The sequence below is a fragment of the Hakea prostrata genome, chromosome 3 (assembly GCF_041222555.1).
Source record: "Hakea prostrata isolate BN-2017 chromosome 3, UWA_Hpros_2, whole genome shotgun sequence".
NCBI classification, from domain to species: domain Eukaryota; kingdom Viridiplantae; phylum Streptophyta; class Magnoliopsida; order Proteales; family Proteaceae; genus Hakea; species Hakea prostrata.
Genome location: NC_142602.1, coordinates 50,981,736 through 51,053,824, shown reverse-complemented (window position 1 = coordinate 51,053,824; position 72,089 = coordinate 50,981,736). Strand labels below are relative to the sequence as shown.

The 72,089-nt window shown below is 39.8% G+C and overlaps 1 protein-coding gene across 2 annotated transcripts; it reads right to left on the bottom strand.

Moving 5' to 3' along the window:
• Positions 1-31,615: 31,615 nt before the first annotated feature.
• On the bottom strand, positions 31,616-53,208 carry LOC149022427 (biogenesis of lysosome-related organelles complex 1 subunit 1-like). 2 transcript variants are annotated; one of them, XM_089150539.1, is made up of 4 exons: positions 52,846-53,208; positions 52,548-52,753; positions 33,772-33,873; positions 31,616-31,668 (listed from the first exon to the last, which is right to left on the bottom strand). In XM_089150539.1, the coding sequence occupies exons 1-3, from the start codon at positions 53,003-53,005 to the stop codon at positions 33,781-33,783; spliced, it is 459 nt and encodes a 152-aa protein (XP_089006665.1). In that variant the 5' UTR covers positions 53,006-53,208; the 3' UTR covers positions 31,616-31,668; positions 33,772-33,780. The 2 variants fall into 2 exon arrangements, with proteins under 2 accessions (XP_089006665.1, XP_089006666.1); XM_089150540.1 differs by lacking the exon at positions 31,616-31,668 and having other exon boundaries at positions 33,346-33,870; positions 52,846-53,188.
• Positions 53,209-72,089: the final 18,881 nt, after the last annotated feature.

Here is a 72,089-nt window from a genome sequence, read left to right as displayed (position 1 = left end):
ATCCTGAAAAAAGATATTCGGCGATCGAAAAACAAGCATTGGCCCTCATGATAACAGCCCGCAAGTTAAGGCCATATTTCCAGGCTCATCCGATTGAGGTACTGACCAATTTCCCTTTGAAGAAGGTACTTTTTAAACCGGATTTGTCAGGAAGAATGGTCGCATGGTCGGTCGAGTTAGGGGAATTCCAAAAAGACTTCAAGCCCCGAATGGCTATAAAGGCACAAACGCTAGCGGATTTCATAGTAGAATCCGTAGTACCAAGAGAGGAGGAAGAAGAACCTACTGTGCCTAGCATGTGGCACATTTACGTCGACGGCTCAAGCAACAAATCTGGTTCCTGGGCGGGCGTCCTGTTAAAAAGTCTGGGAGGATTCTTAATCCGGTATGCTTTGAGATTCAAGTTCCAAGCGAGCAATAATGAAGCCGAATATGAAGCTCTTATTGCAGGGCTCAGGCTAGCAAGAGCGTTGGCGGTAACTGAAGCAACAATATACAGTGATTCCCAACTTATCGTCAATCAAGTAGATGGAGAATATGAAGTAAAAGAGCTGCGTCTACAGAAATACCAGGAGCTGGTTCAGATCCTAAAGAAAGGATTTAAGAACATCAAAATATGCCAAATACCTCGGAAGGAGAATTCGGTATCGGATGAACTTTCGAAATTGGCCAATGCTAAGGAGAAAACCTTGGAGCCGTCAGTATACATGAGGAACTAAATCTCCCAAGCAAAAATGTAGAATTTGTATCATACATTGAGAGTACAAGATGTTGGATGGATCCAATCATCGAATACATACGTGATGATAAACTCCCCGAAGATATAAAAGAAGCCCGATCAGTTAGAAATCGTGCAGCAAGATTCACCATCGAGCATGGAAGATTATATCACCAGTCTTTTGCGGGACCCCTACTCAGGTGTATTGGCCCAGAAGGGGCCAGGACAGCGCTGGCTGAGGTTCACGAAGGTATCTGTGGAGCACATTCGGGAGGACGAACCCTGGCACATAAAATCTTTCGCCTTGGATTATATTGGCCCAAGTTACAAGAGGATTCCTTCAAGTACGTTCGGGAGTGCCCCCAATGTCAGATACACTCAATCGTGCCTAGACAACCAGCTACGATGCTTACGTCAATATTTAACCCAATTCCCTTCTCAATGTGGGGAATAGACTTGATGGGCAAGTTTCCACAAGCAGCGAGAAGGAAAGAGTATTTAATCGTGGCATTCGATTATTTTACAAAATGGGTAGAGGCTGCTTCACTGGCATCAATCAAAGAAAAGCAAATGGAAAAGTTCGTACGAGAGTCAATCGTATTTAGGTTCAGGATTCCCAAAGTATTGGTTACTGATCATGGAACGCAGTTCGACAATCCCCAATTCCAACACTTTTGCAACACCTATATGATAGATCATCGAATGTCATTGGTAGCATACCGTCAAAGCAACGGGCAGGTAGAAGTCACGAACCGAACGCTATTGGAAGGAATAAAGAAGAGGCTCGAGACAAATAAGGCCTTATGGATAGAAGAACTTCAAAATGTGCTATGGGCATACCAAACAATGGTTCGAACCCCAACTGGAGAAACTCCGTTCAAATTAACTTATGGGGCAGAAGCACTGGCTCCAATAGAAGTAATGGCAGGAACCATTAAAGAACGAGAATACGAGGAACAAGTGAACGAGAAAGGTATGCTAGATAGCCTTGAGCTATTGGATGAAGTACGCACATGCGCAGTAGCACGAACTCAACAATATCATCAGAAGATAGCTTCATACTATAACGCTAAAGTCATGAACCGACAATTTTAGATAGGAGATTTAGTTCTAAGAAATACTCTGGCCTCCGACCCACGTCACCAGAGAAAGCTAGATCCCACGTGGGAAGGACCCTATATGGTTATAAAGAAGCTTGGTCCAGGAGCATACAAGCTAAAACATTTAGAGACCGATCGCATTACGGATCGATCTGGAATGCAAGGCATTTGAAGAAATTTTTTTCTTGAAGTCAAATTACACTTTCCTTGTTTAGCAATTTTGACCTATGATTATTTAATGCAAATGAATGCTTCCTTTCTAATTCTTTTTGATTAACGGACCATATAAAGCACAAAGCAGTGTACATCCAAAATCAAAAGGATCATCAAGGCTTCGGGAAAACACCTTCGGGTAGTACCGTATGAGACCTTCGGACGTACATCCAAAATCAAAAGGATGGATCATCAAGGCATCGGGAAAACACCCTCGGGTAAACAGGATGAGAACCCAAAATATTCCCCAGAACTTTTGGGTAAAGGCATCGGGTAGCACCGAGTGGGTCCTTCAAAAACCAAAGAAATCCGTTATTATAAAGCAAATTTCTTTAGGTCTAAGGCTCCGGGTAAAATCGGGTGGGTCCTTTAAAAGCCTCGATGGAATTCTAAGAAATTTCCTAAGGTAAAGGGTATCGGATAAATTCCGAACAAACCTTAAAAGCCTAGGAAGTTTAATAAAAAAATTTACTTTCTAAGGTAAAGGCATCGGGTAGCACCGAATGGGTCCTTCGAACGCCACAATTTTCAATGAAAATTTTGTGGTCACAGGCATCGGGTAATACCGAATGAGACCTTGAAAATTCGTGAAAGACAAAGAAATTTTGGGGATCGAGTATAATCGAAGGTACACCGAGTATAACTTTTGTATACTTAGAAAAATTTCTTAAAAAACTTTCGTTAATCAAAAATAGTAGAGGAACTGGCTAAAACCAGTATGGTTGATCCTTTATTCATATATGAAAGCCGAACTAAACAACATTTGGTAGTTACAAGGCATTCTAATATCTTGGACAAGGAACATTTCAACAATCAAAATAGCTTTCGGAGAATGAGAAAAATCTTGGACAAGGGACGTTTCAACAAAAAAAACAAAAGCTTCACCAACAACTGGGAGGAGTAGCCCAAATCCATCACCCAACTTTTCCAGGATCCTTATCCTTCAATTAACAAAGAGACCTCATCTTCAATCGCTGAGATAAGAAGGAAAAGTAAATCTGGCAAAGCAAGGCTAAGCCCGATCTCCTCCTATTCTTTGGATCATTGTGGAAGAACGATTGACGCCCTCTAGATTGACATTTGGAGCGTCAACTTCTTCCTTGTTTTATGCAATCTCCTCTGATATTGGAGAAGCAGGAGGTGAGTCGTCAAGGTATAGCGTGAAGTCCGGATTAGGAGTCGGCGGATCTTATACATTTTCGGCCCATTTGGGAGGAGGAAACCCTAACTTCGCGAAGACTTGGGGATGGCACAGGAGCTGATGAGGAGACGTGTCAAAATTCGGATTTCTCCTCATGATTGATTCAAACACCTCATTCTGACCGTCCCGATAAGCATGATCATTCAAAATATCCAAAAGGTTACGAAATGGCTTACTGTCTAGATATTTACGAACGCAGGCCCTTCGGGTTTCGGCAGGGATAAAATCAAGATCGGGAGGAACTATCTGTTTCCGCACCTCTTCAACCTTGGTTTCGGACTTATTTAGTTCTCCCGAAATATTAACAACCCTTCGCTTAAAACCACGAATTTGTCCATGGGCGGTATCAAGAGCATTAGAAAGATGTAAAATCTCGGTATTCCTTACCTTTACCTCTTCCCAAAGCCTATCTCGAAGGCGGGCGATCTCCCGATCCTTGGACGAAGACTCAGCCCGAACTTTGGATAGGTCAGAGTGCATTTTTCCAATTCGGTAGGCCGCCTCCGCTTGTTTGTGGAAGTTATCCACATTACTCCTACAACAAAGCATTTTCAGAATAATCAAAAGGCATAGACTGAAGTGATGAATGGACTCAAAGAAACTCACATCACCAAAGATTTAAGAAAGGCGTCATCGGAAACAGAGTCAAAAGCTTTGCTTTCAGCCGGAGTTTGGGCCAAGCTGCTCCACTCCAACGCTCGGTCAAAACTACCGGTAACACGATCTGAGCGTCGCAACTTCTAGGGAGGCCTATAAATATGCTCATAAAGGAAATGGTAAGGCTTAGGAAGTTGCCCTTCTCTGGATTTCTCTCATCCTGTACACTTTGAGGATGTTGCAGCAGAAGGAGCATCAGAAGAATCCATCAACAATAACAACGTTTTTTTGAGGTTGTTGGTTTGAAACACCAAAGGTTCACAGAAAAGAAGTAAAAGCCAGGGTTTAAATAGACATGGAAGCCATGGCGCTAGAAGGATGACGAATCATCCAACGGTGAACGTAAGGCAATGCTTCAAATTTTGGAGATCCAACGGCGAAATTCCAGGGACGATTCAAGTTTTCGATCAATGGATAAGAAACAACAGCAAATAGGAGATGATAGCAACAAACGGTGGATATAAAAAGATGCCTGGATTAACAAATATCGAGGACTTTACATCTCTCCACGTGGCGAGAAGGCGCCGATTGGCGTTTGATGTTCCCTATAAAGACAAAATTCTAGGATAAGCTGGTAAATACATTAACTGCTTGAAGACCGAACGCAGACAAGGGATACCCGAATCGTCCGAATGCCAAAACTGCAAATGATTTGGATAAGGGGGCATGGAGGTATCAGATAACAACGGTAAATCCAACAAATTCTCAGTTTATGATTGCTCAATTACATAAGTTCGTGTTCAGATTGTAATAGAAGAAGCAACCAACAAAATTACGGCAAGTAACAAGCATGAAAAGGCACCAGAAGAAAAAAAAAAGAAGGGAACATTTACATATTGGTAGAAGACTAAGGATTATGTTCAAGATCGACGTCGGGAGTTCCTTGATCGGAGACGCCTTCGGAAGTTTGTTGATCCAGCTTTTGAGCGGAGAGAATATTATCCGCAGCTTCTTCGGCATCTGAGGGAAGAGCAGGCTCATCATCCAAATATTTGCAAATAACGGTATGGCTGGGGTTGGCCGATGGAGGATTGTTCTTTTCAACAACCCAAGCAGGAATAAGAAGATCCAGATCCACGAAGGTCTCCTCAAAAATCAAATCATTGTGCTCCTCGATCGGGAAGGAAGGGTCATTTGTGAGAATACTTTTCCACACATCTTTAACACCCTCCCGATAGGCAACAAGATTGTACAGATTGAACAAATCACCGAAGGGCACGCTGTTCAGATATCTTAGGATACAGGCTTTCCGAACGTCAGGTTTCAAATCCTCAGGACCTTCAGGAGAAGCCATGAAGGCTAGTTTCTCTTTCAACTCCTCCTTTTCTTGGGTAAGACCCTCGATTTGACATTCTAAGGATCGAACGCTGTTCTTCAACTCCACCAATTATTTCTTTGAATCCTCCAACCGGGCCTTGGCAACAATAAGCTCACCCGAGACCGGACGAAGATGGGACACCTCTTCCTCCAGTGCGGAGATTTCCCCTAATCTTTTAGCAGCAAGTTCCTGACTGAGACGAACATCAACATGCAAACAGCCGACTCTCAAATTTGCTTCCATCTCGCGATAGAAGTTCTCGATTAGAACCCTGTTGCAACAATACATAAACTAATAAGTTGCTTGAAGAGGTCATGGCTAAAAAACGAACATAAACACAAACTATGGAGTTCCACAAACCTGATATTGGAATTCACCAATTCGTCGTCAGGTGTTTCATTCAAAGTTATCCGATCGCAGGGGGTCCGGGAGTTGACAGCCTAGTCAACGGACGCCTCAGTATTCAAAATGATGGGATCGCGGAGAGTCACTCTCCATTTGGGAACGTAGATTTCCCCTTGGTCAACTTTTCTTCTCTTCGAAGCAGCATCATCGGTCAGGTCCCTTTTTCTTTTAACAAAGGCGGTATCATCATGGGTAGATTCCTCGACAATCACTGGATCTTTTCCCCTAGCAACACGGCCGAGCCTAGACCTTAAAATCCCCCTTGGAGGAGTAACCCCTTTCGGGACGGCAATTGACGAGGCCCTCTTCGGTGATAGGGGAGCATCGGTAGTATCTCTTCTCCCCTTTTGGGGAACTCTCTCTTCGGCCTCGGCAAAACTTTGTTGGGCCATAGACTTAACAACATTACGGTTAAATTTGGGAGGCCCTGCTTACGAAAAGAACAAAAGTTATTGTAAGAATTCCCAATACAAAGGAGAAGGGCAGAAGCTTTTGAACACTCACCATAACTCAAACCCCAGTAACAGAGGACTGCCTCATACTCCATGACATATCCATGGATTTTGGAACGCCAGGGAATGGATCTAATGACTCAAATCGCATCTCTATCGCGATAAGAGGGAACCGAAAGACGGTTGATCTGGGTATAAGAATCCCGAATGTTCCATTTTAACGGAAATCCAAGGCAAGATTTGAGAATCCTACAGAAAATAAATTTCTCCCGCCATCCTCTATTGTTGGAGGGCCAAGTACCCTCTGCGAGGATTCCCCCTTCCCATTTTAGTTCGACTCTCGAACGCTTGGAAAAGAGTACCCATCCGGGAGGATTCAACTTATTTAGGACGTGGAAATGGCGAAAACACCCAAAGAGAGGGGTATTTTAAGATCATGGCACAGCCCCAAGTAGCCGATGATAAGCCTCCAGCTATTTGGGAGAAGCATGCCCGGGTAAATATCCCAGTGGGTGAGAATTTCGGCGATAATGGGGGAATAAAACGGTATCCGAACCCCACTCTTGAAGGAATCATCATAAAGGGAAAACTCTCCGAGAGGATCAGAATTAACCCTTTCATCCTTGCCCGGGACACGAAGAAAGCAGGAAGAAAGAATTGAGTAATCAGAGTAAAATTTAGTAAGACCCTCCAGGCGAACGGAAGATTTTACATCTGAGGGGTTGGTAGAAGGCCTCTTGGATGGACGGATGTTCCTGGCTGGTGGTCTTTTAGTTATTTTCCTTTTCTTGGAGGAAACTCCTCGAATCAAGGGGAAATTATCAGAAGGATCCCTGGGAACAGCAGAAGCAGACTGAATCCAGCTTGCGGTCACCCTAGGCCCCTGGTCATCAGAAGATTCGAGGGAAGCGGTTAGGGATCTAAGTTCAGCGGACTCTTTCCCCAAAACCAAACGATCAACAGAATCACGATCGGCAAAATCATCATTAGAAGTCTTACCACTACCCATACTAGAAAGAAAGAAGTTGATACGAAGAAGGAAAACAAAAGCAAGGAGAAAAAACTTACTTGTGATTCCTAAAACTCTAAGTAGACAAAGCTTGGTTGTTGGTGAGACTGAAAAACCAAAGCTGGAGCTTTTTCTAAAGACACGAGGAGATGAAGGAGAAAAAGTTCTTTTATGGATTTGAAATATGAATATAATTGGTGGAGAAAGGCACACACCGATCCACTCGAAGGAAGTGAACGCTCAGGATTACCATCCATCAACGGCCGATAATCCTTGACGTTTCAAAAACCGTCATTATGGCAACAAAAGCTAAGGACGTGACGGTTTGGGGTAACTAGACAATGTTTACACTTTCCCGATTGACACGTGGCCATTATGCACAGTAAACAAAGCGTTCAAAGCATTTCGACGGCACCTCGTTGGAGAAAGGTGTCAGTGATATTAACTACAAGGTTGTTTGTGATAAAAAAACAAAAACCTCTTGAACTTACTCACATTCGGACGAAGCATCAATCCAAACCAAGCATCCCGCATCTAACTCGAATGCTTGGCATGTGGGGCAAATGATACGAGGGAAATTGCACCGAACGTTTCGAACCGGGTTCATAATCTATGTTCCGGTCAAACCACGACGGGGACTCACTCAAACCCTAATTTAATGATCATAAGGGCGCCGTAGATCGATTGATAGTCCAGTATGACTTCCCGAATATTATGATAGGAAAAGCTAACTTGCAGGAGGCGACTATCATGAAGCGGAGAGGAAATCGTTCCAGGATAAATATCTACTTACGGCACCTAATATCTAGGGAAAAACCCTAGGATCAGATGGTCACTAAAGGAGATCAAGAAGTCATTTCAACGGTCAAAGATTAGAAGTAAAATCTATATAAACCAAGGACGTACAACCCATCAGGTATCTGAATCGTTTCCTCATTACGTATTCATTATTCTTATTTGCGATTAGCTAGAGCTTTTTGTGATCAGTCCAGTTATTGACTTAAGCTTCGGAGGTGGCCTCCCAACCTCAGCGGTCGGGCCACGTCTAACGTCATTTTTGCAGGTCATCTTCACAGATCCATAGGCTTAACAATTTTTGGACGCATCATTTGTATAAACCCTTTTTCCTATGATATCCATGCTATGTTTCTCATACATGATATTCTTGCTTTCTTATTTTGATTTTCTCTTCATAACAACATGAGTTCATCTTCTTAATCTGATTTTCTCTTGCAATTAGGTCTGATTACATGTTAGTAATTGTTTCTAACCTCTGGCTCATCATTCTATTGATTCAATCCTTGATTTCCCTTTGCATTTGCAATGATTTTCATTGAAGACCATGATTCTAGCATTTAGAACCTAGGGTTTCTAATTGGGGATTCTTAATTGGACCATTGATTGATGTTAAATCCTTGCTAGATAGTCTCCTGTTACTGATCCTAGCATCCTCTCCAAATTTCGGAGTGATCGGAGACTCGGAAGGTAGGTTTCGGACCAAAAATCCATTTCATCCCCGTTACTGTTCACTTGGTCAACTGCTTGGTCAACTGCAGTTGACCAAATGATTATAGCATTGCTGTATTTTTCCAATTTGATCTGTTTGAACTCCGTTTTGATTGATTCTTCTTCTGATATTGCACATATGATTGTCTAGGGTTCAAGTACTGACTTCGGACCATTCTATTTGATCTATTGGACTATATCCTATTCAAACTAAGGTAAGGACGGTTTTTACCATAATTACATAGATTGTATGAATATTGTTTCTATTGTGAGAACTCTTTGAATTCACTTTCATTTCTGTACTTCATACTGTTGTATACTGCTGCAAGTACTTCAAGTATAGTAGTACCATGCCTATGTATTCTTGGCTATTATGATATACTTATTCTTGTCATTACATATGCGATTGATCATGTTATTTGTATCTTTCTATATGATGAAATATCGGTTGTGTATGATATAATGAATTGGGATTGTGATTGATTAGGTATGATTTGGGATTGGGGAATGTCTTATTGACATTTCTGTCCTTGGACGGCATCAGGAATAGTATGGGATGTTTCCAGTGTTGCCCTTTGACACTTTCCTGAATTATTGATTGTCATACCTAAGGCTTGTCTAGCAGTGTTTGGCTAGGATGTCCCCGTTATATCAAACCCGATTCGGAAGGGTGTTGAGATCGAACGACCCGTGGTAGCAATGGGGATTCATGGGTGCTCAAGACCGGTAACCAACCCATGAGAGGACATGAATAACATTGTGGGGGCCATTTATTAGTAGGGTTGCAAATAGCTAAACTTGGGCTCACGGGCGCTCAAGACCGATAACCAACCCGTGAGAGCTTCCCGTCTATTATTTGTGGATGACCAATAGGGTTGATGAGTCCGTAGTCCGAGTGGTTGGTGCCATAGGATATGCTGACTCTAGTGTGATGGATACAGAACCAAGTCGGTTGGTGCCATAGGGGAAGTATCTGGAACTGACATGATATGACGAAGTAGAAGACTTGCGTTTGGCTAGGCTTTACCTTGACATGTGCCAATACTTAGACCAATGGTGATGTGAGAGAGAGGTGACAAAACCCCAGCCATGGAATGTCTCAAGGGATGCCGGACCCATTATCAACCGATGATGTGTGAATTGAGACCGCCCAAAAGAAGTATGGTGCTATGACTTAAAGCATGTCTGCCAATAGAGACCAGTATACATAGAGTTAGAATTCATACATGCATTGTCTGTTTCATACCATATTGGATTATGTTATGTTTGTATTCATGTTATTTATGTTGTTATGGAATCACCTGCCTTGCTGAGTTCTTTTGAACTCACTCCTTTTTGTACAAATGTTTTGTTAGACTATCCTGCAGAAACAGAGGAACTTGATGGTCATTACTACGAGACACCTGTCGATGAAGCATACTACCACCAAGGTACTGGCGAACACGAAGATCACACCGAAGACCCCTCAGTGGACTATACTCCGTACCAAGATTAGACCTACTCGAGAGTGGAAGCGGCCATGTTTTATGTCTTTACTTATGTTATGGGGATATAATTTACGAGTTAGAAGAGTCTTTAGTTTAGTTGCTTATTCCTTTCCTTCCTTTTTTGAGAACTGGTTGTAAGCCTTACTTGTGTTCGAACTACTTTTCCACTGCGATATGGGGAGTGATTTCTGCGCACTCCACATTATGACTAGTTACATATTGGTATCATTTCTTTCCACACTCTGATTATATCATTTCTCTTCTTCTTATTTGATCTCATTATTTATGGTACATTACTTAGATTATATTCATGTTCATGATTATGTTATTGCATATGTGGGAGATTGGTTACTTGATACTTGATCTTCGGGACTGTGGATCACATACCCGGGTATTTCAGATAGGGTACCGGCTAGGTGGATGTGATATCTGAAGCCATAAGACAAGACCGAAGCTCGTTCCTCTCTTTCTCCAAGTCCTCAATTTGACTCTTTGCTACCTTAAGCTCCTCCCCAGCCTTCTACAACTTGGAGACTTCTTCTTGAAGACAAGAAATCTCCTTCTCCTTTTTCCTTGTCTCCCCCTCATGCCTCTTGGATTGAATGTTGAGGAGACCCACCCGTAGAATTGCCTCCATTTGCCTATGAAAGGCATCAGTAAGGACCCTGCAGTAGTCGGGAGCAATGGTAGGAAGCTAAAAATTAGAACAAAAGACTCAAGAAGGTTTTCTCAAGATAAGAGAACTTACTTGACCGAGGAATTGACAAATTCCTTATCGGGAGAGGCATCAAGAGCTTCCTGATCAGAAAGCATCCTGCATTGGTTGCATACTCAAGTGCCAAGTTTAGATCCCTTGAGATGCAATCCCGAACGATGAGCTTCCAGGGAGGGATGTAAAGATCCCCTTGTTCCACCTAAGCCCTTTTTTACGTTGCGTCATCAAGAAGGTCATGCCTTTCACCAAGTTAACGTCATCATGCATCAACTTGTAAATGTCAATCAAGGCCTTCCCCTTTTCTGTTGGGTCGTAACGGATCTTCAACAAAACCTTGGGGGCCTGGGAGTGAGCTTTCAGTACTTGACCTTCAGCCTCGAGATCTCTCCTCTTGAACCTCACTACCCTATCTTCAGCAACTTCAAACCCCTTGGTTGTCAAAGCCTTTAGTGTAAAACCCAGCCCTAACCTTGACCCGGAAACCTTGTTATTTGTAGGTCCGATGACCCGAAGTAAAGTAAGAAGTCAGCTTTGGGCCATCCCAGTGGAGGACTTGGTGTCTGGCTTTGAATCCATGAAAGTTGATGATGAAGTTCTATTTATGGAAACTGAATCCTGATGAAGATTAGTTGATGGACTTGGAGTGCTCTATATCTTGGTTTGAAGGCATTTCTACCTATTAGGTAAGTCACTTGACTTGTGTACAAAACCCCTTTAGGATTGGATTTGATCTGGACCTTCAATTCCCTGTTTTGGACTTGCTGTCAGCATTGGTCGACTGATTGGTCGACTGGGCCACTCGACCAATCCACTCGACCAATGAGTGCTGTCTTTGGCAATTAGGTTGTTCTTGCTCTATTTAAGTCCAATCTCGAGTCCACTTCGTATTTGCTGCCTCCAAACTCTCTGGAACGAACCAAAGACCTCTGCAAGTCATCTCCCTTGCATCCTTGGTGTTTTCTTGACGGATCTTCGTCGAAACTCTTCCTTTTGCATCAAAAGGTATGTCTACTCTCTTTTCTTCTCCTCCATCTTTGTTTTTCTTTCCTTTTTGAGTTGAGACAGTAGAAGAGATGCTGCATTCTCTGTTGCAAACATCTCTGAACATGTTCTCATGATCATCCTAAGGATTTGAGGCTAGAACAATGATCTTAACTATGATCATTGCAAGCTTTTGAGGGAATCATGATCAAACCATGATCTAATCTTTGTTAAACTTCCGATTTGAATTCTAATCTCTTTGGATCTTCTATATTGATCATATTAGTAGTTAATTACTGTGTTTTCCTTCCATGATCCATAATCTATAAATTTCTAGTTGTTCTCTTCCACCATACTATGTGTTCTTCATGATGCATGGTAGTTACATATATGGTAGGTTTTATTTCCTTATTTAGATTTATGCTTCTAAGCCTTGTTCCTTGAAGATCTAAGTATGTTTTCATGATACCTTTTCCGGAAGCAATGATCCATCCTCCTATTGTTCTTGTCTTTGTTTTCTATTTCAAATTCATCAAGATCCATGGTTGATCTAATTATGGTAACTTTTTGTTTCCTAATTTGGATCTTGATATCTTGATTTGATTGGTGTTTTGAGGTCCCCTATATGTTAGAATACTACTGATGTAGTTTACCCCTTGATTAGTACCCTTTTGAACCACCAAATTCGGATTTCATATCTTAAAACTCTGTTTTTTTAGGCTACCGTCTGCATTGGTCGATTGATTGGTCGATTGGACCGATCGACCAATCCACTCGACCAATGAGTACAAAGCAACTCAGAATTGGTCTGTGTTGGATGTTTTGGTATCTTTTCTGTTAGGGATCTTTCCTAATATGTTGTATATACTTGTTTAGGACATTCTTCTCAAGTTTGCCAAGATCTTACTTGATTTCTTAGGATTCCTTTGCGAGTTATAAAAGGTAAGGATGGTTATTTCCTTAATTACATAGATAGCATGAATCTAGTTTCTATATTTGAATATCATAGATATGATTCCTAAATTAGATTCTTACAATGATATACTACTGTTGCATAACTTTGATTACAGTAGCATTACTTATTCATATTGAATTGATTCATGTATGATTTACTTACCAATTATATACAAGTGATTGTAATTATTGATTTCTTTCCATATATGAAGTTACCATATATGTGATGATATGAATTGATGCATGTGTATGCTTAAGTATGGTTTGGAAAGGAGAGGTGTCCTTTTGACACTTCTGTCCTTGGACTACTACGGGAATATTATGGGATGTTTCCGGAGATGCCCTCTGGACACCTTCCTAAACTGTTGGATGACATATCTAGGATTGTCTAGTAGTGTTTGGCTAGGATGTCCTGTTATGTCGGACCCTAATCGGAGGGGTATTGAGACCGAACGACCCGTGGTAGCAATGGGGATTCATGGGCGCTCAAGACCGGTAACCAACCCGTGAGAGGACAGGAATCACATTGTGGGGGCCATTTATTGGTAGGGTTGCATATGGTTAGACTTGGGCTCACGGGCGCTTAAGACCGGTAACCAACCCGTGAGTGGACGTGAGAGCTTCCCGTTTACCATATGTGGATGATCAATAGGGTTGATGAGTCCGTAGTCGGGGACTATGAGGACTCTAGTGTGAAGGATACCGGAAAGGATCGTCGGGGACGAGGAATGGAAGTATCTGGATCGACTTGATGTAACTAAGTAGAAGACTTGCATTTGGCTAGGTTTTACCCCGACATGCGCCAAGATTTATACCAAATGGTTGTGAGAGAGTGTGTTGACTTAACCACCTGCCAAGGTTTGTCCCGAGGGATGAAGGACCCATTACCAATCGGCTGCTCAAGACCGGTGAAATGATCCGTGAGAGAATCCAAGATATCTTAAATGGTTGAGGATGTGAGTGGACTTTCCTAAAGAAGTACGGTGCTATGACTTAAAGCATGTCCGCCAATAGAGACCAAAGCATACATAGAGTTAGATTCATTCATTCATTGCTTGTCTCATATCATATTGCATTTATGTTTGTTCGGAATCTCGCCATTTATGTTATTATGGATTTTAATCGCCTTACCGAGTTTCTTTGAAACTCATTCCTTTATTGTACAATGTTTGTTAGACTATCCTGCAGTCCGAGTACTATGACGGTCCCTATGAAGAAGCGCAAGGCGAAGAGGCATATCTCCAGGAAGGTGATTGCGGTTACCACAATTACTCTGAAGATCCTGCGAGTGGTTATGCTCCGTACGATGCTTAGTCCGACCATCGAGTGGAAGCGTCCTTGTGCCATTTATGAGATTTACACTTATAAGGATGTTGTCTATAAAGTGGAGAACAATTTAGTTACCCAATGTACTAGCTACTGGGATTAGATTTTATTTAGTTTATTCTCTTTAGAGCTACTTTTCCGCTGGTTGTAAAGTGGGATTTTTGCCTCACTTTACTTATCTGTTTGATACTCTGATTATATCTATTATTCTGATTCATTTATGATTCATTCTTTCTTTATTGGATCTATGGTTTATCTTCCGCACTTTTGTTATGATTGTTCATGATTATGTTATTGTTTATGTGGGAGGTTGATCACTCAATACCTGATCTTCGGGCTGTGGATCACACTCTCGGGTATGCCAGATAGGGTACCGGCTGGGAGGGCGTGACATTTAGAGCACGAGGATTGTATTTAGACCATTGTCAAAGAAAAAAAAAATAAACAACGGTTAGTAATCCATAAATTAACAATTAAAGAATAGTTCGCAAAACTAGAAGGATGGAGAAATTCCTAATGTGAAGCACAAGCCCAAGAACCCAATTATATGATGCCAACTATTCGGCAAGAGCATTCCAAGGCTTAGCTCCTAATGGTTAAGAATAGCAGCAAACAAAGGGGAGAAGAAAGGAAACCTAACCCCATTCTTGAGGGTGTCGGTGTAAATAGAAACTCTTCGGGAAGATCAGAGTTGACCCTTTCATCAAGATTGGGACCCGAAGAAGATAACTAAACGGGATAAAAAATGGTTGTATATGTCGTCCAGCTCTGTTTGACAAACATGGGAAACAAAATAACTTGGGCCATTTGAAGGCCTTTTAGACAGTCAGAAACTACCGGCAATAGCTTTCAAGGAAGCGTTATGCCTTCGGGAAGTAGAGGGTGAGGCAACAACTCTACCCTCCATCTGATTCCCTGGTTTCTATCGATGAGTGGATTGATCAAAAGGACCAAACCAGCGGTCAATAATCCTAATGTTTCTATTGCCAGACAACTCAATAGAAGCAAAGGGACTGTATTGGTTGGCAGACTTGTCACCCTCAACCATACCATCAATAGAATCATCTTCAAAGGTTTTCCCACCACCCATTGTTGCTGATTGAACTAAAATTACTTTGGCCGTAAGTAGGCGATGGGAACAGAAGACCCTAAAGCTAGAAGTCAAAACACCCAAAGAGGATAACATACCGAAGAACCCAAAAGTAAAAAGAAGAAGAAGAAGAAGGAAATGTGGGCAGAAAGAGATTTCTAAGGAAAGAAAATCACTTACTTGATCAATAAACTCGAACGAGATCTCGAAGCTTGCAGGTTGAAGATGACTTGGAGTTCACTGATAGCTTAGAAAGCAAGAAAATGCTGCAAACAACAAAGTACAAATGAAAGTGAAGTACAAAAGGGTTTAAATAGCTTCAAGGGTTGGATATCAACGAACATGATTAATCTAGATAGACGCTCATGGACGAACGAAGGTTCGTGAAGTTGGGCGCCATAATGGCGCTCTCTCCCAACAAACATGTGGCAGGTTGCACATTTCACGGCGAACAAATGTGGCACGAGAGGACGTAACGTTTCTGACAATAAATGTGACCCTTGGATGACATTCGAGAGATCTGAAATCATTTAATCTTCTGTCTGCAGTATCCACATTTTGCGATCAGGAAAAACATACCAAACAATCGGCCTCTTGATCCCAATCGTTAGGTCTGGAGGGCTAGTGATAAGTAAAAAATATGATTGCAAACCAACCAGGTCGAACCATGGTTGGTTCAGTTTATCCTTGTCAGGACTAGAATGAGAGGTCAACTTGGAAGTGCCTTGAGCACAAAGGGACTTGACAGTTATGGAAAGAAACATGATCCTGCCGAATTCAGAATAGGCAATTGTGCCTAATATGGAATTAGCAACTAACTCATACTGGAGGAATCAAAACCCTACGATCGTGTGGCTACAAAGTACATCCGTGTATCTATTCAATGGTCAGAAAAAGGAGGTAAATCATATATAAGAAAGGGAAAACACAAAGAGAAGGTAATTGAATCGCTTCCCTCCATTCCATCTTTCGATTAAGCTCTGCAACTCATCAAAGCTCTTTTGTGGTGATCTTCCCTACTTAACCATCAGAGATGGCTTCCCAACCAACGAGTCAGCCCACATCTAACTCTTGTTTTGTAGGCCTCTAACAGTCGGACAATTTTCAGACGCATCAAAAAGGCACTCCATTTGGTTCCCAATGGCTAGTTTCTCATAGCTACCTACTGAAACGGTGAGCCATTTCCACCAAAAGCCATGCCGTTTGGGCAGAGATATGACTATTATGTATCTGTTGGGACACATACCTTGGCCATAACTTTACCTATAAATATTCCCCTACCTTGAGAGTTAAGTTTTCACCTTTGGCAATCATTACACTTCATTGCAGGTCATCAAAAGCTCTTAGTCTCTCACAGTCAATATATTCAAGCCTCTCACCTTATTGTGCACATCCTTGAAGAAACATTCCAAAGGAGATTAAGCTCATCAAAGTTTGATTATGGCTGTGTGAAAGAAGGCTAGTGGGGTAATCATCCAATAAGCACAAGTGTTGCAAGCATTTTCAATTAAGCATTCACTTCATCTTGCATCACAACTCACCAAAAAGGTAAAGTGTCACACCTTGATTGGTAAGATCTTACCTTGTATTTCAACCAATAATTCTAGCTCTAGGTGCAATTGGAACTGTAAAAAGTGCTCTTACCCTAGTAACATATACTGTGAGGGTTTGTTTCTCTTCCCACGGTATTGAAAGAAAAACAATTGGAATCTTTCTTGAGGTCAAGAGATGAATGAACACAAACCTAAAGAGTCAAAACACTATTAATTGTTTTCATTTAATTTCTGAATAAAACCCAAGAAACAAGTGGGTATAGCCTATAAAGATCACTTCATTATTTTATCATATGTTAGTTTTGCAGGGAGACTGCGGAGTTTTCAGAGTTAATTATTCTCTTCTTGTTCTTTATTTTTTTTTTAATAGCTACAAAATCAAAAGGAGAAAGCCTTCAATTAGCACAATTCCATTATTTTCTATTGCTTGGACGTAAGATGACTGCATTGATAAACTTGGAAAAGTTTCTCGTGACTTCCTGTGACATTCTGTTGCAAAGTTTCTTGCAGAAGTTATTCAAATTAAATGTAATATGACAACCAAGTTGCATCGTTCTAAGGTAGATTCTGAATTGATCATCACAGATAGATCAGCTGGAAAACAAAATTTCCGACTTCATACTCCAAACCATATTATTAAACTTAATTTGTTCCGTTTTTTGTCTATCCTAAAATGTCTACCCTTTAAACTTACTAAAATCCATTTGCAGATTGTTAGAGTGCCTTGTGATTTACCAGCTATATATGTTCACGTGAGTTGCTCTTCGGGAAAGTACATTCACATGCATGCATATCAATATGAACAAAATTTAATTCAAAGTTTGAGAGAGAGAGAGAGAGAGAGAGAATCTAAACGGATAAGATAAGAAGCCAAGGACCAGAAGCTTGGGCCATGTACATGCCTTCATGGGTATCAAGTGCTTAGAATTTTACTACAAAGCATATGGAACAGATTGCCTGCGACATTTAAATGTCGCTTTGTACTGAGAAAAGGCTATCCATGAGTTCAGCAAAGCCCCAGACATTGACAGCTATCTTTCTTTGTCTTTTTTCATTCCATTTATTTCACATAGAGACTTGCAATAGCAAACTATTCCAGTTTATTTATTTATTTATTTGAATCTCTTGCCCCTAAAGAAATAGGTTTCATTAACTCTTCCATGATTTTCTCCTTTTGTTTGGGAAAAAATGGAAAACAATTATCAAGAATATATATATATATATATATATATATATATATATATATATATATATATATATATATATATATATATATATATATGCATTATGAGAACCTAGGTGACATCTCTGAATCCGGATCTTCTCCCCGTCGGGGGAGAAAAAAAAATTTTCAAAAGCGTTTTTCACCGTGGGCCCCACTGATATTTGTGGTCAGGAAGCGTCGGGGAGCACTTTGTGCTCCCTGTCGGGGTCGCTGATCCGGACTCGACATCTCTGATCTCAAAATAATAATAAAATTCGTACCAGCTAGGTTAGCACTTCATTGGGATCCGGAAGAGTTGGGAGAGAGAGAACTAATTACTTGTAGTTTTTTAAGTAGCATGTGAAAGCCTGGTTCATTCCATTTCATCTACATAGTCATGTAATAGCAAAGAATCTTAGTTCATTTTATTTTCATTAACTCTTTCTCGTGTTATCAAACAGAAAAGAGAAATTTTCAGTTCTATCCCTAAGTTAGCCTCTGATTTTGACGGCACACTCTGCCTCTGATATTGACGCCACCCTTTGAGTTATCAAATTTTCAATTAGACCCACAATTACTAATACCGTCTGTTTATTTATCCGTTCTAATATTATTCCCACATTCTAATTTCTATCCAAGAACTATATCTCTCAAATTTTGTGAGGATTTTTACCACAAAATAAAATAAAATCTGCTTTGCAAGGATTTATGAATGAGAAAGAAAGAAGTTGTAGATGGTAGTAGGAGATAGGATTTGTATTTGCAACGGTCCAGATCTCGCCACGTCATCAAAGTATGATCGTGTGGTTGAGATGCAAATACTGAGGGTTTATTGTAAATATGGATTTTCATTTTTACATCTTAAAGGATTAAATTTTTTTTAATTTACAAACTTAAGTCCCTCATATCCGATACCCAAAATCCTCTCTCCTTTTTTCTTCTCACACCGAAGATGAGTAGAGGTGGTCTTTTTCTCCAGAAGTATACCGGAAAATATTTCCGGCGCGGGAAGAGCCATCCATCCTCCGCTCAAGCATAGACTCGCGGCATCTAAGCAGCACGTAAAGGCCGGCATCTTCCCCGATCTGTGTAAGGTTTACAAAGAAATAATGGTTGAAAATCTTCTGGTCGGTAGGGGCGTTTAAAAAACACCGAGGCCGAGCCCTGGCAACCCCTCAGAAGAAGCAGAAAGGAACCGAGAAACCGGAACAGAACCCTAGATCGCCTCTTGAAAGAAAATTATGAACAGAATCTTTAAGAAGGAGATTCCTGCGGGAGAAACGACTGAAAACGAAAAAATTTCAAGCGGAAGTGATTCCGATTGAAAATGGAGGATGGAGGAGAATCGAATGAAAAAATGAAAAGATTTCGACGGAACCCTAACTGAATTGGAAGACAAGTTGATCTCAGAGGAGAAAAGTAGGAGATGAATATAACAGGTTGACAGAGGCAATGGCCGTTCCTCCGTCAAAATAAGCTGCCATTAGTGATTGAGCGCACCTTGAGGGCGGCGGAAATCGTCCGATCCCCATCGTATAAGGTCGCGAGATCCGTGATGACCGTCCCTCCATCTACCAATCGAGCCTAGGGTATCCACCCTCTCGTTCTTCTTCTCCTTTAAAAAATCCTTCCGATCCCAGATTGAAGCTTTCGGCGGCATGAAAAAAAAAGCCAATAGCATTGACAACCAGGAGACGAGTATGAGAGAGGTTTTGGATATCGGATAAACGAGGGACTTTGTTTGTAAATTAAAAATTTTAATCCTTTAAATGTAAAAATGAAAATTTAGCATTTGCATCTCAACCACATGATCAAACTTTGATGACGTGGCGAGATTTGGACCGTCGGCAGCAGCCAGCTGCTGTTGCTGCCGCAAATAAAAATCCGTGGGAGATATAGTAATGAGGCCAATGTAGGGTTTTCCGTTCAAGGTCATTCTTGTCCTTTTGAAATATTTGACTTACTTACATCAACATTTAACTTGTGATTCCTAACGGCAAGGGAGGTCTTTGATATATTTTTGCCCTATTAAGAATCTAATTGATAAATTGGATGACTCTAGAGATAGAGATTAATTTTAGAAAGTAACTCAATGGTAATTAAAAATTTCCTAAAGAAAAACTCTCTCTGATGTTTTCTCCTTTTGTTTGGGAAAGGAGTGAAAAAAAAATGTGAACAGCAAAAGCACTGCAAGAACTTAGGTAACATCACCAATTTTAAAATAATATTACAATGAAAATCATATAAGATTGTGACATGGTTGGTAAAGGTTTCTGTCTGCATGCAGAGACAGCCTTGTAGTAACAAGGAATCTTAGTCATTTCATTTTAAATGTCTTGCTCGAAAATTCTTGTTGTTCTCCATATGTATGGGAAAGAGAGTGGAAAGCAATAGTAAAAAAAAAAAAAAGCAATATAGGAACTTAGTTAACATCTACAGTCTCAAGATAATAATAAAAATAATATTTGCTGTTGACACAGTTTGGTAATACGAGGTCTAGGAGATAACTTACCCTCATTAGATCCTTGAAGGTTTTTAAGTGCACGTGTGGAGAGAGAGCGAGAGAAAGGGGGAGAGGGGGGGCTTTTCCTGATAGCATGTGGAAGCGTCGGTGCTACTGCAATAATAATAGAGCTCCTCTATTTCTTTGTCTTGCTCATTCCATTTAATTTAAAATTGCAAAGATTCTATTTTAATCTCTTATCCATAAAGAATTGGGTTTCCTTAACACTCTTGTGTTTTCTTCCTATTGTTTGGGAAACGAATGGAAAACAATAGTAAAAAATAAATGCATTATTATATATTAAATAGGTTACACCTCTACCTAAGGGGAAAAAAAAACAGGAAAAAAAGGATGATAACAAATTTATATCAACTAATAAAATAGAGAATTTGGATCTTCTACACCCAATCTGTCCATACAGCCATACCTATGCTCACATGATTGTGGAACCCAAACTATTAGGTTGAAGCTTTCCTTAGGGCAGGAATTTTAATTAATCAATTACCTTCAAAAGTGTTTGGTATGAAAACCCCTTTGAAAATGTTTGGGCAAGTTCCTCAATACACTATTTTCAGAGATTCTGGTTCAATTTGTTTTCCTTGTTTGAGGGCGTATACAACTAGCAAGTTTGAGTCTAGGTCTTTGCAGGGTGTCTTTACAAGGGGTACCATTGTAATCACAAACCTAGAGGTCGGGTGTATATCCCCCTTAGTGTGGTGTTTAATTAGAGGGTTTTTCCTTTTCAAGATTCTGTTGAATCAAATCCCAAGCACTATTGATTTGGATGTGTGCACATTCGAAGGTAGGGTTTCTTATACAGAACCATCTGTTTCGGTTCTTGTAATGTGCCATTGGATTCCCCTCTTAAACCATGGTTTTCAGTGGTTCCACTGATGTTTTCGTTGATATAGTTTTGGTGTCTTCTCCTTCACCGGTTGTACATTCGAATGTAAAGGGTCATGTTTCCTTTAATCTTGCGGGTGTTAACTCGAGATTTTATCAAAGAAATGGACCATCCATTTCTCTCTGAATGAAAGACACATGTCCACCTGTCAAATCCAAATGTTGAAGTAACATTTAAAGAATAGAAGATTTTTTATTTTAATTTAATTTGAACCGTTGGATGTGACTGATGGACATGTGTTTTTAAGAGGACCTGATAAAAATCCATGTTAACTCTGGATGGATCTTTACCAAGTTGTTCTGATGGGCTTCATTTAGAAACTGTTTGGCCGAATGGTCCTGCTGGTCCACTAATTCCAAGTTGGGTACTCCTTTTGTGATGAAGGATTTAGGAGACCTTCATTATTTTCTCAGCATTGAGGAAGCTCAAACTACTTTTGGAATGTTTTTATCTCAAGCTAAGTATGTGAAGGATTTGTAACCGCATGCTCATTTGGATGAGGCTAAACCCATGACCACTCCTATGGTACATCAGTCTTTCCTAGATGTCACTCCATTTTGAAGTCTTATTGGTGAATTATAGTATCTTACCATGACTTGTCAAACTTGTCTTATGCAGTTAATTGAGTTTGTTAGCTTATGCATACACCAAAGCCAAAAGCGTACCCTTTGTTATGTTAAGGGGACTTGATTATGGTCTCCGTGTTCATCAAAATAGTTCTTTACAGTTATATGGATTCTCAAATGCTGATTGGATCGGATGTCTTACTAGGCGTCGTTCTACTACGGGTTTTTTTGTACCTTTCTAGGTAGTAATTGCATTTAAGCAACCCACAGTCTCTAGATGTAGCATTGAAGCTAAGTATCACACCATGACATCTACCACAGTAGACCTCACTTGGCTTATTTGTCTACTTCAGGATATTGGAGTTCCTCAGCCTACCCCGACCATCTTATTTTGTGAAATGTTAGTGCATTGCATATGACTATCAACCCTATATTTCACGCATGCACTAAACATATCGAGCTTGACTATCATTTTGTAAGGGTGAAGGTGATACTTAGTCATTTGATTGGCTGATATTCTTACCAAGCCTCTTCCTCATAGGGAGTTTTAGGGTTTGTGTCACAAACTCGGCCTAGATTGAGGGGGGTGTGGGGATATTGAGATAGCAAAAATATTATAGACGTGTGCATTCTAGAATCTTGTATTTGAGTCTTATATATCTTATACTGCCGTAACATTATACACAATGAATTACAATCTACCGATTCCATACTTATATAGATCGCACAAGCTATAAGAATTGTAAACCTAATGGACGCTCCTCATGGGATGTGTTAGGAAACCGTTCTGTTGTTGGATTTGGGTGTGTTGTATTATGTGGATCCATATAATTATAGTTTTGGTTGTACTTGTAATTGAAATAGGGTTCAGATCAATTACTAGTACTGGATTAAAATTGTAATTAAATTGGGATTAGGATTTTAAGTTTTCCTATAAATAGTCTTTGTGGAATAACTTAGGTAACAAGGCAAGCAAAGTGTATCACTTTGTGAGGTACAAGAGTTGTGTGAGGTTTTCTGTAAATAGTGGAACTTCTTCTCTTTGATGGACGTAGGCTGAGTTTTGCCGAACCACGTTAAATTCCTTGTGTGTTTTGTTTGTGTTCTTCTTCATTCGTGGTTGTGCATATGTATCCTTAATAAGTGGTATTAGAGCAAGGTTAAGTGGATCGTTGCCAGAAGTGTGCGAAGATCTAGGGATGTGAGGATAGGTGCCAGGAGAACAAAGAAGGCTTCGACAAATTGATCGAAGGTACGATTCTAGATCTAGAATCATGAAGTTCTTTTTTTCTTATGGTATGTTTGATTGGAATCAACCAGCGGGAGATTAAAAAAAAAAGTCGTCGAGATCTTTTTGAGGCAAGGTACTATTTTGTTTAAATTTTTTGAATTTTTTTTCTTCAAACAAAATAGTGGTGGAAAGTAATTATTATTATTGATTGAAAAAAAAAAGTTTGTAAATATGGGTGGAACATGGACCAAAACAGGAAAGGAAAAAAAAACAAAAGGTTCCGTTGGAAGAAAAAACAAAAAACAATAATTTTTTTTTTGTTGGTTATCGGATCAGTTCCACACAGGTTATTTCCCTAGGATTTTGCATGAAGGTGTTTTGTATGGGGTTAGGTGTTCTTATGGTTTGGGTGTTCTAGACTCAGTGAAGTGATGGATCAAAGAGATTTTGCTCCATAGGTATTAATTTTGTGGATTCATATAGAGATCAACAGACATGTCTTTTAGGTTGATGAACAGGTATGAAGGGCACAAATTAGATGGCGGGGAAGAGTTCTAATTTCTCCATAGAACTTTTTAATGGTCATAACAATTTCACCTTGTGGCAACAATGGGTGAAGTACATCCTTACGCGGGAAGGGACTGCTAAGGCTCTTAGGAAAAAATCAGAAAAGCCAAAGGTGATGAAAAAAAACGAGTGGCGATAGTCGAAAGATCTAGCAAATAGTATGATCTAGTTGTGTATCTTGTAGATAATGTTCTTTGTGAAGTCATCTGATTGGTGGATCCAAAGGAAGTCTGGGCAAAGATGGAGAGCAGGTACAAGTCCAAGACATTGACAAATCTGTTGTTTTTAAATAAACAATTATATGGCCTTCGGTTGTCGGAGGAAGCAAATTCTGACAAGCACCTGGATGAGTTCAATAGGATTTGGATGGAGTTGTCAGCTTTTGATGAGGAGATCAAGGAGGAAGACAAGGTGTTACTTTTGTTGGTATCATTGCCTCAGTCATTTGATTACATTGTGACCACACTACTTTTTGGTTAGGATACTTTGAAACTTGATGATGCTATTACTGCATTGTTGATGAATGAAAGACGACAGAAAAATAGCAGCGATAGGGAATCAGATGAAAGCAGTGACTTGGTTGTAAGGGGTGGTCATAAAAGAGAATGAAGGGGTCTAGCAACTCAAGGGGTCACCCGAAGTCTATTGGTCGCAAAGTAGCTTGTTTCTATAGCAAAGAGGAAGGTTATATGAAGAAGTATTGTCCAAGGCGTAAGGAGGATAGGAAAGGAAGGACGAGGAGAGTGATGAATCATCTGTTGTTGTCTTATGGAGCGATGATGGAGGAGATGATGTCCTTCTGACTTCATCATTAGGTTTGAATACTTCATATTGGATTTTAGACTCTGGCTGTTCATTTCACATGTGTTCAGTCAGGGATCAGTTTGCTACATATCATGCGAGGGTGGTACTGTCAAGATGGCAAATAATGCAGAAAGCAAGGTTGTCGAAGTTGGGACTTTGCGAACTTTAATTGGGGTTAGACATGTGCCAAATCTAAGGAAGAATCTGATTTCATTGAGTACTCTGGATTCTAAAGGTTCAGATTGTTATTTGAAGGAGGAGTTCTCAAGGTTTTAAGAGGATCCATAGTTGTGATGCGGGGAAAGATGGTTAGTAAGTTGTACAAGCTTGCAGGGAGTGTTGAAATAGGTGGAGCTCCAGTTGACACTCGGGCAAAGGGTACAGGTAGGCAGAATTTGTAGGTTGTTCAGGTGCCCAAGAAGGGCAAATCTAGAAAGAAGTGGGTGACTTTCGCTTTGGATTTGGTGAGTGGCGGTGATCTCTCAGAGCCGACTATGACAAAAGGAGAGGTGGAGCCATGTTATGTCGTACAGCAACGATGAGTTTAATGGGAGACCCCACCCACCCCAAGTGAGGGGTGTGCGCATGCTAGTTAGTGATGGCAGTCAAGAAAGCATCCTTGGAGGGGATGTGGGCCATGCGGTAAGGTATGGCAGATACACAAATGAGACATCATCAACGATTTTGTTCAATGTGGTTTGTAAAATTCAAGCCAAGGTGGAGATTGTTGGGTTTTGGTGTCTTTTATTATATAGGCCCATATAATTATAGTTTTGGTTGTACTTGTAATTGAAATAGGGTTTGGATCAATTACTAGTACTAGATTAAAATTGTAATTATATCGAGATTAGGGTTTTAGGTTTCCCTATAAATAGTCTCTGTGGGATAACCCAGGTAACAAGGCAAGCAAATGGTATCACTAGAGTGGTGTGAGGTTTCCTGGAAATAGTGGAACTTATTATCTCTCTGGTGGACGTAGGTATAGTTTTGTTGAACCACCTTTAATTCCTCTTGTGTGTTTTGTTTGTCTTCTTTTTGATTCGTGGTTGTGCATCTTTATCCCTAATTTGTGTAACTCTCAGTCTCACATATCTTCTAAGACTCGATTAGGGTATGTTGTAGGGTTCAACTCCAGCTAACACTCACAAATAAAATGGTGAAGATGTCAACAGGTAATCGAAAACTTGTATTCAATTTGTATTCGTATCCATTTAGAAGAATTGATGTAAAATAATAATTATCAAAATATCATCCGAATCCAAAAGAATCAGTTCAAAGAGCAATGGATTATTATTCGAATCCATCAAATATAATAGGATATGAATATGGTGTTACCACTACCCAATCTATATCTGATCCATTTATATCCCTAATTACAACAAAAAATCAGCTAGGATTATTGAACTCCCACATCCAATAACAGAATTGGACACTCAACCTAGTTCGAGTAGGGTTTTAGAGAGAGAATTGGATAGTCACTTAGTTCATCTAGGTTTTTAAGAGAAGGTTCAATTCTTACAGCAGCCCAACTACTTGTAACTCTACATATAACCCTAATCCAACCACTTGTAACTACCAAACACAAGAGTCCTACTCAAACTCATGTAACTCTTTTTCAAGGGTGTTTTACATTACCCTAGGATGAATCATAGAGCAGCTCTCGGTAACAAACAATACCTAATCAACCAAATAAAGAAAAGGACGAACTAGAGAAAAAGGCTTCCGCACAAGCAGAGTCTAAAAGAGGGGAGGGGTAGTCTTTCTACGTAGCCATACCACCCTAGCAATTTTTGCTGACATGTTGTTTCGATGCCTTGATTGATCTTGGGTTATAACTACGATCCTTTAATCATTGTGTCAAAGCCCACTATATCTTCTTGGACAAATATACTCTGAATTTATACATCAAGAGTTCTGGTATCTAAAATAGATGGAGATAACATTTCAAATCCCTTAAAACTAATTGGAATAACAACACTATCTCGCATTCGTGAGACAGCTTAGATTGGGTTGTGTATCTCATTAGGAAGCTGGGCAAGGAAGCCATTCTACGTACCCATCTAGCACTACTTACTAGTGTTGTAATGTGAAGAATTGCTCAGAAGTATATGAGTCATAAACCCAATAGGGTATTTATAGTTACAATCTAGTTAAGTCCCACACTAAGTAGGAAAAGGAAATGCAGAACAAATAGAAATAAAAAAATAAAAAAAAATAAAATAAAAAAACTAACTCTAGATTTATTAGGAAACAAAATCATATTCTAATTAGAAAACCTAAGTTCATGCTTTCAACACTCCCCCTCAAGTTTGAGCATAGATATTTATCATGCCTAACTTGCTCATAATGTAATTGAATACCTTCGTGCTCAAGCTCTTTTGTGAGCACAACAGCCCGCTGCTCGTTTGAAGTAACAAAGGTAATATGGATCAACTAGCGTCAACCTTTTTTTTGATGAAATGTCTATCAATCTCCACATGCTTAGTTCTGTCATGTTGTACTGGGTTGTGAGCTATGTTGATCATTGATTTACTATTTGAGTATAATTGTATAGGAACCTCCAAATCTGTATCGACCTCCGGAAGCAACCCTTTAAGCCATAATACCTCACAAATGCCCTGACCAATCGCCCTAAACTCAGCCTCGGCACTGGACCATCCAATCGTAGCCTGTTTCTTGCTTCTCCAAGTCACAAGGTTACCTCCCACATACACACAATACCCAGAGATAGACCTCCTATCATTTAGACATCTTACCCAGTCTACATCTGTATATGCCTCAATCTTCAAATGTCCATGAGCTGAAATTAAAATTCCTTTTCCTGGAGTGGCCTTCAAATATCTCAAGATCCAATATACTGCATCCAAGTGTGAGGAGTAGGGATCATGCATATACTGGCTAACAAGACTAACTACAAATGTGATGTCAGGTCTAGTGTGAGATAGATATATCAACTTTCCTACTATTTTTTATACCTCATCTTCTCAACTGGTTCTCCTTCCTTTGCCACTCAATAGGAGTCTCAACAGGCTTACATCCTAGCATCCCAGTTTCCTCAAGAAAATACAATGTATACTTCCTTTGGGATAGAGATACATCGCTAGCAAAATATGCCAACTCTAAACCTAGGGAATATCTAAGTTTTCCCATGTCTTTGATTTCAAATTTGGTTCCCAAAAAGGTCTTCAATGCTGAATCTCATCCTCACTACTGCATGTGATCACAATATCATCCACATATACTAAAAGTAGAGGTTGCTTTCTTAATGCAATTGGTGAAACATCTAGATGATAGGAAGTCTACCTCAAACTTTTAGAAGCCTCTAGGTAACTTTCATTAAGGTTACCTCTCTTAATGCATATGTTTGGTGAAAGTTTGAGGCTGCTTTCTTAATGTAATTGGTAAGTTCAAAGTAGGATCAGAAGAAGGTCAAAGACAGACTCACTTGGAGGAACGAATTGTTCAGGGCCAAGAACCAAAGCTTTTAACTGACTTGTTTCAAAAGGGGTCACTCGTTGCTTTCTTTGGTAGGTCTTCAGAGGTCTAGTCTCCCCCTGTATATCATCCACCAGTTGCTCATGCCCGATCACTCCATCTTCCAATGGAGGATCATCTATAGACATCTCAAGAGAAATATTGAAAGGAAGAATTAACACTGGAACTTATTCACTAAAACTCTCCCCTTGAAGAGGTGTAGGGGGAAAATAAGGAATCTGTTCCTAGAACACATCCATAGAGACGAGAAAATGACAAGAATTGGGATGATAACATTTATACCCTTTTGCGTAGAAGGATAACCCAAGAAAATGCATTTTAACCCACGAAAATCTAACTTTCCATGAACATGTTGGTTTTGGCCAAAGGCAACACATCCAAAAACCTTAGGTGGCACCGTAAAGGTTATTGTTCCTAAAAGAACCTCAAGGGGACAACGTTGGTCTAAGACTTAAGAAGGCATTCGATTAATTAGATATGCTGTAGTAAGGATGGCGTCACCCCAAAATCGAGGAAGCACATGCATTAGGGAACGTGTTACCTCAAGTAGATGTTTATTCCTGCGTTCGGCAACCCCATTTTGAAGTGGAGTGTCGATGCAACTAGTCTGGTGAATAATTCCATAGTTTGTTAAGTAGGAAGGGAATGTTCCACCCAAGTACTCAATTCCTTTATCTGTACGAAGGATTTTGACTATCGCCCCAAACTGAGTCCTAATCATATTATGAAAATTTTGAAAATATGAGAAAACGTCACTTTTTTTGTGAAATAAACCCATGTGGTCCTAGTGCAATAGTCAATAAAGGTAACAAACCATCTATGACCAGATAAAGACATGGTCCAAGATGACCCCACACAAAAGAGTGAATGACTGAAAAAAAGAGATTTTACTACGATGATCTGAAACAGGGTAAACATGCCTAGTCTGTTTGGCCAAAATACATGTCTCACAATAAAAATCATTCAAATTACATCTTTTAATCAAATCAGGATATAATTTGGACAAGATAGGTAAAGGAGCATGGCCAAAACGACGATGCCACTGCAATAAGGTAAAAAGTACAGAAGAGGTGGAACTAGAGACTGTAGAAAGCGCTGATGGGGACCTATCCATCAAGTAGAGCCCCCTTTCTGTCTGCCACTGCCAATCGTAAGCTCTGTTTTCCAAGCCCTGAAACACACAATGAGAAGGAGAAAAAAAAGTTATTTTGCAGTTCATATCAAGAGTAAGACTACTAATAGATAAAAGATTAGCCGAAAACTTAGGAACATGCAAAACATTAGATAAGATAAGAGAAGGCGAACAAATAATAGATCCTTTCCCAGAGATAGGGGAGAGAGACCCATCAGCCATTCAAACATCCTGAGCAAAAGGAACAGATGAATAAGAATGAAACAAAGTAGATGAGCTTGTCATATGGTCGGTGTTGCCCAAGAGTCGATTATCTAGGAGGAATAAGTCAAATTGACATTGTGACAACCAAAAATACTTGTAGGGGATTGTGGATCAATAGAGGGAACAATGACAGAGGCTATACTCGCACTAAAAGTCAGTACTGGAGAAGATGAGTCAAGTCTAGACATCAATTGGCGAAGGTGCTGGAGCTCATCTGAGGAAAGAGGTGTTTGAGTACTCAAGGTGTCAAAACTGGTTTAATTTGTAGATGATTGATTACTACGCTTGGTTCCATTCCTACCTCCTCCATGGGAATTTGTTGGACATCCGTGCAACTTTCAACACTTGTCATTTGTATGACGCTCTTTTCCACAATACTTACAACTGGAGGGCAAAAATCACCAGAACTAAATTTATTATTGCTAGAACCAACCACTAATGCAGATATATCAGATGTCTTAGTGTGTACCATAGTTGTCCTTCGCCTGTCCTCTGTATCTACCATGGCATAGGCTTGAGCCAAAGAAGGGAAATGCTCTCTAGAAAGGATCTGTGTGTGAATTTGATCAAATTCTACATTCAATCCTGCAAAAATATCATAAACTCTCTGTCTATCTTCCCATTGTTGATAGGCAATAGCATCTTTAGCATTCTTCGGTGTAAACTTCACATAGAAATCTGAAGTCTGGTAATATCCCCGAAGAGTGTTATAGTACTGAGAAAGAGTAAGGTCCTTCTATTGTAATTGATTGATTTCCATCTAATTACAAAGCACTATGCATCATTGCCTACTATAGAGTATGTATTTTTAGCAACTTTCCAAATAGTTGACATCAGGAAGGCGGAGATAGCTCTCTACTATGCTTAATTCAATGGAGTTGAGGAGAAAACCTATGACCAAACATTCATCTGTATACCACTTAGAAAGTTGCAAATCAGGTGTGGAAGGTTTGGTAGAAGTCCCATCAAGATGGCCAGTAAGACCACAAGCACCAACAACAAGGGAAACTGAATGAGACCATCTAAGATAATTTGTCCCATTAAGTTTTACAATGATCATCTGAAGTGGAGAAAACTCACGATCCCTATGAATGGAAGACATAGGAAATTCTTCAGATGTACTAGACAAGGGAGATATGGGATCAGCCATCGCAAGAAGAAATCACTCAAATTTACAAATAACTCCCTGAAACTATTTAAATTTACAAACAGACCCCTGGTAAGATTCGAATTTATGAAAAAGTCCCTGAAACTTTTTTAGTTTAAGAAAAAAGTCCCTAAAACTTTTCAAATTTACGAAAAGTCCCTAAAACTTTTCAATTTATGAAAAGTCCCTAAAACTTTTCCAATTTTTATGAAAAGTCCTTGAACGCATTTGAATTTGCAAAAAAGTCCTTGGAACTATTTCAAATTTGCAAAATAGCCCCAAAACTATTTGAATTTACAAAACATCCCCCTGTGCATCAAAGGAAATCTGCCTTGATTCAGGTACACAAAGGTGCAGCAGGTTTTAGAGGTTCTAGAAGAGCAGTAGGTGCAGACCAGATTGTTTACACAGTCATCCAAACAACTCCCACAATAGCTTTGTTCACCAGTGAGTGAATCCCTTGGTGGGTTATCTCTATCTGTTAATGGGTTCCAAAGATAGATATCAGATAGAGATGATCTAAAAGGTTAACATATCTTTGGCAAGAACGATAGAAATTTGTTTATTTGCAAGGCAGAGGCAGCTGGTACGGCTGTGGCAGATGGGCAACCCTTATTTGGTGAAGTTGTTTCTTGATCTGCGTGCGGAAGAAACCCAAATACAGAAAGCAACGGTGCTAGGTAACAACATAGGTAATCAAGTTGAAAAGACAGCAAATCAAGTTGAAAAGAGCAGCAACATTGGCAGCGACAGTGAGGGAAATCGAGAGAAAGAAAGTTTCTCTAGTTCCCTCTTTCTTCCCTAATCGAAAATAGGCTCTTGATAACATGTTGTAATATGAAGAATTGCTCAGAAGTATGTGATTCATAAACCCCAATAGGGTATTTATAGTTACAATCTAGTTAAGTCTCACACTAAGTATGAAAAGGAAATACAAAAAATTAAAAAAATAAAAAAAATAAAAAAATAAAAAAATAAAAAGCAAACAAACAAACTCTAGACTTATTAGGAAACATAATTTTATTCCAACAACTAGTTCCAAGGTTCAGATTATTTTGCACTTCATACTCATAAGGAGAAGAGAATACGGCTTATTATTTCAGCAACTACATACATTTGCTTGTCCTGAGGATGATCCCATTCCTTACAAGTGCTCTTGAAATCCTCTACTCAAATGAGGTATAGGGCGTTAGGATTGAGAGGTATCAGTTAGAAAGAGATTAACTAACTTCAGAATATGAGAAGGCTTGAGGTGATATTCACCTGTACATTTGTTTTAAATACAATAAGAAATAAGGAAGTCATGTCATTGACCACTCATTTTTGCCTAATTATTGAACAGGTCCGGCACCATTTTTGAAACACATTTTAAAAGGACAGGATGTTTGCTGAGGATGCAGAGGAGTTACTCTGTCTCATCAGGCATCATCAAGTCTAAAAGAAGAAATTCCTGTGGATAGAACTGCTATGTGTGTCTCTACTGTTCGTGGGAGGAGCCAAATGAGTATCTTTGCCCAGGATTTATTTTCCAGAGTTGGAGATTGTAGTCAATAATGTTAGCATTTCCCGTAGAAGTTCCAATTTACACTGTTTAAAGTCTTCTAGAGGCACACTAGAGACGATCTAAAAGGTTTGATTCCGTTGTCCATGGACTACTAAGAGTGCCAACTTGCTCTCTCCACTAGAACCTGATGTCTATAAAAGGCTGTTTGTTTGCAAATGTTGGGTGGGAAAAAAGTGGTGGAAAAAAAACATATGGGTCTCATGTGTAGTGGGGTGAGGGAGAAGGAAAGGAAATGAAAGGGTTTTGTGGAAAAGTAATGGTGGTGGGTCCCACACTTTTTACTTTTCTCAACTTTCCCACAAAGTCCCACCAAATATGTGGGGTTTTAAAATGACTTGGGATGAGAAAGTTGGGATGCCACATCACCAGACAAGTTTCTTTAAATTAAGAAAACTTGTTTTTCACTTTCCCACCCCCAGCAACCAAACAATTTACAATTTTGGGATTTAAGGAAAAAGTAAAAGTAAGAAATCTACACTCTTTTTAAGAATTTTCCTACCCCACATTTATTCCAGCAAACAAACGTAGCTTGTTGTATTATTTTTAATATAATAAAATAATATATGTTTCATATTATTGGATTTATAAGTGCAAAAGACTTTCCTTTTGTTTATTTTAGGAAAGTGTCTTTTATATAGTCCCACATTGGAAACCGAGATGTCGAAATCCAAGTTAATTAATAGGTACTGCCTATTAACTTTGATTTATAACAATGAGACATGCCAATGCGTGTGCAGTGTACGAGCGAGGACGGTGTACCGTTGGAGCTCGCACACATGCGGCGTGGGCAGTTGGCGTTTTCTAGCGCACTTAGCACGCTTCGAGCGAGATCAGATCTGAATCGTGCATTTTTTATCAACGGCAGATCTAGGGCGATGGAAGGAAATCCATAAATGTCTATTTGATGGTTCAATCTGGACCGTCAGATCGTGCGACCGAACGATTCGACAGCACATATCTGAACGCAGGCATTTGCAACCCTACAGAGAGGTGCTCCCTTACGAACATAGTCATGAACTGTTCAGTAGAAGTACCTCAGTGCTTATAAATAGCCTCAAGTTTCTTAATAGCAAATATACAAAAATCCCAAAATCTTCTCTGTTCTTGAGTTTTGCAAGTGCTTAGCAAAACTTGAGAGATTCAACTCGAAGTTGGGCTTCATTGTATCCTAGGAGACGGTTCGCAGTACCTCATAGCACCTTGATGTGAAGGCGAATTATGTCTTAAGAAAAGCGACGTTGTAACGCTCCTAGAAGTTCCTACTTCCATTTTGTGATCTCGACTTATTTACTTTTACACAGCTAAGAGTTATTTCTCCTACACGGTGTTTTGGGAAGTGTATACTGCTCTGTGATGTCAGCGCTAGATATTTCCTTCTGCTTCTATTTCAGACTACCCTCGTAGCTCTTCTAGAACGATTAGAAGAAAATTAAATTACAATGCCAGTCATAACTGAAACAAGTGAGATTATTATCAATGAAACAATGCGGATACACATACCATATATATTACAACACAGCTCTTCCAGTTGAGGCCATGCAAAATTTAATGGTGGGATACGGCTGTGATGACTCCCATATATGTCCATGGTAGGAGCAAATGGAGAAAAACTAACAGATCACCCTGTTCTTGTGAAACTACCACTTCGAATACACATTTCAACAGCAACTCTAAACATTTCTTTAAGGAATCTTTGAAAACTCACTGACTGAGTTTAAGATTGATAAATCTTCTGAATTGCAGCGTTGATACTTTTACAGTCGTAATGCATGGATGTCATCCAGTTCTCAAAATCTCCAATTTCCTGCTTTGGAAGGATACAACTTAGGGATTATGACTTGATTAGAACTTGGAAACCACAACTTTGCAAAAGAACATAAACTAAAACAAGATTCATGAAGGTTTTCCATCAGCAAATTTCAGCATAAAGCATCATAAATTTTGGTCCATAACCACAATTTTCAGCAATTCATCTCATCGTTTGGATTATATAATTTTACCTACAATATCTGATTGCTTTTTTGGTTGCCACAGCTATTCGTGAAAATAAAGGCTTGAATACCACATGAGGATGCTAAGACGGATGAGTAGCAATACTAGGAATGATAAGGAAAGGAATGACCATATTAGAGCAGGTCTGGGAGTACTATGAGAAGTCAACTGAGGTGGTACCATCACGTTCAACGGAGACCCTCAAATGCCCCTGTACGGAGAAGCGATTTAACCCAAATTAAAGGAATTAGAAGAATTAGGGACAGACTTAAGACAACCTCAAGCGAAGTGGTGAGAAAGTATATGCATAGTTTTAGGTTTTGTATCTAGTATGGCCACGAACTTAGGTAATTGGAAGGCAAGGATCCATGTAGCCAACTCGATTTAGTTAGGCCAAGTCTTGTTGTTGTTATCGTTGTTGTTGAATACTAAATTGATGCACGACCAATACCTACTTGTGCTTAAGAATTTTTCTCAATTGAGAATTTAGTTTTCTGAAGATTGAGTGCTACACTTTTGGATTTCAAAAGAATGAGGTTTGTTCATTTTAAATAAAGAAATTTAATAGATGTAAGCAGCTTAGAAGGCAGGCACTCGGCGCAATGGTAACATTGCTCCATCACGACTAGAGGTCATGTAGTTTGTGTCAGGAAGCAGTTTCTCCATGAAGTGGGGGTGATGCAACACAGGTCAATCAGTTGGATTCCAAAGCAGGACCACCTTTAGCCTATATTTTGGGGCTACCCAAGTCCATTTTGTCTCCATGTTGAGTCCACAATTTGCCAAATAACATTAGATCAACTTTGAAGCTTAAGAAGAATAATTTCCAGATCTTGAATGGGCCCATGGTCAGTGCATGAGAAGATTATTGAGAAGTTACAGTTTGCATGGTGATCTATTTTAGGAAAAACCAATCGATGGAGAGTTTGTTTGCTAAAGTTAGTTTCTAATTTAATTAGATGCTGTTTTATATAATGGGTAGTACCTAATTCTGGGACTCTCTAGTTTGTCAGCTAATTATTTTGGGTTTGTATTGACTTTGAAAGTAATCTCCAAATAGCATAAACACAATTATTTCATCTAAATAGGATAAGGGAACTATTCTTTCATGCAAGAAAAAAGTCCAATTGATGCAACTGATTAACATTATTAATAAAGTGAAGGCTGCATTTACCCTAGCTTGGTTTTTGAGTTATAAGAGAAAGGAGGCTAATTTTCAGTTGGGACCCTTTGAGGTTTGCCCCAAGTCAGATCCGATCCCAAAACAATAAACCACATTCGCATTTGGCTTCCCTGTGGTACCCAGAAACACCCAAATAAGAACAGGCCTTCAAGTTTTGACTAACTGATGTAACCAGACCCAAGCCCACATCAAGTACATCAAAATCTGGACCAAAAACAAAGCACTATTCATGCACCAAAAGGCTGGCCAAACCCTCAGAAGGGCATTGTGGTATTCTCCCCATCAACACTAAAGGGGTTCAGTAAATATTTTTAAGATCCTATATCTACTTTTTGTTTTTCAATTGGATTAGTGGTTAGAGTCCTTGTCTGAGTTGGAGTCCCAGTTGGCATTCAATTTTCAAGTAGGATATCTTCTAGAAGTTAGTCATTTATCTTCGCAAGTCATTTTTTATTTAGGGGATCTTTAGAAGCTTCCTTTTTAGTCTGTTATCAAGTTGTTGAGTCATAAAGGGAAACCCAATCCAAAGTGGATTCCCTAGTTTGAGTCCACTTAAGTTTCCTAGATTGAGTTGGGGCAATGGGTTGAAACTCAAAAGGAAGAAAAGAGTAGAGAACAGAGATCAGAAAGGGCTGGAGGGAGAATAGTGGTAGGGAGGAAAATGTTTGGCCCTACCGATGGGTGAAAGAAATAGGTGACAATGACATTAATGAGGAATAACAGCTTAACCAGAGAAATCTCTCCCTCAACTTCTAGATTTATGAAAGAATGACTTCAGTTGGTTGTTTCCATAAGATGTCTCCAATTGCAAACATCTGTTTTTCTGAACTTGGAAGACAAAAGATTCACTGGGGTCAATCCATTTGAGATTGGATTGCTACCTGATCTTGGAACTCTGATATGAAGGAAGAAAAATTAATCAAGAGAAATTCCAGAATCATTGCTGAATTTGAGTAAAGTTAGGATTTCTCAATTATAGCTGGAAATTTTTCGGAAGAGAAATACAAATAATCTTCCAAAAATGCATGGGGTTACAATATCTTATCCTGTATGGCAATAACTATATAGGAAGATTAACCACATCAGGAATCCTCAATCTGCCAAAACTTATTCAATTAGATCTCAGCCACAACCACTTCGCTGGCCCATTACCAGTTGAACTCTCTAAAATGCCGAAAGTGCAGAATTTTCTTTCCTTACAATGAATTCAATGGTAGCATTCTGGAATTCAGGAACCTGGATATTGGCAAACTACCATCCTTTCAATTTTATGTATTAAACTCAGCTTACAACGAAGAAATGCATAACAATTTTGGATTCATTACTCAAGGGATTTGGAATCTTTCCAATCTGTAATGCCACTTCCTGGGTTTGAATGCTGCAAATCAGTGGTTATCCCCAGTTCACAGGAAATCACTTCTCCAGAAAGCTACCCCCGAAATCGATAGGTTATAGTGGGTGGAGTGGTGCAGGGAGTGGCTAGTCAGAGGCAATTCACAGGGTTGCAGGAAGCTCTGGTGTCAAATTTAGTGGAAGCTTCCCACTCAAGCAACTATAGCTTGGTGACGGTGGCAAAGAGGGAGCAGCAATGGTGGTGGGATGTCGAAGAAGAGATTGAATTGCAGGTGACGGAAGAGGAAGAACAGGTCATATAGGGACATTGGTGTCTTTCTATCCAATCAAAGGTAGATTGATCATAAAAATACTCAAACCATGCTACAGTTACAAATAACCATGGAAAAAAATTCGATCGAAATGGTCGAAATTTCGACCGAAATGCCTGCAAAATTCCAAATCGAAACGAAATGTAGTAGTAGGCACGAAATGTATCCATATCGTTTCGTATCAACGGATATTTCGGTCGATACGAGTTGATATTTCAGCCCGATATGGTATCGGGCCGAAACGACACTTCCACAGCCTTTAAAGTATCCAACTCGATCTCATTTTCTACATTTTGACGCTGTTTCGACCTACCGAGCCATATTGCCCTGGAGATTTCGACCTCCTTTTGAAGATTTGGCTGATTTCTCTTGCTTTCATCCCCTTCTACACCTAATTTATAATATTCCATTTCCTTCAAACACTTGATTTGCTCCTCCATTGTGCATTTTCTCAAATCTTGCAAGGTGAGTAACTAACTTCCTCATTTTTTTATTTTTGTTTCATTTTGTGTCTTAAATCATGTTAGAATTGCTTCCAAATTTATATATGTTTACTTTAGAGTGTTGATCTATGAATTTGTAGTGTCAAAATTATTTTTTTATTCTTCCTACTATTTTTTTATTTTTCTGTTATTAAAAATTATTTACTAAATTATGTATATTGCTAAAAATGTATATGTATAGTACATGTATAAGCTTCAAATGATTGTATGTGAGAGTTGAGACACCATATTGCTGTGATGGTGTTGAATTAATTTTTTTTTCTGTTAATTATGTAATTTTAATGTATTTAATATATATTTAAATAATTAAAAATAATATTTAAATATTAAAAAAAACCAATTAATTTCTGTTTTAAATTTTAAAATAGCGAAGTATTAGTGGAAGCATGTATGCAATTTTGGAGCATGTTGTGGATATTTTTAAGATAGTTTGTGTGTATTTTATATATTTTAAAATTTATTTATATATTAAAAAATACTTATATAGTTATACATATATTATTTTATATTTAAAAATAGGAGGTTATTATTAAAAGCATGTATGTCATTTTTGGAGCATATTGTGGAGCTTTTCAAGATACTTAGTGTGTGTTTCTTGTATCAGGCACTCTATTTTAAAGATGTATGACGTAGCTTGGGAACATGGGAGGCCACTAACAGCTGATAGGAGGAAGAGCGAGTGTAATTATTGTAAGAAACAAATAGGAGGAGGTGGGGCCACTAGATTGAAGGTGCATCTAGCTAGTGGCAACAGGGATGTAACAGGGTGCCCAAAGGTGCCTGTAGAGGTCAAGAGGGTAATGGCCTCATATATTACTAGTACAAAGCAAAAGATGAAAGAGAAGAGAACACAGAGGGATGAGTTCAAGGATGCCAGCTTAGATGACCTTCCAGATTCTGAGGGTTATGATAGGGATGAGCCAGGAGACAGTGACCCTAATCCAGAGGCCGATCAGCTGAGGAGGGCGATGATGATGAGTAGGGAGCAACAGAGGATTGATGACATAAGGAGGCAACAGAGGGGTCTAGGTTGTGGGTCCTCTAGAGAGCCAGTAGGTATGGGAGGCACAGGTGGCTCCCAAGTCCCTATGAGGAGGTCTCAGAGTGTGAGGTAAAAGGCTTCTATCCCATGGGCCCCTACAAGGGGTCGAGCTTCCTCAGCACATCCTACAGATCCGGATCTTGAGATTCTTCGCAATGATCCGGCCCTATTTTCGAGGCCTGAGCATAAACAGAGAAAGTTGAAGCACTTATAGGGGAGTGTGAAGGAGAAAGTGGGGATGGCTTTCTCCAAATGGGCGCATTACTATAGTGTTCCAGCACATACAGCCCAGGGGCCCTACTACAGAGATATGATTGAGCAGATAGGCAAGGCTAGGAGTGGTGTACAGGGCCCCACTCCATATGAGATATATAATGTATATTTGCCTAAGCATAAAGAGGACATAAATGAGTACATTAAGGGATTAAAGCCCATGTGGAATTATTATGGAGTGACTCTGATGGCTGATGGTTGGACTGGTCCCACTAGACAATCCATCATCAATTTTATGTTGAATTGTGATGGGAGGACAGTGTTCCTCAAGTCAGTAGATGCATCTGGTGAGAAGAAGGATGCAAAATACATTTACAAATTATTGAAGCAAATGGTGAAGGAGGTTGGAGTGGAAAATGTGGTTCAAATTGTGACTGATATTGGCTCCAACTACAAGAAAGCTGGGTTGAAGATGCAGGAGAACTCCAAGTATCTAAACATATAGTATTAATTTTCATTTGTAAATACATATATTTACATTACACATATACATGTACACTTTATAACTTTGTATTGATGGCTTGATGCCTTGATGGATGGACAGATATAGGCTCTTTTGGACTCCTTGTGCTGCTCACTGCATTGACTTAATGTTGAAGGAGATTGGAAAGGTCAAGGTTGTGAAGAATACCGTGGACCAAGCTCAACATGTTAGCACCTTCATATATAACCACACCTATGCATTAAGGATGATGAGGGACAAGTGTCAGGGTGAGTTAGTGAGGCCAGGCATAACCAAATTTGCTACTAATTGGATAGCACTGCAGAGCTTTGGGAGTAGGAAGACTGGCCTTAGGAGTATGTTTGCATCAAAGGAGTGGTTTAACTAGGAGGGTTCTTCATCCGTGGGAGGAAGGAGAGCACAGTTGACCATCCTCGATGAGACTTTCTGGCACAATGTGAGGATAGTGGTGAAGATGCTTGAGCCTGTGGTGAATGTGTTGAGGATGGTAGATCAGCAGAGAAAACCTACTCTACCACACATACTTGCTACAGTAGATAGGATGAAGCAGCAAGTTGCTTAGGTCCACCCACGCGGCAACAAGAAAGTCCTTCAAATCATCAGCAGTAAATGGGAGTCTATGTTGCAGCATCCACTGCACAAGGCTGGTGAGTTGTTAAGTCTAGTATTTAATTTAATTTTCATTATTTTATCACACTATTAAGCATTAACTATTCCCTTTTATGACATACTTTTTCTTACACAGCATACTATTTAAATCCCAAGTACCATTACAAAGACAATCTTGGGATGAGGTAAGATTTGATGGATGTTGTCCAAACTGTAGTGAAGAAGTTCGAACCGGAAATAGCTAAACAAGCAATCATCCTTATGGAGGTGAGATAGTGATTTGAATCATTTGATATTCACAATTCGTAGTTTTATACTAAGTCATTAACCGAGTAACTAGTTATTGTTTTTTCTCTTTATATATTAGATAAAGGCTTTTAGGGATGCCACTGGGAGCTTCGGTCGTGCTGTGGCCATATCGGGACGGGAAACCGCCCCTCTGGGTAAGTTCATTCATTTATTTCATTATACATTTAAGTATCATATTCTATCTTTAATTTAGTTATTTAAATATTAAAATGACTTGGAGTCTATGTTTGTTGTAGCTGAGTGGTGGTTGCAATTTGGACGTGACTCACACCACTTGAGTGTGATTGCAAGCAAAGTGCTCTCCCAGACATGTTCTGCCACTGGTTGTGAGCGAAATTGGAGCACCTTCAGCCTCATTCACTCGAAGAGGCGCAACCGATTGGGTGTGAAGTGTCTAGAGGACCTTGTCTACCTACACTATAATATAAAACTGAGAGAGGACCATATTAGACAGGGGATGTATAGAGAGAGCACCAATATCGAGTTGGCCGACATATTTGAGATGGATGATGATGATAACCCAATAGTTGACTGGATTAGGGATAGTGGAGATGGATTGCTGGATGAGGAGGGAGGTCTTCCCAATAGTCAGATTGCAGAGGAGATGGGGGCTGATGTGGGGGACTTCATGGCCCAGGAGGGGAGGCCACATGTAGAGCCCGCCGGTCCCTTCGTGCCACACCCTAGTGCATCCACCCAGAGTGAGGATTTGATTTTTTGGTCTGACACTGAGGATGAGGTGACTCAAGCCTCCGGCAATGACGACGATCGTGGTGATGATGATGATGGCAATGACGGTGATGATGGAGGGGATGAGGAGGGTGTGGGACCTCGTGATCAGGATTCAACTGATCCTAGGGACAGACCACCACCACCACCACCAACAGTACGTGAGAGTCAGGGGGGGGAGGACGACCACCGAGATTCATAGGAGAGAGTCAGTTCACCCACGCGACACAGGATTCAGACCATACTGGAGCTGCATCTCGAGGCAAAAATGTTTCATCTACATATTCAAGGAAGGGGAAGGGGAGACAGCACGGCTGGAGCACAGAGGACACGCCATCATATGGGTCCTACCGTCCATCCGATGCCGAGAGCTTGGTGGGATCTATGAGATCGATGAGCATTGATGATGCTAGAGACTCCTCCACCTCCAGAGGATCCGGATGGCATAGGCCTGCAGAGTCCTCATATGATCTTCTTTGTGGAGAGTATTGGTTTTACCGAGTCGACTTATGGTTATGGTCCTTATGGACCATATGGTGTCCCTTCTGGCTATCAGATTCAGGGTCAGGCCAGTCAGCCATGACTGGAGCCTTATGGTTATGGAGCAGCCTATAGAGCTTATGGTGTCCCCCCCCCCACTATCGATTATTGGAGTCAGCCACTGGGACCTTATCAGTATCCTTATCCTTCTCCTAGTCCTGAGAGCCAGGGAGCTCTTTCATTTGTTGAGCAGATCTTCCACACTATTCCCACGACCCACAAGCCCCACCACCACCAGTTCCTTTGGAGATTCACAACTTCCCACCGTTAGGGAATCTTATGCATGTGGATGAGGCCACATACAGAGATGCAGTTCTTGACTATGTTCAAAAATATATGGGGCGGGGGCAAACATCATGGGAGTTATATTGTCATTTGTATGGGGTGCAGACGGAAGAGGGAGACCTTGAGGCTTGAATAGAATAGACTTGTAAATAATAACATTCCCGCTTCTTCTCTGATTCATGTACTATATACTTGGAATATTGGATGTTACATTTTCAGTAGTTTTTTAGTAAACTAGTAGTTTTATAGTGTTTATTACGCTTGAAATAGCTAGTATGCAAAAATCCAAATCAATTTGAGTGCATTTGAGGCTCGAAATTGAGTTTTCAAGATTCAGAAAAAAAAAGTATCCAATTTCGGTCGAAATTTCAACCTTTTCCAAGGTCGAAATGTTCATATCGATCAAAATTTTTACCTTGCAAATAACATCCAGGTTTGACAGTCTATCCTTCTATGGTCATATTTGGATAACACACATGAGCCAAACAATCTAATTTCTTTTATCAAATTTGACTTGGGCCAAACCTCAAGGGGCCCAACTGAAAATTCCCCAAAAAAGGAAGAGTTAAGGCTTCAGATATGAGAGTTGTGAGAAAAGTAGGATGGAACAGATTCCCAAGGAATAGGAGACCTATGAGTATGCCTTGGGGGGACAGAGAGAGAGTGAGAGTGAGAGAGAAGACAATACAGCCTTATCCTATCACTTGTGGCCTAATCTATCTTCCCACTTTCTCCAACCATTACCATGTTTCTAGTTTCCTATGCTGAGAATTCCCATGCATCTGAAATCCAATAAGAGGCTCCTTGTCACTGCTGAGACTCTTGTTTATTTAGTTGTTTATTATTATTTAATATTAAATCAGTTGCATATTGGAGCTGACATGAGAACATCATGCATTTCAACATTACTGGAGCTATCTTGGTGAGATTTTCAACACTCCAAAAATGAGGAGTCATCCATCAAAGTAAATCTGTTGACAGTCAAGTACACTCATAGCTTCCTTCATTTGGCAATCTGAAGCTGACCAATTAGTTAGGTTTGCCTATATCAGGTTACTAATTCTGAAGCTTATTTTCAAAATTTGGAATTAGTTTGGCTGGAGATTTGCAGGGTCTATTATTCGCCGTTATACCAATACACTAACAGAGTCTGAGGGCCATCAAGGGGCTGACTGGACCTTGTGGCCTTGGTTGTTTCTGCTTGTACTTTGACATTATACCTAGTTCAATTATTGTGTTTACAATCTAAAGGATTGGTTAATTTGACTGTTCAGTGTTGACAATTCTGCATGTTGGTATGAGTTTTAACTGCAATTGACGGTTGGTTGAGTATTTACTGGAATCTATTGACAAGAGCAGTCTTCTCGTAGAGTTGGTTCTTAACTGGACTATTTTTAAATTTGTTTGATATCAGAACCACAGAGAAAGGAGATTCAATACCCAAAACCAGGTTTCAAAACCTTTTTCTGATATGGTTCAACAGTCAAATGAAAGTATGACTAGGCATGGTGCAGCATTTTCACACATCTGCCTCATAAATGGAGGGGAAGCAGCAACTAACATCAACTGTGTTTCCAGAATTCCACAACAAGCACAAAGAACCATGAACATACCAGCCTTTATGAATGATATGTTCTGGCTCAAATTTGATGACAAACCCAACCCAATGTGGCTCAATAATAAGTAAAGGGCGAAGTTGGAATTGACAGAGTATAATGGAAAACACAACCCAGAGCAGTTCCATGATTGGTCGTGCGCCACAATCATTAGTTCGATTGTTCTGAATTTCAGAAGAGTGCAAGCTGAAGTTGGCCTGCACCAAACTAGAGAAAACAGCAAGGAAATGATGGTTCAACAATGAAGATAAATCATATCATTGTCAACAAGAACCATCTAATTGGCATAAGATGAAGATATGTTGAAAGAAAAGCACTCACCCTCAACCTTTCACTGAATGCTCTGTGATCAGCTTAACAGTTGAGGACCATGTGGACAAGTTTGATGATCTCTTGCTAATAGGCATGGATGACAAAGACGACTCACTAGTTTCTCACGTCAGATTTAGGTTGCACCCTATATTCAAGATAACATGGGACTGACAGTCTGACACATTCTCACCTTGCATGAACTGTTTTGAGAAGGCAATTGTAGTCCAGAGACACTAGGTAGAATTTCTCAGCAAGTAAGCCAAGTGTCTTTCCTACCCAATGCTCCACCAGTTGCATCAGAATTGGATGAAACACTTGGTGTACAATGAAAGCGATATTAGATACTTACCACACTAAGGGTAATAGTTACTTTGCCAAGTTCTTATATGGTGATCAGCATGAGGAAATTTATATTGCTCAACATAAAGAAAATGTTGGTCATAGAGAAAAGAAGAGGGGTGTGGAGGACACAAGCTCTTGGAAGTCAGGCATGCATATTACATGATAGGGGTGCAAGGGTGCAAGTTTGGCCCTAACAGCCCTGACCTGCCCTAAGCCCACCCTGAGCCCGAATAGGGCTTGGGCTCAAGATTTTGGTCCTGAGGACGGGTTAGGGCCAAAATATTCTGGCCTTGACTAGGGCCAAGGGTGGGCCTGAGATTACTCTTTGGCCCGGCTGGCCCAAACCATCCCTCATTTTTTGCCCTAACCCTGGACCTGATTCTGGCCCTAATTCTAGTCATAATCCTGGCCCTAATTTTGTCCCCGATGCTTAATCTCAATGAATTATGAACAGGGACAAGGATAGGACCAATCAAGGCCAAGGGCAAGTATAGAGTCAATCAGGGTCAGGGCTAGGGGCAGGGCCAGAGACATGGCCAATCAGGGCCAGGGACAGGGCCAAGTATAGGGCCAATTAGGCATAAGGCCAATCAGAGCTAGGGACAGGGCCAATCAGGGCGGGAATGGGCTTGGCTTGGCCCTATAGGGCTTAGGGTTAGGGACAACAATCCTTGGCCCTGAATTAGGGTCAACGCAGGAATGGGCTTAGATTAGAATATATATGGCTGGACTTGGGATTGCAAAAGCCCGGCCTAGCCCAGCCCTGTTGCAGCCCTATTGCATGACATAATTTTGAGCAGTCAACCAAGGCTCAGTTTGGTAAATTCAGCACTATCAGTATTGCATGTGATTCTTCCCAGTGCTGTTCCGATCAATCTGCTTTTGTTTGTCATCATGGTGATGCAGGCGCACACCAAATTGGCCAACTTCCCTATGAAATCAACTTAGGGATGATGAATATGGTTGTTGGACCTTTCTTCAGCAGGTTTATGTGGTCATGGACCTACTCTGTGGGCCCATAAGTTTAGTATTTTCAACTATAAAAATAGGTTCTTATTTAGTTTAATAGGTCTAATTATGTAAGTTCTGCCCAACTTAAGTTATAAGGGCAGAATGGTCTTTTATGTTTTATTTCTAGTCTCAGTAATGTCGAGTCAGTGTAGGATACGATAAAGAGTCCATTTAAGTTTAGTTACCAGAATCCTATTTGAATTTGTATTAGTGTTTTAGGTACAACTAGGAAAGTGAGTTTCCAAATCCTAATTTCACTAGGTTTTCTTATGTAAGGCTATATGAATAAAGCCTTGGAAATGTAACAGGTCAGAGATTTCAGAATATAATTAATAAAGAGTGTTTTGCTGCCTAAAAGCAAGCTTAGTAGAGCTTCTCATCAGTGGCAAGGGAACTCCATGTGATCGAGTAAGCAATCTAGGGTTTCCTGAAGGATTCCCCTTCGCCAGTTCTCGTAACCTGCCTCCACTTCTTTCTATCTCCATCACACCCCATTACAAGGTGTGCATTACAGGTAAGTAAGAAGTCAGCACTTAATTCCATTCGCCACTTCATATCACCCGCTTTTTTATTTTTCATGAATTCTCGAACTTTTCTAGAGGCCCAAAATTCAAGTCCAGATCTACACCATTCTAACCATTAGATCTGTCCCAGACTTTAGTTACAACATTCCCCCAACTCTAATGACCTTAGCTCCCAATTTGACCCCATTCTAACAGCCAAATTTCTAAATACAATTTTTTCTTGAGTTTCTATACTCCCCTAAAACAAGAATATTTATATCTTCTAATTTAGCCATCTAAACTCAACCAAACCCATGGGATCATATCCCTATAACATTACCTATGTTTCCTCCAAGTTTTGCCCCATTACCATAACTTTTCACCCCATATCTCAAGAACCTGCCCCATCCCACCAGATATTCCACCATTTTAAATTTCTCCAAAACTAACACCCCATTATCCTCGATATTCCTCCATATAAACTAACCAACCAGGAAAATATAGCAATAATTTAAACCCAATTGAGGTCAAACCCATAATCCACCCTGTTGGGAAATGCTATGTCAGCATTTGCCACATCAGCCTCTATTGGTTTTGATGATAATAAGCATGAATTACTATTGGCTATATTGAGTTATGATGTTTTAGTTCAAGATGAGAACAAGTGGACCAACTCCAAGTCAAAGACATATGCTCAAGTCAAAGCCAAGATCATGTCAAGATGGACATGAAGATAGACATGAAGTCTAAGTCAATATGACCATGCCAAGATGGACATGAAGACTGTTGCACAAAATCAAGTCAAAGATCAAGTCGAAGATCAAGACTTAGGCTGAAAGGGCTTAGGACACTCTCGCATACACATTCATGTAAATACATCAATTATATGTAATTCATATTACTAAACTGACCTAAAACATGTTAGTGAGGTGTAAAATGCTTAGGGTTGACCAAAAAGTCCAAAAACCCAAGCCATGTCCCAACCCCAACTTAATTCAACAAAACAGAGCTCAGACGGTCAGCCGTCTGAACTTAATTCAGCAAAACAGAGCTCAGACGGTCAGTCGTCTGAGTAGACGACTGACCGTCTGGTTTGTGTTTCTGATTTTTTCAGAAACTGAAAGCCAAACGGAATTTCCGTCTGGGCTAGTCAAGCTAGACGGACAACCATCTGGGCAGACGGTTGACCGTCTGGCCCTGACTAAGCCAATAATGGCTAGTTTGCAACGGCTCTTTTCCAGACGGCTGACCGTCTGAGACGAAATTCCGTCGAGCAAACGGAATTCCGTGGGTTAAAAAATGCCTACAACGGCTAGTTTAATGGATCTTTTCCAGATAGACGACCGTCTGGGCTGAAAATTGGACTTAAAATGTGTCTGTTTTCTATCCGTTGGGGATTGGGTTTTGGCACTCAAAGGTGCTCTATATAAACCCAATTCACCTCATTTGAGAGTAACACTCACACTTAATCACCCACTCCCCAAGTGATCCTAAGCTCTCAAATTGCAAGAAAGCCTTGTGCTTTGCCTTTCACCTTCTCCCCAACCTTGAAGAACATTCCAAGGTATTAAGCAAGCTTGTGGAAGCCAAGCTTGAGGTGATTGAAGGCATCGGTGGTGCATACATTTACATTTGAGCATACAACTCACATTACATCACACTCACACAAGAGGTAAAGTGTCACACCTCTTGTTAAGGTAACATCCTTCCTTTGTAACTGTTTCAATTCTAGTCTAGGTAGATTAGAATTGGTCATTGGGTGCTCTTGCCTTACTTGCTAAACAAAGATTGTAAAGGGTTCTCTTGCCCCGTAACAAAGATTATTGTAAGGGTTTGATCTCTACCCATTGTATTGAAAGATAATCAATAGTGGAATACTCTCTTGAGGCCAACAAAGGAGTGGACGTAGACTTGTATAGTCAAACCACTATAAATCCCGTGTTGTGGTTGCTTGAAATTGTCAAATTCGTTTGAATCTTCAATTTACATTGTATTTCCGCATAAACCGCAAAATAGGGATATTGCACTAGTTGCAACCGAGAAGGACCCCCCCCCCCCGAGGTTGCACCAACACACCCCATATCTTATAATAATATTTTCAAGAAACCCTTTCTTGGTCTGATATGAGTTGGTTCTCTTAAAAGATCTTGGAAGCAACTTGCCCTCATTCACTTGAGGCTAAATCACATGGACAGAACATGGTTATTTTGATTAATATGTTGACAATAATTATTTAGAAAATGTTACAGCTGGCATTACTATAATTCCCACACCCTGAAGAGCAGGTCTAATTTGAACATCGTAATCTTATAGATACTGCTCCTGCTGTATTCGCCAAGGATCTGCGGGTTATTAAACTCAAACCCCAACTTAAAGTCCTTGACAAGAAGACAGACCACCTGTAATCCAGGTAGATTTGCAGATGGGTAATTTTGTACATGACCATCTACAGCAACCATTGCAAGACCCTCAAGGTGAGTGTTAAATTTTAAAACACTTAAATCTGAATTTCATATTAAATACTGAGCTTTGAAGAAATAAAATAATAAATAATAGCCCACCCTAGTAAGACTAGGGTAGGCTGTAGCTCAGTATCCTTGACCTATTCAGATTCATGTGAAGCCTTGATTTATCAGAATCACAAGTTACGGCCAGATGCAGATCTTATTAATTAATTTGGCTCCATCTCGTGACAGTCTTTGAAGAGTGACTTGACGATGTAAATTGTTTCTAGGGGTTCCAAAGGCCTAGGGTTACTTCCCCAAACCTTACAGCCCCTAGGTTGAAACAGGGGTATCTTGGTCATCTTTGCAAATTTCGGGGTGTCCTAGGTCTAGGTCCCATTAAGTCTAGCTAAGTGTCAAGACCCCAGATCTATTTTTGCTTTCTTATTTGGATCATTATCTTGTGTTTTGTTGAAGAGTCCTTGTGTAGGTGCGATTCCTAATTTGTGTGGAATCCCCTACTTTTGACCTTTTATTAGGACTCCTCCATATTTACTCCTATTATATATATATATATATATATATATATATATATATATATATATATATATATATATATATATATATATACACACACACACTCGTAGAATCCTAATTGAATCTCTCTAGTGTAAGTTATAATAGAGTCCTTGTTTATTTGAGAAGTGTTAATCAAATCAAAGTCCAAATAGAATTAGAGAATTAGTTTGAAGTCAATTAGGTTTCCTAGTACGAGTCTTAGTTTGTTTCTTTTTGAGGCTATAAACAAAGCCTCCAAGTTGAATTGATTAATAAAATTGAGATTATGGAGGAATCAACTTGGGGGCTTCCCAAGGAGGTCTGCGGCAGCTTTGTGAGGTGCTCTCCAAACACTGTCTTCAAGCTTCAGTAATTTCCAGCAGCAGCACACCATCAACAAGTAAGTGAACAGCAACCCCAGCCCCTTCCTGACCATCTCCCCCATCTTCTAGTCCATCCGCAAGCCTCTTTTCACCTCACTAACCTAATTCCAGCAACCCTCCCCCATCGCAGACTTTCCCAAACCCTGCAGCTCCCTTGAGAACCCTCCCCTTTCATTTCTACTTAAACCCTACCCTAACCTTAGTTACAGCCCCTACTCCCCTTGCCCTTTCTTCTTCTTCTCCTCTCCTTTAACCTGCGGCAGCTCAGCAAACCCAGAAAACCAGAATTATTCATAACCTTAGAACACCTATATCTTCCAAAACCTAACTTCAGTCCCTTCAACCTTTTAGGATTAGCTCCCCCATCCCCTTACTGACACTCGACCTCAATCCCACCCCCTTACCTTAAAGTAAACCCTAGGAATTCAGCAAATTACTTCTTATCCATTAGAAACCCTAGCCCTAGAATTATCAACTTCCTAGATCTCTTCAACTCTTAACCTTAAACCCTTTTAGAATTAAATACATTAAACCCTAAGTGACACTCGACCTTAAACCTAGCCTGATCCAAACCCTATATAAACCCTATATTTTAAGAAACCCTTATTTCCCAAACCCTAGAACTGAAATTCAATTCTTGAAATTACTTTACAGCAAGGTTCCCAGCTTTGAAATCTAAAACCCTTGGACCCTAAGCCTGGCCGAATCCTTCTATGCCTACACCTAACCCTTGTGAACCCTTAAACCACTTAACACCAACCACCAAAGACATTCCCAGCCCTAGAAGACTCCTGGTTCCTAAGAGAGAGGATCCTAGAGTGAACCCAATTCTAGGGCATAATTCTATTAATCCAAACCCTGGAATTTGGTTCACACTTGAGAGACCTTCATGCCCTGCAGAGAAGTAGGTGCACTGGAGGCAGTATCTGGATTTTATTACATTATTGCCCAATGTCTCAAGGCCCAATAGTAGGGGGAAAAATTTAGAAAGGAGAGTATGTTTTGGAGAATCACTTTGCAAGACCAGACCATCACATGACCAACTACAATGTACGGTGCATAATGTTGGGCAGTTTCACTTATACATTCAGAACAGAGAAAAGAAAAGAGATAGAGAGGAGAGAGAGAGCTCAAGGGTCTTTGGAGCTTCACTCAAAATGGTGAAGACTCCCAATGACAGCTCCTTTATTTATAGATATAAGCTACACAACTTTAGAAAACAAGACAAGACTCCAGTCCTGATATTAGTAGACCTCTTAGCCTATCGCTATCGAGAATCTCGATAATGGTTCTTCCCTAGTTGCCCTTTAACAGGAAGTTATGAAAATAAACCAAGTTTAGAAGTCTAGCAGAAATGATGATGTTGAGAAGGATGTGTGAGAAAACTTGGAATATTAGAACAAGGAAGAACCATATTACAGCTGATTTAGGAGTTTACTATAAATCAACCTAGAGGGGGTATGAATGGGTTGAACCAGTGCAAGTTGCCTCTTTTAAAAGTAAGGATCAAAAACAATTCAATCAGAGAAAGATAAGCCCAGCACAAAAGGCAACATATAAGATTCATAGTGGTTCGACTCAACTGAGTTTACGTCCACGCCTCTCCCTTTTGATACAGTAGGTAGGGGAAACAACAAACCTTTACAGTCTGGTTAAGGACAAGAGAACCATTAAAATCCTGAATCTAGACAACAGGATCCTTTGTACACACTCTAACTGCAGTCTAGAGTCCTAGTACAAACAAGAATTACAATTGAAAAGATATGATAGAAAACGTATCTATCACAGGAAGTGACGTAATTCCCTTTGAGTGAGTGTAATATGATAAGTGATGAACAATGCACTAGTAGTCTCCTCAAATGGCGTATTCCTCTTGATGATGCTTGAAGAAGGATGCTTTGAGTTCTTCACAGTAAGCTCTTCATGGATAAGAAATTCAACTCAAAAGTATTATGGATATCCTAGGAGGTGAGGCTTGATAGAGACAAGCAACAATAGGAGGCTAATCAATGGCTTCTTCATTGAGTTAAAGAGGTCATTAAGACCACTATTTATAGTAAGATGTGGGATTGCTTTAGATCCCAACGCATAGAAAATGGTCATAGTTTTTGTCTGACGGTCGACCTGTACAATGTTTCTGTTGAAATACAAAACTAGCCATAAGAAGCTAAATAAGCCAAACAATCACTTGATTCACTTGATACTCGATCAGCAGATCAACCGTCAAGCTGACGATCAACCTCTAGGTCTAATTCAGACTCTAACTCTAACAATCAATAAAACCGATTCATCATATAGTCAACCTGCACTTCAACCATCGCTTATATAAGGCAAGTAGTACAAATTTTACGAAATGGTCAACTATTCTAAGGTCTAACCCAACAATAGCTCATGCACATGCCCAAATCATGAAAATATGATAGTCCATTTTTAAGCATTTACAACATGCCCATGTGGTAAGCTAATTGCATGGTCTTGATGTCTTGTATAATCTTCAGTTCTGCACTCTTGGAGTATATCCTCTTGTGTGAAGAAACATTGGATTAATTGATGTGTACACAGGATTCTATTTACTGGACGCTCTTAGGGTTGATTTGTCTTTATATGTTTAACTGCATCAAAACTTCCTTATCCTTCCCACAAGTAGATTATTAGTGCATTGTCATTTGCTAGTGATCATCAAAGTTAGTGGAGGGTATAAAGGTCATTTTCAATAGTTACTGAATACAAGACAAGCTACGATTTGAGGTGAAATGCTCCTGGGGCCTTTGGGATGCTCCAGTATGGAGGATGATCTGATTTAGCTTGAAGTAACTAAGGGCTAGGTGGAAGGCAAAAATGACTCAGGAAAAGTGGTGAGAAAAGACACATTTTAAGGCCTTGCAACGTCTGTGAACTCAAATAGATCTTATTGGAGGGCTAAGTATCCAAGCAGTTGTCCCCATGGTCAGGCTCAGACTCAGTTGTAGCTGTTCTTGTACATCAACAATGAGAGCAGCAATACCTTACCTTCCTATTAAAGAACTTTCATACCCCATACCAAATTCCCTATTATACACCATCTGTCATTGCCTCAAAATGGCCCAACAATTCCAGAAAACTTTAATCACGACAACAGAGGTTGTTCATAAATATCAACCAACAACAAAATTTAAATTTGAAACTTCAAAGCTTACATACGTACAAGCACGCATTACATGATGACACTAAACAGAAACTCAATCCTAAACAGAAACGCCAGACCATGTGACTGAAATCCTTCTCCCTACTGCTTGATCATGCTCCTAAAGCGAGAGGACGCTTAATCCCAGAATTAAAGTTTCACGCTGTGATCAAAAGAAAGTAACTCTACGGATTGGAAGTATGGTTGGAGTAACATAAGGTTTTCACGCATTCAAATGATCCACAGCTTCTAATCTTGTTCGATCACTGAGGGTGTTCACATTGTTCGTCGTGAAGCTTAGGGCCTCATGTATTTCCACATCCAATGGTACAGATCTCTTCACCCACCCCCTAAACCCCACCACCTATTCGACAAAATCGCATCAAGGCATCGACAAATATAGAGGCGAAGAGAAGGCAGCGGCAAACTCCATATATTGGAACAAGAACAACAGTATAAAAAGCAGCATTTCAGGATAAAACTAAAATCCGTAAGTTAATAAATAGTAGAAGAAAGAGCATTAAAAGCAGAAACAAGTGCATGCAATTACAACTCACCTTAAGAGCAGAGTTAACCGCATGAGTAGCGGCAAGCCATTGATCCGTTTGTTTCGAATAACGCAAAACAGCAGATATTAACGAACGAAACTCGAGCTCAACTCGCTTCTCATTGATGAAGGATTCCTCCACACCTGCATTCACAGCATCCACCAAAAGATCCGCAACTCTCTTCCCATTCCTAATTGCATCTCTCTTGGCCTTCTCTGTTTCATTAATGTAGATTAATTTGCAGTTTTAGGTTTCCAATTCTACCATTTAAGAGTCAACAAAACCTGTGTCTCAGTAAAATAGTGACCTGCTTGAGCTCCAATTCTGAGAGAGGATTGTTGATGATCATGCATAAGCTGAAGCAGAGACGATTCCAACCCTCCTCCGATCTCGGATGCTCTGGGAAGTTTTTCAGACTCCCAGCCACGAGGCAGAGGCAGAGGCATAGAATGACGATTCGCATACATTATTGGCTTCTGCTTCGGTGGCTTGGATTTCCGGGTATATACGGATTACCGGCAGAATCGCTCGAAAACGACCATGTTGAACTCAAAATCGCCTTGGGCGGGTTGGGCTATAACTGGGCTAGGGTAGAAGTAAAATAGAGTGGACCTCGCTATACGCAGTCCTAAGCCCAAGTTTTTTGACAAGCCCACACTCATTTAGACCAGCCACAAGAAAAAGATAAATGCTCTATAGTCTTTTGGAAAAGCCGAAGAAGATACGTGAAAGAGATTAAAGAGGATGGCTAGGGTACCTGAAACTGAGAACGAGAGAGAAGGAGAGCTAGAGATGATGGATGAAAGAGGTTAGACAGAAGGGTTATCCAAGGTACAGAGTTTAGAGAATTCTAGGGTGACAAAAAAAACATGTAGGCCCCATATGTAATGGGGTGAGGGAGAAGAGAATGAAAGGAAAGAAAGTGTGAAAAAATATTAATTGTGGATCCTACATTTTACTTTTCCATAAAATCCAATACTTTTTGTGGGGTTTTGAAAAGATGTTGCTTCAGTGCTACGCATTAAATGCATAGCACTGAGCTGCGGACGGCTCAAATTGAGCCAGCAAATAAAAATAAGCCATTGATTTACTAACATGTGAGGCTTTTTTGGTTTTAAGTGAAATAATCGGTTCATTCAGTTTGGCTCATGCGGCTCATTCGGTTCGGCTAAAAAACAAACCGGCTCAAAGAAGCAATTTGAAATGAAAAATCAAGGGAAACTAATTGTCTTTTTCATTTCATCTTCTTCATTTCCCTGTGAACGAAACCTGAGAAAGAGAGAGAGTTTGCTAAAGAGAGAAAGAGAGATTTCCGAGTGAGTTGTGACAAGGGTTTTTGTCGACGACGATAAGGGTTTTTGCGACGAACGAACTAAGGAGAGAGAGCCTGCGAAAGAGAGAGAAAGCTCCAATCCTGATTCTTCCAACAATGAGCTCAACATTCCGAAAATCTAGGGAAACTTACCATCTTCTTCTTCATTCTCGTTTGAGCCTAACTTGGAGGAGAGAGATAGCCTGTAGATTTCAGAGAGAGATCCTGTGACTGATTTCTATGAGAGAGACAAAGCCTGCAAACAAGCAAAATCAAGGGAAATAGGGCTTTTCTTCATTTTCTTCTTCACTCCATCCTGCGAATGCATTTGGCTTCCTGCAACGCATCCTACATTTCGCTTCCTTGGTAAGTTGTAAAACCTTCAATGCTTGCCCTATATATTGTGCATAATCTTTTCTTTCTTGTATCTTGAACGATTGTGCTTCCCTCTAAACAGTTCATTCTCACACTTTTCCAAATTTTGAAATTTATGGGGTTTGAGTGCATGATGCTGCTTCTTCTATGCATTATGAATGTACCTAATTTCTTTTAAATTTCGATGATATTTTGATTGCCAACGGTGTGCTTGTGTTTTAACGTTACAATCATGTTGTAGTATTTTTATCTTGTCAAGGTTAAACAAATCATTTTGTTTTTAAAAATAGAGAGCATTATGGTGGCTTGGTAGATGTTAAACAACCCTGTTTCCTTTGATTTTGAACTACTATTGATCTAATGTTTTCAGCCAGTGAATCTGTAAGTAGCTAATTATCTGGTCATATTTTATGTTCAATGCCTTTTACTTAATCCACAGGTTCAATGGTGCTTTTTGGGTCATTTCTTTTGAAGTGGCTCAACTTGGAATGAGTTTAAATATCATAAAATTCTTTCTCCCCCTAAAAAGGTGGGATTTAATGCTCTAGATCCCATTTGACTATCTCAGGACAGTGAGTGAGTTGTGAAGTAGTTTGTTGGAGGTTAGCAGATCCCTTCAAGCAGTTCACTCACCTGAAGTATTAGAACATGCTTCCAGTAACTTTGGTATCTATTTTTACTTGATTAACAAGTAGCCTTGCATTCTTGTTTTCTACACTTCTCTATTTATGTTGAATATGATGTTACTGCAGATCTGTTTCTAGGAGTTACATAATTTCTGCTATAGCTATAGCTTTGTTTTTGAATATAGTTTTTTCTGCTATTAACGATCAGGTTTTATGGGCCTTGAGCTTTTATATTTAAGTTTATTGATGCAATAGACCTCTTTTATAAGCTCATGACCATCCAAAAATATGGGATTGACTTTATTAGTTTGTTTAGTTAGAATCCTATTCCTTTATCTATTTGCTATCAAGTGTTTTAATTAGGCTGAAGTAGGTCTCTAAGAATCCAGGCTTATTTCAACCATTTTTCATTATTATTCAGTTTTCTAGTTTTCTTTCGTCATTTCAGGATTGGTTTAGGTTGATCGATTGGAAGAGATGAAACTATTATTAGTTGTGTCTGCAACTAAGCTCATCCATACCATTGTTCATTCTCATGTTTGATAACAAATGCCAAAGCTTGATACTTACTACTACTTTTCTAGGAAGATGGAGATGATGAATGGGGTGAATTGAAAGAAAAAGAAGGCTTAAATGCTTGCATTGTGAATAGGTACGTTTACAAGTTACAAAGATACAACAACCAAAATCAAGAGTTGAGAAGACGAAATAGGGTTGAAAAAGAAATAGACACCCTTCCATCTCACTTCTCAAAGATAACTTCATCTACAATTTCTGGCTTCTCTCCTACACTCCCCTCCCTTTCTTTATTATTCACTAAAGATATCAACTCTTTCTCTTTCCCTAAACATCTTATACAATGAAAGAAGCCAATCTCAAACCCCCTCCAACAACACTTAGATGTTGGAGCTGCTCCTGAAAGATCCAAAAGCTTTAACTTCAGATCCTCTTAAAATGAACTGATGGTAGAAAGCTGCAATTATTGTATGGATCCCTTTACTTTTCAAAGCTGCTACAACTAGCTTAGCATCCTCAAATCCTTTATCCTGCATTGAACAGCATCATGATATTAGATATTAGAACTAATAGTTGAATTGATTCTAGAAAATTAGAATGAATGTCAAGATAATGATCTCAATAGATGATCCAAGATTGCAAAATTGTAGCCATACTTCAAGTTTAAACTTAAAGACAAGCAGGGCCTATACGAATTGTAAAAAAGTATGCTTTTGGGATGGAACTCTTGATGGTGTCAACTATCAAAGATATGATCAAGTTGACACTTAGAATCCTTTTGCTCTTGCAGGAAATATTTTTAGCTGAAGTTAATTCTAGTTGGCCACCTAACATGTTGTAGATGGTTAAGGAAAGATATACCTTCTACAGTTTCATTTATTCAGCTATTTTATAGTTGTGTTTCTTATAATATAAAATTCAGGGAATGAGTCACATTCCAGTTTTATTACATTGGTTGTGAAGGTATTGTTAGTGAATTGTGTATTTGATGTTGAAAGCCATTGATTTTGTTTTTATTATTATTTTATTTATTTCTTTATTATTATTTGTGTGGAATGAATGCAGATAATGGGGCACAAATCTTATGCTGGGTTTGTAACCCATTCCAACATGGCCTCATCATCAAAAGTTACAATATAGCTCTGAAGCCTTTATTAAAATCTGAAGCCAAACTGCCGCTTCAATTGTGAAATCCAGCCCAAACCTAACCAGGACACCCTATTTGTTTTGAGATAAAGAAAGACTTGTTTGATGTTAGACCTTAAGATTATACCTTAATTTAAGTGTTATTATCTTTGAGAACCTTAGGAGGTTATGTCCGACCTTTTCCTTAGAGTAGATCCAATGTCCCGAAGTGAAGGAAGAAGTCCTTGTGGGCCCTCTTTATGGAAGACATGGTGTTTGACCCGAAACCCATGGACATTGACGATGATACCCCTTACTTGGGCACATTGTCGGTGTTTAGTAAAAACCTGCGCACCAAAGAGGGGTGAATTAGTTGAAGTACCATATGAACTCACGTGCTCAATCCGAAAATATTTCCCGAAACTAGACTTCTTGATGGACTTGTAGGAGAAAACCCCACTCAATTTGACCCCGTATAGCCTTCCGAATCCCTGTCTGAAGTTGCTGAACTATTTTTGGATTTTCTGTTGAAACTTGTTTTGGTCGATCCTCTTTGGTCGATCCTCTTTGGTCGATGTCATCAACCAAAGAGCATCGACCAAAGTTTCCCAGATTCGAGTAAATGATGCTGTTGGAATATTCTCTCACCTATATATGCTAGCCTCGTGTTTTGAGCCCTATTACACTCATTTAGACCACTAAGAACGAGAGTGGAACTTCCCAAAGCACTCTCTTGGTATTTGTGAAGGATTCTTGCCCCCAATCATTGCAATCATTGTCTCTTGACTCCATTATCATCTTCTAAGGTATGATTCTCTCTCTTGCTCTCTATCCTATCCACTTCTCTTCTTCTTTTTACTGATGAGACCATGGCCAAGGTGCTGCAACCTTGCAAACACCTTGCCATGAATGTCTCTTCCCATTTATACTTGCTTTTCCTTCATTCTTGCTATGCCTCACTTGCATCTTGATCCTTGCATATGCATTACAATGATTCTTTACTTAACAACTTGATTTCTTATACTAGACTGAAATATTGAGTATGATTAGTCAAATCTCTGGCTTGCAAATGATTGTAATCTTGTTCCTAACCCATTCCCCAACTAATTCTTTAGCTTCCCTTTCAATTACATTGATTTCTCATGAATGCTAGGATTCTTGTCTTTAGAACATAGGACCTCAATTTGGGGGTTTTCATTTGGACAATTGGATTATGATAATACTTGCTAGGTAGTGTTCTTACATTGTTGTTAATCATCCCTCCAAGTTTCGGATCGATCCGAGCCCCGGAAGACCGATTTTGTACCAAATCACCAAAATCCAACTTGCTGCTCGAAACCACTTTTGGTCGATGCCATCAACCAAAGAGCATCGACCAAACATGCTACTGACAGCAACCTTGCTTCGTTTTGATCCGTTCGACCTCCGATCTTCCCGATTTCTTCTCTAATCTCTTATTTATGTTTGTTTAGGGTCTTAACACTATTATTGGATCATTCATTTGTATCTTGGATCGTCATCAACTCAACTTAAGGTAAGGATGATTATCTCCATAAACACATAGGCTATGTACTTATGTTTTGGTGCTTATACTTAGTGAACATAGTCTCCTAATTGCTTTTGAATATCATAGGACTGCTATACATGTTTTAGAACAGTAGTATTGTGATTTTATATACTCTTGTCATAATGATTTATTATTCTTGTTACTTGTATTTATGATGGATCATTTCGATGTTATGATTTAACTTTTATCATGATGATGTATTAAATGTATGAGATATGATGGACTTGAGTATGCGATTGCTTAGGTATAACTTGGGATTGGGAAGTGTCCTATTGACGCTTCTGTCCTTGGGCATCGGAGGGAATAGTATGGGATGTTCTCCGAAGGTGCCTATCGACACTTTCCCGGGTTATTGGATGACATACATAGGATTGTCTAGTTGTGTGGCTAGGATTGTCCTTGTTGTGTCAGACCCGAATCGGAAGGGCATTGAGACCGAATGACCCGTGGTAGTGTATGGTTTGGTGGGCGCTCAAGACCGGTAACCAACCCAGGAGAGGACATAAACCATGCTACAGATACCCAGAAGGGGCCATTTATTGGTAGGGTTGCAAATAGCTAGACTCGGGCTCACGGGCACTCAAGACCGGTAACCAACCCGTGAGAGGACGTGAGAGCTTCCCGTTTACTATTTGTGGATGACCAATAGGGTTGATGAGTCCGTAATCCGGGATTTTGCTGACTCTATTGTGAAGGATACTGGAAAGGATCGCCCGGGGCGAGGAATGGACGTATCTGGATCTGAGTTGATACGACTGAGTAGATGACTTGCATTGGGCTAGGTTTTACCTTGACATGCACCAATACTTATACCAAATGGTGATGTGAGAGAGTGGTGACCGAATCCCCTGCCATGGTTTGAGAGGACTTTACCCAACTACCACGACAGTCCCAAGATACGGAATTGGTTGAGGGGGAGTGACTGACGACCCAAAGAAGTATGGTGCTATGACTTAAAGCATGTCTACCTTAGAGACTAGCATTCATAGAGTTAGAATCATACTTGCATCATGTGTTTCATAACATATTGAATCATGTTGTGGTTTGTATCATATGGCTTATGTTTTATGGAATAACTGCCTTGTTGAGTTCTTTTGAACTCACTCCTTTTTGCAACATCTTTGTTAGACTCTATTGCAAGTACTACCACTGTCGACTATGACAATCAACACTCTGAAGACCAAGTTGATGACTCTTAAACTACTGATTATGGTGACTACATTGGTGAAGATTAGCAGTCCAAGATTATCACTTATCTAGAGCAGTTCGGCCTTTACGCTTGTGTGCTAGTGTTGGGATATCGTCCCATTTTCTTTTTAACCTTTTTATTTGATTCGTTGAGACCGTAGTTTAGTTTGTTCCCTTGTCATTTTGGGAACCGGTTGTAACCCTTAATTTTAGTCGATCTACCTTCCACTATTATTATAGGATGGGTTTCCTCCATCCTTTTCACTCTTGACTGTTTATCCTATTTGAATCATTTCCGCACTTTGATGTTATTTGTGAATCCTTCTGAGATCTTTTTTTGACTTTTATTATTAAATTATTTGAATACAAAGAATTGTTCTTGCTTTTGATTATATTATTGTGCTAAGAGGCTATGATCGTTCCTAAACTTGACCGGCAGGACCGTGATTCACTCCCCGGGTAATCCAGATAGGGTACCCCCTTGGTGGATTTAGGGCGGTATGTGACAGCTGGTCTCTATTGGCAGACATGCTTTAAGTCATAGCACCATACTTCTTTAGGAAGGTCTCATCTCACAACGCCGGTTGGTAGTGGGTCCTCCATCCCTCGGGACAATCCATGGCTGGGAGTATAGGTCACCGCTCTCTCACATAACCATAAGTACTGGCGCATGTCAATGTTAAGCCTAGCCAAATGCAAGTATTCTACTTAGTCATATCAAGTCAGTTCTAGATACGTTCATTCCTCCCCTCTCGGGATCCTTTCCGATATCCTTTACACTAGAGTCCTCATAGTCCCGAACTACGGACTCATCAACCCAATTGGTTATCCACATATGGTAAACAGGAAGTTCTCATGACCCCTCACGGGTTGGTTACTGGTCTTGAGCGCCCATGAGCCCAAGTCTATCCATATGCAACTCTACCAATGAATGGCCCCCACAATGTGACTCCTGTCCTCTCACGGGTTGGTTACCGGTCTTGAGCACCCATGAATCCCCATTGCTACCACGGGTCGTTCGGTCTCAATATCTTTTCGACTAGGGTTTGATATAACGGGGACATCCTAGCCAGCCAAACACTGCTAGACAGTCCTAGGTATGACAACCAACAATTCAGGAAGGTTTCAATGGGCATCCCCGAAAACATCTCATAATATTTCCATTGATGTCCAAGGACAGAAGTGTCAAAAAGACACCTCTCCATCCCGAACCATACCTAATCAGTCACAATCATCAGTCAATCATATCATACACAATTCTAGTAACTCCTCATATAGAAAGTATACAATAACACGATCCATCTCATATACAATTGACAATAAAATACATTCATAACTAAAGAATGCAAGTAAGTAATGCTGTTGTAATTGAAGTAAGTGCATCAGTAGTGTATCCATAAAAGAATCTATTTATGGTTACAAATCCGAATGATTCTAATATAGAAACTTAGATCACACAATCTATGTAATTATAGAAGTAACCATCCTTACCTTATATAACTTTGAAGAGAACACCAAGAATCAAGGAGAATCTTTCTAAACTTGGCAAGAAGATCCTAAACAAGTATACATACCTTATTAGGAAAGAAGTCAAAAAGGCAGGAGATCAAACGAACCAAAACAGACCAAGAAAAGAGCTACTATCTTCATTGGTCGATTGATTGGTCTACTGACCCAGTCGACCAATTGAGTCAGTAACAGACAAAAACAGAGGTTTCTGATCCGAAAACAGAATTTTGCAATCCGAAACACTACCATACAAGAAGGGAATTATAATGACAGTGTGCTAGTACTAAAGAACAAGTCTAACGCTATCATTGATCAAAACCTAAAGATACAAATAAGGAAAAAAAACTTACCATAAAAGTAACTGTCAGGGTTTCTGAAGAAAACATGGTATGATCATGAAGGGAAAACCAGAGATTGATAGATTACTAATCTAGTAAAGAAAACATAGAGATTGTACACTAATCTAATCAAGAAAACAGATCTAAGAATGTAAGAATTCAGATCAGAAGATGAATCAAAGAAGAAGATCAAAGAGAAGATCATGGTTCCTTCAAAAGCTTGCAATGATCATGATTAAGATCATTATAATAGCCATCAATCCTTAGAAAACCATGAGAGATGAGTGGAGAGATGTTTGCAACAGAGGATGCAGCATCTACTCTACTGTCTCAGTCCAAAAAGAAAAGAAAAATAGAGATGGGGAAGAAGGAGAGACTGTAGACATACCTTTGATGCAAGAGGAAGAAAGATTACTTTAGTTCTTGCGAGAAATCAACCAAGGATGCAAGGAGAGGTTTGGAGAGGAGTCTTTAGACCTTCTAGAGAGCTTAGGAGGCAGAGGAGACAAAAAGGCTCGAGGTTTGATTAAATAGGAAGCTAAAAACCCAAAACAGAAGGTTTTCTCGGATTTCAGATTTGGTTGGTCGATTGATTGGTCTACTAGCCCCAATCGACCAATCAGTCGGCCAATAGAGACAACAAGGCCAGAATGCATTGTTTTGGTCATAACTTCTTCGTTTGAAGTCCGATTGATCCGAAATTCGAAAGGGAACCTCACACAAACATACCAAGACTATCTAGCATGAACTGGACATCATCCATGGTCAGAAACCAGTACTTTATAATTTGGGAACATGAGTTTCTAAATTGGAAACAACATGGTTTTCCATAGAAAACTCACCATGGATTCAAGGGAAGAATTAGAGAGAACAAGGCTTTACTCTAATGGAATATCAAAAACATATCAGAGGCAAGAATTATCATAAGAATGAATCAATCAAAAGAATACTAATCCTAGAATGAGAGGAATCAAAATAGAAACTTACTAGAATGCTTGTATCAATGATCAACATAGAAGGCTATAATGGCTAGAAAGAAAAGGGGAATTGATTCAAAGAGATGAAAAACATTAGAATAGCAGTAGAGGCTAAGATCAAACATGTTAAACATTAATTAGAAAGGAAGCTACAATAGAATGATCATGCTGTCCAAAACTCAATCAAAATCAATGAAGAATTGAGGAGATTCACCATGTGGTTTCAAGGAATGCATAGAGTGATTGGGGTTCACTCTAAGACATAAGGAGATTAGGGAATAGGTAGTTACAGTAGTGTAACACCTTCTCCATAATCAAAACATCAAGTTAGAACAGTAAGAAGAAGAAACGAGAGAAGAAGGAGATATAACACTGAGATCAAGGTCCAACTTCAAAGTGTAACATTAAACTAACCTTTCTTTACCCAAAACAGATAGGGTGTCCTAGCTAGGTTTGGGCTAGATTTCACACTAGGAATCCCCTGTTATATCAAACCCGATTCGGAAGGGTATTGAGACCAAATGACCCGTGGTAGTAATAAGGGTTTGTGGGCGCTCAAGACCGGTAACCAACCTGTGAGAGGACATGAATCACATTGTGGGGGTCATTCATTGGTAGGGTTGCAGTAGCAGACTTGGGCTCATGGGCACTTAAGACCAGTAACCAACCCGTGAGAGGACATGAGAGCTTCTCGTTTACTATTTGTGGGTGACCAATAGGATTAAGAGTCTACGTAACTGGGAAGGAGACGGTGACTCTAGGGGGAAAGATACCAAAAAAAATTGCAGGAAGTGAGGAATGGACGTATCTGTAACAACCTCTGTATTTCTAACCCGGGATCCGTATTGCAGGTTCAAGAAACCGAAGGTCTAGCCGGGTAAATTTGTGGAGTATCCGGATAGAAGTCCATGATCCATACCCTGAACCCATGGATCTGGATTCTCTTGATGAAGAGCCTGCCTTGCTTGGTAGTGGACTTCTGTAAGGCAAGTGATGTTTGGAGATGTCCGGAATGAAGGTAAGACATCTCCCATGTGTCCCTTAGGGTTAGGTTGTACTTGGACATCAACCCCCTGAGCAAAGCACCATTGTATAGCAATATACTTGGGGGCAATTGCTAGTGGCGGTTGATTAGACCAAACGACCGCCTGGTCTTGGTTGCGGGGTTTTGCCCTATTTTGCCCCTAGACTTCTATAAATAGCAACCCTCGCCTATTTTACGAATATTATATTCGGGATTGCTGTTTTTGGAGGTTAGACGATTGTGGAGACGTGCTAGAAGGTGATCTGAAGTGCTATCAGTGTCCTAGAAGGTTCTACTACCCTTCATAGCTGATCTGGTTGAGGTAAGTGATTCCCTGTTCACTTAAACTCCACCATTTGCTATGATAAAAGTAGATTAGTGTTCCTCTTTGGTTGTTCATAATCCTTCTATTGCAGTATCTACCCTTTTGATGATCTTGTTGAGATCAGATCCGAAACGAAACCCTGCTTTCATGAAAAGGACTGATCTAATAAAGAGGGAGGACTCTGGATAACCAAATTGATGTCAATTGTTAGGTTTAGTATCACCTTTGGTTATGGGAGTGATAGATTTGAAATTCGAACTATGATCATTCAAAATTCGGATTGAAATCGGATGATTAGAAGCCTGAGTTTTGGATTGAAACTCACTGTTTTTGGGGCGGTCACTAGTGGCGGTCGCTTAGCCTAAGCCACCGGCCCAAGTGACCGGCCGGTTTCCAGTGACCAAGTGACTTTTGGATTTGATTCGAATTATACCTTATTGTAACCCTGTATATAGGTGTTCTCTGTTTCAAATAAAAGTTTTACAATTGTTTCTGGTTTGCGATTCAGAGGAATTCTACTTATTTACAGGTAAGGACATACAATCCTATCTTTATGAAATGATTTAAACATGCTAGTCCAGTGTCTGTTATTACTGTTCTTTCATTTCATATGCTGCTGTAACCTTGTTTAGCATGCTGATCTTATTATATGCTTGTTGTTTGTACTGTCTTTACTTATACTTTGTCGATTATGAATGTGATATGATGATGGTTGATGGTTTGTGGTTCTGATGGAATGGGTATTCCATTGGGATATCTTAGCTTGGGATATCAGAGGGCTGTGGTATGGGACACATGCTCACTGATGTCTCCAGCACTGTCATAACTACTGGATGACATACCTAAGTAGAGTCTGAGTTGCATGGCTAGGTACCCCACATGATACTACCCTTTCGAAGGGGAATTGAAGCTGGATGACCCGTGACGGCAGTGATGTGACGATGGTCCACTGTTATAAATTGTAGGGTTGCATATGTTAGGGTTGGGCTCATGGACATCCAAGGAACGGACTGGGTGTCGTGAGGAGTCATGAGAGCATTCCGCCCCCAACAATATGTGGATGACCATAGGGTTATGGAATGGAGTCCAATAGCGATAACCAGTTCATGAGGGTTCTCATTCCTAGGTTGTGAAGGATACTGAACCGAGTTGGTTGGTGCCATAGGGGATGTACCTGGACTTCATGTAGTATGTTACCATTATGACTTGCATTGGATTAGAAACCCCGACATGCGCCAGTACTCATGCCAATGGTCGTGGTGAGAGAGTGTTGACTTAACCCCAGCCATGGTTTGAGAGCCAGGTGTGGACTTTCCATTTTACCCAAGATCCCTACAGAGGTAACCAGTCCTTGCCGGATCAAAGTGACTAGACCTACCCAAAGGAGAGATGGCGTATATCTTAAAGCATGTCAATTGTTAGAGACTTGCATAGTTAGATCTTAGAGGTATTCATATCTTGCACTCATACATATCATATATGCATTTATGATGGTTTGACATATGGATGGGAATTATATGTTGTTCTTATTGAGTTCTCCAAAACTCATTCCTTTATTTGTCTATGTTTTATTAGCTTGTATAGATGGAGGATATACGCCGGAAGATGGATTGGTTTCCCATGAAGGAACCTTCTCGTATGAAGAAGAGGTGGCACCAGCAATGGGAAATGGAAATAGCCTGTGCGGGAGAACCTGCGAGTGCATGGAGTGCGCTTATAGCACCCATTGATGGGCGTAGGAGACAAGTTGTTAGGTAGTTTGCTCACCGTATGGAGAAGAACTAGAGGACCCCTTTTCTAGAAATACATGAGAAACATTATCTAGCTTTAGGGAAAGAAACTAGAAAGAGAATCATATAATTCTTTTTGATTGCTTCCGCTGAACTCGTTTTCTTTTTGATTATTTATTCTTTCCTTGATTATTTTATTGGAGTATTTGGACTCCTGTAATCCTTTTATTTAATTATTGAACCTATTCTTGCTCATGATTGTCTTTACTTGCATTTGTTATTATTGATAGACTAAAACTGAGGATCCTGTGACGGATCACTCCCACGGGTTGTCGGGCGGGTAACCGAGATCGGCGGGTGGGGTGTGACAGTATCTAACCCTAAGTAGATGTGACTCAGTAGATGACTTGCATTGGGCTAAGTTTAACATTGAACACATGCCAATACTCAGACCAATGGTGATGTGAGAGTGATGACCTAAACCCCAGCCATGGAATGTCCGAGAAGGATGCAGGAACCAATTACTAATGGAGAACCCAAGATATCGGGAAGGTTGAGGGAGAGTGATTTGAGGCCTACTCAGAGGAGTATGCTGCCATGACTTAAAGCATGTTTACCAAGAGAGGCCAGCATATATAAAGTTAGAAGCATACTTACATTCATTGTCTCTTATCATTGCATTTATGTTTGCTATGGATTGGCTGAAGATGTTTATTGTGATTGAACTACTTGCTAAGTTTTTTTAAGCTTACCCTTCGGGGGACATGTTTTTAGATGCTTTTGCAAGAATGCATGAGAACCCATGTTTTGGTACGGAGGACCCTTCCCTATAGGGTTCAACTTCAGAATTCATTGGAGAAGGTCATGACTAGTAGTGTGACCAGCACACAAGTTTGGACTACACTGAGGTAGACAGTCCATGAGGGATCAGAGTGACTATACCTTCCCAGAGGAAGCTGGTGTTCCATCTTAATGCGTGTCTGCCATTAGATACTAGCAGCTGTTATGTTCTTAAGTTTGATTTTAATTGTTATTTGTATGTGAACTACCTGCTAAGTACTTTTGAGCTCACCCTTCGAGGACAATGTTTGCTTTAGACTTTGCTGCATGTATTGATGATGTCGAGATCCAAGAATACAAGACCCCGACGAGTGATCCGTATGGTGTACAAAGTGTTGGCGATCATGAATATCACGGTGAAGAATGTTTGTGTGTCGATTGCGTGTACCAAGATTAGCCCGACTCTGGAGTTGGTCTATCCTATACTTGATATGGTGATTTTTGAGTTTAGACATTACCTTTTTTATAAGGAAACATACTATTTGTAACACTTAGAACAATTTTGGTCTTTCGATATTCTTCTCAGTTGTATACTTTAGTTTTGACTATCCTTCCGCACTTTGATTATTTGAATTTACTTCCGCACACTTTTACTCTGATTATTTGACATCACTTCCGCACTCAAATAATTGTTTTGAGATCCTTATGAGATCCTTACTTTTGACTTTATTTCTGTAGTTACATTAATACAATGATTTATTCTTGCTCATGATTGTACTATTGTGTTATGTTGGAGGATGATGGTCTGAGACTTGATCTTCGGGGCTATGGATCACACCTCTGGGTATTTCAACTTGGGTACCGACTGGGGGATGTGACAAGAAGCCACCATAGCATATGATCTTCCCTAATGAAATCCTTTTAGTGGATGAAACAAAGTGACTGATCAATTTATAGTCAAGGACGTGAAATTGACTTTGGAAACAAGAAGTTATAAGATGAGTAAATCAAAGATAGAATATATGATGTATAGTCCTTTCTATTTTTTGGTATGATGTAGTCTTAAACATACAAAAATAGAAGATGACATTGTGAAAATAGAGAGCCAACTAACTAATTCAAGTACCCAACATCCCTGATACAAAAAGGAGTAACATAGATGCAATATTTTCTGCAAAATCTCAAAGGGAAGTTCTACAAAATTTGGTGTCAAACTTGATATCAGATGTGTGTGTGTCTGAGAGAGAGAGAGAGAGAGAGAGAGAGAGAGAGAGAGAGAGAGAGAGAGAGAGAGAGAGAGAGAGAGAGAGAGAGAGAGAGAGAGAGCTAACTATTCCAAGTATACAACATCCATCATACAAAAAAAAAAGTAACATAGATGACAAAATTTTCTGCAAAATCTCGAAAGGAAGTTCTACAAGTTTGATGTCATCCTTGGTATCAGATGTGGGATTGCATGTCATTAAGCAGTTAAGATATTCTATATAGACAAGCCACATAGAGGATTTTAATATAAATTGAAGAACTTAGCATAGTATAGTTGATGTGGGAGGGGCCAAAATCAATGATAAGCTTTGAAAATGTTGGTTGAGATGGCTCAACCATGTGCATGAAGATCTAAGAGTGCTCAATAAGGAGGAGGGACCTAGTTTATAATAAAGGCAAGTAATGACTAGCACATCTTAGTGAAGAGGTCATGGGTTTGATGCTCCCTGTGGTATGTGTTAAGTCCCCACCCCTTAATATAAAGTTACCAGTTCCAAAAAGAAAAGAAAAATGTGAAATTCCCTGGAGTATTAACCCGAAAGCCCATCTTACAGGTTCGAGAACCCAGAGTGCTAGTAGATGATAGCTATAGACCATCCGAGTTGAGGCCATGGGATTGGAAGTTATGTCGATGGACACGGATGATGAAAATGATGACCTAGTTAGTCTTAATAACTTTGGGAGAAGATCTAAAGCCAACCCAGACAATTTTGGAAGATGGATTTTGCATGCACAAAAATCAAGGTAGGAAGTTCCCAAGTTCATGTAAATGTTAACGTCAAACTAAGCAAGGTTAGGTAAGTCTCCCAAATGAACCTTGCCGAAAACCCCACCTCGATGCACATTTTGAGATTCCGGTTTCCTAGGGGCAGTTGGTCCTATTGATTGATCACCACCTACCAAGAAAAGGGTAAATTTGAATTTGCAATGGGAATCCCTATTTTATAACTTCTTTGCCTCACAAATGAATTGTTTATGTTTCTTAGAGGCTAAGAGCTCTAGAGAGGATAGAAGTCTTGAAGTTGGTAAGATTCTCTGGGTTTTGTGCATGCCAAAGCTCAAATCACTTGATTGAAGGCGTGTATTAAGGTAAAAAAAAATCTTTCTTCACTTTCCAACAATTTCTTTGATGCATTTATGTTTGTTTGGTGGAATTAATGTTACTTGTGATAGTTGAATGCAATGATGTTATCTTGATGTTCCTCTTGTTATTCTAACCCCCCCCCCCCCCCCCCCCAATTGTGTTATAAAGTGCTAATCTTCTCATTTCAATCTCTATATTCTATCTTGGAGATTTTCTCAATGAAACCCTATCTTTGATAACTTTGGGAATTGAGGATGAATTGAAAAGGGACTTGTTAGGGTTTTTTAGGCTTAATGTTGGGGCAAGATGGTGTTCTAGTTGAGCCCCAAAACTCCTCAAAGTTGAGAGGTTCTAACCGGCCCTTCTTGGGTAAGGTTGGGTGATGATGTCCACTTGCTGTTCGATTTAATTTTAAACCCTAATTGTAATACACTCTATATATTTGCTAGGGTTTTGGTGATTATTTGGCCTTCTAAATGTGGACATTTTTTTTATTCTTTTGAGAACATTAACATCATTAATAGGTGAGGGATAAGATCTCATATATTCATGTATTTGATTCATGTTAAATTCCATGTAATCATGCGTGCTTGTGTATATTTATGTGGATTGATGTTGTAGGGCATGCATGCATGGGTAGCAATATGAACTTAAGTTAATCATGTTACTTTGTTATTTCATCTTCAATTATGATTATGATTATGGTATGATGGAAATGGATGGATAATGCATACATGTATATCTTACCCAGGGTTGTGGGTTCGCCCATTGCCCTTGGCAGCTTTGCACCTCATACAGATTTTATGTGCAATTGTTATTTAGATGCATGGTTAGTAACCCATTTTCATGTCGTCACCCTTTTGACAAGGATATTGAAACTGAGTGACCCGTGACAGACCACGGTCATTCATGGTAGGATAGCAGATAATTAGGGGTTCATGGACACCCAATAACCTATTGGAATAGGTGACAAGACATGAGGTAGCATGCCTTTCAAATGTGGATGACCACAGGATTAAGGGAGATGTAGTCCAAGTTGGTTGGTGCTATAGGGTGCAACATTTCCTAGATAAGCAAGGATCCGAGTTGGTTGGTGCCATTGGAAGGATATCTAAATCTAGCATGACATGAGTAAGTAGATAAATTCTTGAATTAGGCTAGGAAGTTCTCTAACATGTGCCAATTCTCATGCCAATGGTTGTGGTGAGAGAGTGTAGCCCTAATCTGCAGCTATAGTCGTTAATTGGATTGTTATCCATATACCTTGGTCACAACTACATACATGTATTAAATGCGTGGTATATGATATTATATATTGATCTCATTGAGTTCGTTAGAACTCATCCCTTGTGGAAACTTATTTTGAGATTCTTATACAGGTTATGGGGACCTCGCTATTCTAGGGTATTTGGCACCATCGCATCATGAGGGTCCACCAAGTAACCATAAATAGCGGTTCGCAACAATTTGAACATTTTGAGGCATGGAGGACCCTCTGTCTCTTTGTATGCCCTTCTCTCCCTATTTTCATGTTTTAATTAGCATACTTTTAATGTTTTCTGGGTGTGGGGCAAAGCCCTATCGAGCTTTGGCTCAACATAGTCTTCCAAGCTGAAGCTCAGCCCAGTTTTCTGCTCAACCAAGGCCATCTTCTAGCTTCCCTCCCCTGAAGTCTAGCTTTAAGCCATTATTCTGTGTACAAAGAAAGACACTGATTTCCAAAAGTCCATGTCGCCTTATGATTCCTGATTCCAATGCAGTTAAGAGTGAGGTTTTAAACCCTAACTCTGTTTGTGGGACAAATACGATGATCTCCAAAAGCCTGAGACATTGTTTTGATACCTGATTCTAACGGAGCCAGTGTCTAATCCTTGCAAGATAAATATAGTGATCGCCAGAAGTCCGCAGCATTGTCACATTGTACGACATTCCCAACATGTAGCCTTGACATGTATGCCGGTATTTTGTCTAATAAGAGAGAAAGCTATCCGTTTGCATTCTCACGCACAATCAGAACCCAAATTTCATCATGTTGGGCATTGGAGTGGCACGTCATGCAATGACTAGAGGAGAGAAGAACTAGGGATGATCGCATGGTCCACTCCTCCAGTGAGGTCCCTTATCTGAAGGAACAGCTAGAGGATACCCACTGTAGCCAGCTCTATCTGGTTAGGAGAAGGCCAAATTGTTGCTCTTGAATTGAAGTGCATTTTGCTTACCAAAAGGATAATAATACATTGATGTCTTATACTCTTTGCTGTGCATAAAAATCTAATTTTTGCTCTTTATTGTGCATAAATCTGATGCTCTCTGTGAAAGCTTATGAGAACCCTTAATAATTAATCTTCCAAGAGAATGGTAAGGCATGTGAATAACACTCCATACGTTTAAACGGCTTCACCCATCGAGTCAGATTGTATTGTACCACCCAGATTATGCTCCAACACCCCCACCGAGCAAGAGAGAGACATGGAGATATAAAATATGTGATTCAGATTAGTAAAAAAATATATTGGAGCATATCAATCTTCAAATGGAATACAGGAAATCACACATAACTCATCATCCAAAAGGTTAAAACATGAAACATGGAACCAATGATTCAACATTACCCCAGATCCCATCATCACTGATCAATGGTGATTCAACACAAGAAGGCCCACATTACGCTCTTTAATTTGTACATTTGCATGCGTATTCATTCCCCCACAATATTTTACTTTCTGACTTACCTATCCATATGTACTGATCATTTGGTCCTTACACCCCGCAAGAAAGGGCAAGCTAGTGCTAAATACAATATGGTGGGGGAGAGAAGAAAGACTAAGCCATAGGGAAACCACTGTGTGGTCTCTCTCCTTGGCAGTCAGCATCTTGAAGTAGTGGTTGGCTAAAACATTGCAGAACCCCAATTGGGCTCCCTCACTTAGCGATTGAATGGAAAATAGGGTATCGTCCACTGCTCTCTCCATCATAGAGATCCTGTTGAGCTGTATATTGGACCCATTCTGAACCTTACAATAATGAAATCTAAAAGGCAGTAGACTATTAATTATGTTGTCCAAGCAGAATGACACAAAATTAATTAACATAAAGAAAACGCAGACTCATCCTCTTCAATAATGAAGATATAACTATTGCAGACTGAAAGCCATTAATCTTTGATTCGTCCATCAAAAAATATTATAGTATGAAATCAAGAGTTTAAATCTTTTTGGAGACAAAGAGGAAATTTCATGGTATATTTAAATTATATATAAAAACTACCTTGAGAATGTAATTGAGATACAAATAAACTAGGCCAAAAAAACTCAAACTCCTTCCCTCCACCCAAAAAAGAAAAATAAGAGAAAAAAAATTCAAACTCCTTCCCCCACCCAAAAAAAAAGAAAGAAAGAAAGATAGATCTATCACTTTCATTGCCAACTTTATATGTTCTCTCTATTGGATTATGTTAAACCATTTATTGGTTAGTTACCTAGATAAGTGGCAAGAGGGATAGTGATGGCCCCAAAACAAATAAATACTTTTGTAATACTTCCTCCAACTAGGCAGCTCACTTGGATTACCTAAGCATCATTGACACTTCTATGGTGGTCCTATAGCTTTATATCTTCCTACATTTTTGGTGTGAAATGAAATCTTATCACAACCAAACATCAAAAGGTCATATTCAAAGTCCTTTGAAAATGTTTCTTCGCATGGGAATCTAACCTATACCAAACATTGTTGGAGCTTTCAGTGGTGGATAAATCATAGAAGTGATAGATCCTACACATAAAATTTAGCCCTAGTGTACTTTTGAAAGT

Excerpts from the sequence above, each read along its gene's own strand:
- LOC149022427 (XM_089150539.1), bottom strand. The coding sequence starts at position 53,005 with ATGTATGCGAATCGTCATTCTATGCCTCTGCCTCTGCCTCGTGGCTGG. Across the intron at positions 52,754-52,845 it reads CAGAATTGGAGCTCAAGCAG|AGAAGGCCAAGAGAGATGCA; the intron begins GTCACTATTTTA and ends TTAATGAAACAG. Across the intron at positions 33,874-52,547 it reads CGGTTAACTCTGCTCTTAAG|CAGGAAATTGGAGATTTTGA; the intron begins GTGAGTTGTAAT and ends ATCCTTCCAAAG.